Source organism: Pholcus phalangioides, unplaced genomic scaffold, assembly GCF_987345545.1.
Source record: "Pholcus phalangioides strain wild (caught in Gottingen) unplaced genomic scaffold, Ppha-v1.0 ptg000015l_1, whole genome shotgun sequence".
In the NCBI taxonomy this organism is placed as follows: Eukaryota; Metazoa; Arthropoda; class Arachnida; order Araneae; family Pholcidae; genus Pholcus; species Pholcus phalangioides.
Window position 1 is genome coordinate 52,130,736 of NW_028301608.1, and position 60,422 is coordinate 52,191,157.

Sequence of the window (60,422 nt, forward strand, 5' to 3'; positions counted from 1 at the left end):
ACGGAGCATTTTAAGTGAAACATGGTGGGCGAAAAAGTGTAACTCAGAAAAGCTGGTTTAAAGAACGCTGAAAAATAAGATCTCGATATATAGCAATATTTCGCTTGACAACGTGTCCTGTGAGCTACTTACGGCCCGAGTCAGTGTCCGATGACATTTTTTTTTAAGCAGAAACTATCGTCATCGCACACGCACAGGCGCTTCGGTCATAACAAGAGACTAAAAATACGCAAAGGCCGGAAGAGGCTCGAATATTCCGAAACACCCCAAGAATCAGAAATAAGTTAGACCGACAGATAACACTGGGATAACATGTCTGATGGCTGACCACGGGATACATTCTTTCCATCATAATCCTTCGGGATGCGGATCACCTCCCGTAAGTCTTCATTTCTTTGCTGTGCATCATTTTCAATGAATATAAGGTGTCCCTTAAAACGATTCGTAAATATCTTTCGTCGCATATTTCGGTGTAATTCAAGTGTGTTCAATCTTTTAGGAGAGTGCGGGGCCACTTCATTGGTTTGAAAACGCGTCGCGGGCCATTTAATCAGGTAATCTGGAACAACGCCGCTACTATCGAAGTAAAGTTACTTCATCTGTTAATCTGCAGGTTAAGTGATCTGTAAATGTGCCGTGGGCCGTTTAAGTGCTCTGGAACAGTGCCGCGGTGATCTGTGTGTGAATATGCCGCGAATCACTCAAGTGATCAGGGTATGTGTGTGTGCCGCGGGCCATTTACGTTTTGTGGAACTGTAACGCGGTTCACGTGAGTGGTCTGTGGAAGTGTTCCGCGCACCTCTTCCGTAATCCGTAAAAGGCCCACGGGTCACTTCAGCTATCTGTAAATGTACCGTGGGCCACTTAAGTGCTCTGGAACTGTGCCACGGTGATCTGTAAGATAATGTTGGGAATCATTAAAGTGATCTGGAACTCTGCCTCGGGTCACTTGAGTGATCTATAAATGTGCCGCGGGCCACTTAAGTCCTCTAAAACTGTGCCGTGGTGATATGTAAATATGCTGCGGGACACTTGAGTGATCTGGAAATGCGCTACTTAGTTCATTTTTATAAAATTAGATTTGAGGTCGCGCGCCACAACAGATGACTCCGAGGGCCACATTTGGCCGTGTCCGGGTGAGCCCATGCATAAAGACGGCACTGCCTACAACCATTAGCATTCCTGTTGTTTTCGCAAAGTAACCTTGCTAACAGTATTCAAATAAAAAATATTCTATAATTTTACTATAAAAAAAAACGATTTACTGAGCAGTAGTTAACCCTCAAAATAAATCTGGCTTATGGCAACACCCCCCATAGATAAGATATTGTCTATGTGGGGGGGGGGGGCGGTGTTGGCTTCGCTCCTGGATATCTGGGCCGCTATTGCTGTCGTCTTCGATTTCTCATAGCGCCCTTATTAGCGTGTATGTCGAATTCTCATTAGGAGGTTGTATTTAGTTGTTCACAAAATAAGTAATAAACATTTTTCAAGTTTTATAAAAGAATTTTTATCAAACTTTTACAGTGTAATACCGGTCTTTGGCCGGGATTAAAGTTAGAGAGAGGCCACGTATATACATCTCGTGTGAAAACTGGAGCTCGACCTTCTTAAATATTGATACACATGGCCCCTCGGTCCCTCCGAAGGGGCATTCGATTACGTGATCATGTTGTACTGCAGCATGTACTGAGATTCCTTCTCCTGGCCAGCATTTCTTTCTCAAGGGAATAGCATATTGAGTAATGCGTTAATAATCAACAGTAGTACGCCAGTTGTGAGGGTTAAAAATAGGTTGCAATTTGTGAAGGTTTCGCAATTTCAAATGTGGCAGCTATAATGCGGATCAGGAAAATTTTGAAAACCGCTTAAAGGGTTAATTTGTTCTTTCAGAATGAAATTAAAAGAAGTAATTGAAGAAAAACACACTTTGAACATAATTTTCTCAGATTACAGTTTTAGAGTTCATACGTAAGATTAAAAATAACTACTGCACCAAAAAATTCTGAAAGCTTGCAAAAATGTTTATTTGACACGTGCTAGTAAAATGAAACTCCGATTTAGCAATTGGCCGATGGGAAGTATTTTTAAGAAATGTTGAATTCACAGGCTTTGAAATTTATATTTTTTTTTTTCAAACTTCAAAATTTCATGAAATTCTAACGAATTAATACACAGGTATCCACTTTTGGAGTTCATTTTACATGTCGAATAAGAATATCTCTGCGAAATTTCAGAGTTTTTCAATAGATTTCCTCATGTTACGGGTGAGCTCCAAACTGCGGTCTGAGAAAATTGCGTTTAAGGTGTTTTTTCCTTGTACAACTTACACATTTACACTCTATGACTCATTACTTATTTTTTATATTTTTTAGAATAGTGTTTCCCAAAGTGAGCGATGGAATGGTCCGGGGGGGGACGAAAGAAGCTACGGACTTAATATAGGATCCTATGGGTTCACTTGAGTTGGGGGGCGATGAGAGAAAGGAATATCTGATGAAGGGGGCCGATGGAATAAAAAGTTTGGGAAACTGTTTTAGAACAGCTGTTCTCAACCGGTGCTCCGCGGAGTCAACACCTTCTAAAGCAGAAGGTGCTTCTTCTGCTTTAGAAGGTGTTGGCGCAGCGCCGCGGTGATTCGAGGAAAATAAAATAAATCAGAAATTTGATAGATGATTAAAAAAAAAGAGGTCTACACAGGGTTCCGCCATAAAAATTTTACACATAAAAGGGATCCTCGAGTCAATTATATCTCCGCCATAGGAATTATATACTGAAAAGGACTCCGTGAGTCAAAAAAGATTGAGAACCACTGTTTTATAGAAGAACAAATTAACCGATTGACGCGACTTTTTTTTTTTTTTTGCATTTTGAAGTTATATTTGAAAAATGAACTTCATGGGTCGTGGCACCCCCTTAATTTTGAATAAATATAAATAAGATCAGAAAAAGAGGAAAATTCAGTTTTGATAATAGCGTTTCCATAAAATGATATTTTTTGGTAACTAACAATTAATCAGATTCCTATGGAGAAAAGGTCATCTAGTAGTTTAAACCTTTCTATTATACTGAAAAACATATCAATTTTTATACTGAATTTTTGGAAGTATGAAAATTGAAATTGTTGTACAGATTCCAATTTTTAAAAAAAGCAATTATTTAAGTTTTTAAACCTCTCTTTATTGCACGAAATAAAATTTACCTCGTGTCATAGAGAGAAAAAATATTCGCCGAAATGATAGAAATTCTAAATTTTTGGCAAGAATTAAATGACTCATAATATAACTAAGAATTTCAATTTTCGATATTTTAGCGAATTTTTATTCAGATGTCTCAAATTAAATTTCTTTCTATACAGTAATGTCGGATGAAAATTTTACTCATTAGCATTTTGTTTTTATCGGGGCAATATAGCAATTTAAAATTTTATATTCATTCCTTCAGTTTATTATTTACGCAAGTGCCACTATTTTTTGAATTTCCTCTTTTCATCAATATTTCTTATATTAATTTAATTTTATGATCAATTTTTATTCCTTTCCGAAACTCTTCGTGAAACACCCGGTATAAATTTTGACAACTTCGAAAGTTGCGTTCATTAGTGTGGCTACGAGAGAATTTATCTCAAACTATAACGTGGTTTCAGGGTGTTCATACTGTACATTAGTTAACGAAAGAGATAAGATAGTTCACGAGGCACGGTTGTTCTAATATAAGTTTGGGGGAATGTGGAGAAAAGAGACAAGATAAGCACCAAACGCTCGGAATTTTTAGCTTTTTAGGAAATGAGCTTGTGGTTTTTGGATGCTTTTGACCCTACAAAATGTCGTTGTGCGAAAATAAATGCGAAACAACGCAGATAAGGCAACAACAACTCAGTGGAGAATTCGTCAAAAATTACGGGACATTGACGGTGAGGAAAATTTTTTTATATAAGTTTGTATATTTCATTATTATTATCAAAAGTTAAAATAGGGGCTATGAAATTCAAAGAACTTCAATTTATGAAATCAAACAAAAGCGATAATTTTGTCTTTAATTTTCAAAGTAAAAAATGCCAATTCGGGGATAGTTAGATTAGTTTTAATCTAAAGTTAAATTTTAATTTAGTATTGAAACAAATGATTGATGAAGTTTTTTTGTGATTCAAATTTACAAAAATCCTTACCAGTTTCTTTGGATGATAATAGCTTTACATTTAATTTGTGAATAGAAATAAAAGGCTTTAGAAACAGATATAATCTCATTAATAGAATATGTAAAATTTTTAAAAAAACACACACAAAGAAATTGGTAAGGATTTTTGTGAATATTCTTGCTGATATGGGGTCCTTTTGATATTGCGTGATGGATCCTCCGAACCGTAGATATCCACATCAGCTTACCGCAGTTGATGTCAATTGTGATGCACAATTTTTTTTCAGGACTAATGTTCCATGAGCAATTAGAATTTTCTCTAGAGCAGTGGATCCCGAACCTTTCTGAAAACAAAGACAAGTAAAATGCCTGGACAGAGACTGGGCAATGTCTGGTTTTACAGTAATATGCCTGAAACAATTTGATGGACCCCTTGTGCCCCGTATTACGGGACATTCCTGTTATTTTCGTTTTTCCGATTTTTTTTAATTTTGAAGTGAGACTTTTCTACACACACGCGCGCACAAACACCTTCATAATATCAGCTCAGACCGTAATTAGATGTAAAAGTATGAAATGAGCATTCGGGAATTTCTTATCCACCTCAGTTCTGGCGTGCCCTGTAGGAGACGCTTAGGAAAAAGTTCTACCTAGCTCACAGAGACCTCAAAATCAGATCTAGATGTTCTAAACACACACACACACACATTTGGTAGTAAATTATTCCGACTCATCTGTCGGCAAAAACTAATTTTAGGCAGAACCACAGTTGGCTGCAAACTGCTTTGTTGAAAATTCCTTTCAGGACACAGTTTCCTTCAGGACTCAAGAGATTAATGAAATACATTTCATACAAATTTCTTTATTTTAGCACGTGAACCTAGTTACAAAAATGCATTAAGCTTGTGTCGAATATGAAGTAAAACAATATTTCATTATCGTATAGAAATTGTAATGATTATCAGAAGCCAACCGATTACGATAAATGCATAACATCACAACCTTCTTTCATTTTTATCATTTTCGTCTTACGGTATTTTTATATCGTTCAAGGATAGGAAATAAAAAGATAAATAACCTTTCATCTTTATCGAATTTTTCCGCACGATTGTTCAGTACTTGTTTCTCTATGGTATAAAATAAAGAAGACAATGCGAAAAAAGCATCGAAACACGCTTTCCGCAATTTAAATTTCTAATTCTAATATTATTCGACGGATAAGTAGATAAGTTTGATCCTCTTATGTTATAATATATTTCGTGATGTTTTGAAAAAAACAATTCGATCTCTTGGTCATGGTGAGTAATATAAATATTGCTTTTTTATTTTTATTTAAGACTAATTTACAGCCTCTATTTTCAATTCGAATGTCGGTGGGTGTTAGTATTATTCTTCTTTTCTCAAAACGAACCCGAGGCGACCTCCAATAGATGGCACCTTCATATCCGACCAGACTCGATTGGTAGTAAATTGCCGTAAGGCGGGAGTTCTCAAACTGTGAGCCTCCAACCTTTTTCGAAAACATCCTTTGTTAAACAGCTCTGGGGAGCCGGGAGCAGCTAGCGGATAAGTACTAAATCGGGGAAAGGGGCGGCGCGGGGGGGGAGTTTGGGAACCTCTGCCGTAAAGCGATATGACCAGAGCTGGTGTGCGGTAATGTAAAGTATTGTTCTTTTTGCAGTTTCTAAAATTTTGTCAATTTTCTTCACGTCGTGATATGCTCTTTTCCGTATTATACTTTTCTCAAACTGTAATAAAAGTTTATGTAATTTTAAGAGATGAAACGATGTATTCGAAAGAAGGCCTCGCATTATTTAAAGTATTCTTATTTCTGGAAAATAAATTTTTTGCAATCAAGTTTTTCAATCCAGTGGTTCTCAAAGTGTAGTTCGCGGCTCCCACAAGCATTGTCCTTTTCTTTGCTGTTATATTGCGGTCACCGAAGTTTCGGTTTTTTTAAAACCTACCCTAATCTGCAGTCGGACAAGCGGCACAGTGGTCATCGGCTGAAGGTGGTTTTCTGAGGTTTTTCAACTTCGAGGCGTTAATGCGAGACGGTCTCCCATTTGAAATAATCTCTCCACAGAAAGCAGGCCGACCACCAACACGATTTTTACTTAACACGAAAATTTGGGGTTGTTTTTGGTTTTACCATGAAAACTTAGTTTGCCATTTCCACTTTAAAATATAGAAAACAGATGCCAACACAACTACTGTACTACTCAACCGTATATGCAACTCGTAAACATTACTCTGGGAAATTTTAAACAAACTGGTATATTCCGGAACGTGTTATGTGTATAAAGTTGGGGGAAAGCGTGGCCCTAACGCATTTATATGGTCAGAGCTATGATATTGTTCCGTGTTATATTCCGGAATTGCCATCTGTCTTTCTTTTGTCATATTTTGAAGTGAAAATGGCAGAAGCCTGAATTTTCGTGTCATGTAAGCATCATGTTAAAAGTCTGCCTGCTCTTAAAGACTTTTTTAAATGGAAGACCTGGTCGCGCGTATTCACGCTTTGGTGGAAATCCGCAGAAAACCAACTTCAGCTGACCACCACTGAGTAGCAGCAGCACTAGAACACGCATATATAACTCTGACTATCAATCCGTAAGGGCCACACAGGGTAAAAACAATGTAAGTCAAATGTGTATCAAATTTGGTTTTATCCAAATGTTAGCGTTCTTGAAATAAAAACTTTGTTCGGCTTATTATTGCCCCCAATTATTGTTCTGAGTGCCGCTTATTTACAAGAGATTACGGAAATTTTAATAGATATTTCCTTGTAATTTTTATATACGTGCATTATCTTTTTTGTGCAGGCACCGGTGCTTCCGCTGGACAACAGAAGGCCGTGTTCCTGCTTACAACAAGGTACCGAGTGCAGATGCGGAGCTGATGGATTGAAGAAATTCACGATTCGACTCGAACCGTGGGCATTTTACAAGAGTATCGCATTCGGTGCTTTGCTACTAGCTTTCCTCATCTGGTTAATGGTATACATACCTGTTATGAGGAATAATTCCGGTTGATAATCATTTATCTCAACAAAACTACTTTTTCTTCTCCCCCCCCCCCCCCCCCCGAATCTTCAAGGCTGTGATCGAAAAATCTGGAACTTCAATGCGAATCGTTTCTATCACTCTCCTTACTTTTTAGACGCAAAAATTATCGAAGTTTTACGTATTAACTGATGCCTTTCTATTATAAATCTCAGGTTGTTTTGTTTTTAGCCCCTTTTGTGTTCGGCTGTCGGTTGAAACGTAAATACGTGTCTGATTTCTTGATATTTATCATGTTCACGAAATAAAAAAAATTTTTAGAAAAAAAAAGGTCTCACTGATCCAGTGGTTTCAAACATGGGGGCTCATACCCCCACCTTGTGGTCCTGGGATTTCCCAAGGAAAGGGCCATGAGTGAAAATCAAATGAAGAAGGAACTATGACATGTTACGAGAATTATGTAAATAGTTCTAACTTATCCTTTATTATGCAATTTTTCGCCTGTAAATAGTCATTATTCTATGTAGAAAGAAAAATTTGCGTATTTCTCTAACTCTTGCGAAGTTAGTGACGAACTTGGCAAGTTTGGTGACAGTGCCAATGCCATGCCACATACAAACCAATGATGTCTTGGCGCCAGATAAATTTCTAGAAAGGCAAGTAAAGACTGGGATCTGAGGAGAAGCTTCTCGAGACTTCGCACTCTTCTCCCTCCTATATATACGTTACTTGTTACGGTAAAAGCCCGAAGACTGGTAAAACCTAGGATTTACTAGTAACCTACCAGTAAGACCTACGTAGGTTTTACCAAGGGGAGTTCGTAAAACCAAACCAAATACTCTGTAAACGTTTTGATATTAGTCCGAAAAATAAAAAATTAATTAATTAACCAAAAAAATTTAAATACGTATATATATATTTAATTTAATATGGAAAAATAACAAATTAATTAATTAACCAACATGAACTTGTCAGTTCCTGATGATGACTATGTAAGTAAATCATAAATTTATGAATTAATTGATTTAAAGTTCATAATGTTCCGAGTAAACTAAAATTCCCGTTTTTAATTAATAATCATAGTTATTTCTAGTTAATAATTGTAGTTATTTTAAATTATTACTATTAATGGCTAACTAATTTATTGTTATGGTCAGTTATTAATTGTTTAATTAACTAAATTAGTTAATTAATAATGTGGCGCAGGACAAATAATTTACTTATTCGATTCATTAAAAACGAGCGGAGTAAATCAATGAATAAATTAGCTATCGTGGAACTAATAAGTTCATGTTGGTTAGTTAATTCATTTGTTAACTTACTAATTATAATTAGTAAGTTTTTTAGTTATTCATTAATTAATTAACGGCAGAAAACTAATAAGTTAACACTAAAAAAGGGGGTGTGACTTGGTAAAAGTCAGATATGAAGTCGTTCATAAGCATATTTCGGGCTTTTACCAACTCACCATGATAGAGGTAAACTTAGGTCTTACCGGTAAATTCTAGATTTTACCTGTGTTCTGGCTTCTACCGATTCGAGAAATAAAGCTTTCTGGTGGAAAAAGATGGGAAAATGGGTGGCTACTTTTTTTCATTTTTTTTCAGGATACAGCAGAATTCTTCATAGAACCAGGACCTACGCAATGCCCAGAACTCTCATGTCCATTGGAAGCTCCTACGGCGATAGCAAAGCAGTCTTGCCTTGGTGGACATACGGGGGCGATCTCTCCCCCCCCCCCACCCCCAACATCAAAGATGTATACGTGTGACCTATAAAAATATATATGTGTATATACACATATATGTATTGACATCATCATTGTGTCTCCCCTCGGACTTCTCAAGTCTATCTCTTCCTGTGAGTCTTGTGCATACACGAGACTTATTGATTGCTCATAATAGCTTCCAGTAACCGACCAGCCAAAATTATTAGATCTGGTAGTGTAATTTTGAAGACTGACCCTTTAAGCGGCATTGATCAGTGCCGTCTTAAGGCATGGGTCCACCCGGGAGCCTCACAAAAATGAGATCTGGTTGAAATTTTCGAGAATTTGTTTGGCAGGGCCTCAGAAAAATCACTTGGCCCGGGGGTCCATAATACTCCCGTCCAGGGAGTATTATGGCAGGGCCGTCTTATGGAAACGGCCTTGCCATTTTGATGATATACATCTCACCTTTTGAAAGCCTTTTATTTCAGCACTGACAAGCCCCGATATTCTGTAAAGTTAATTTCTCAATGCAACACTTTTCCCTATACCCCTTACTTTGCACCTCATGAAATCTTGAGAAAGCCTACTTCATTGAATAAAAATACAGCGGTTTATACAGGTGTTTTTTAATGATTTTGACCTTGCCGCGGTAAGGGTCAAGTATGCAAATATGTAAGCTGTCTCTTCAAGGCCCAGAACATTACCTCGCCCTGGAGCCCACGAATTGGAGATGGCGCTTGCATAGAGAGAAACTCATTGAAGACATCCGGAAATCGATCTTAAGGGGGGGGGGGGCATGGGGGTAAAAACGGGTTAAGAACTACAGCATCGATAATACAGCATAGATGGCCAGCATAGCTATTTGAAGAAATCAAACAAATGTCCGATAATATACGCATCACAAGCTATGCATTGTGCAGTCACATCTATATACACCCTTCATCTTTTGTGATGATAGAAACATACTTTCAATTAGAAAAAGTATCCAATTTAGACATGTCATTCCCCCCCCCCTCTAGGTGCCGTATATGTACTGAGATACAAAATTCTTCTCTATCTTTCGCGGTGTCCCAGTTCTATAATTTCCAAAAAAAAGTTGTTTTCCTGCCTCTAAGCTGGTACTCTTTTACTCGCAAAATAACAATTTTCCAAGAACAATATTAACGCAGATATTTCAGATTTCAGAGATGTCCGTTTGACTTTCACAACCAGCAATATCTCAGATAATATTGATTTTTTTTAATATGTGTTTTGGTGCTCAGAAGAGACAGGCAAGAACTTTCTAATTGGAAATTAGAGGAACTGGAGGCAAATACCATCATTGGTAAAAGTAGTTAGCTATAGAATAGATGGTTTTTTTTTGCACAAAGGTACGTTTTATTGCTCAATGACCGGTAAATTGTGAGAGTCATCAAAATACATATCTTATATTTACAAATCATTTATCAAAAAAATATTATGAAACAACAACATTAGTTTGCAAGATGAGCAAAAATGCAATGCCATTACATACGCAAAAAAAAACATTTCATACCAGCTGGAAAATGTGTTTGATCTAATCAATAAAGGTGTAAAAATTATATACAGTGGATATTGCTGTCGAGACCACACAGTAAAAACAAATCAAATAGGGGAAAATCTCAAGCGGAAATCCACTGTACCCACAAATATGCGCAGATATATAAATAAATTACAGAGATGTATGCAATTGGGTTTTGTTTACGCGAGGATTAGGACCTTAAAACGACCTACCTTAAAAGATAATAAACATCCAAATAAAATTCTGTGATTCATATACATCATTAAAAAATGGCAAAGAAATATTTTATTAAGGTAGAACACATTATCATTGCATTAGTGAAACTGAAATCTTCGATTCCGATTTGAGTCAGTAATAATGTAAAGATTGAATACAAATTTGAGCAACTTCATTAAACTGAGCTGCGCCTCTGACCCGGACCAGCAGGCCGATATGATTAGAAATCACTGATTGCATTCAATAATCACTCTTACATATGTTAGTCTTTTATCATTCATTCCTCTATCTTATGCGGAAAGTAAAGGCACCATGTTATAAAAGTGAAATTTTACAGAAGAGTCGTTTGAAGATTTTGTTAGTATGTCTTTCTATGGAACTGCTTGTTTTATAAACTGAATATCTCTGTTATTTATTAAAATAGGACTTGGTGTCCTATACAATGAGTAATGTAACAAAAGGACTGCAAATTAATAGTGTTTTCACAATATTGACGAAAATGAACAGTGCCCTTTACCTCCAGCCTATAGATAAAAACAGCCTTCTATCTTTTGTATCCTATAACTCTGTGATTTCCAATCTTTCATGCTTCAAGTACTCCCTGGAAATGCGTACATCTCTAAATGATGAGATGCTTTTTATCCTCCAAATCTCTAAATCAATTCACTGAATAATTTAAGAACTAATATTTTATTGAAAAAAGCTTTATAAAATACTCAATAAAAAATATATATGAATGAGTTTGAAAGCCTGGATTCACCCCCTTTTCTCCCATGAGCACCAATTTTGTACATTTTGGAGGGAAGTTGGCATACAGAATGCAAAAAAACAAAAAATAATAATTAAATAATTAATTACAATATTTTCAATCAATCTTTCAATAGAAACCACTTTCTTACCGTTTCCCCTGTTGAATGCCCCGCAAGTGCCTCAAAAGAAGCGTTTCACTCCATCCCTATAGCTCAATCCTTTATTGAAGTAAATGTTATGAATTGATCACATTAGAATTACTATCATTATTTTATATTTGATTTTAGGGGAATTAATAAAATAATTTAAATGAACGAGGACATTTTTTGAGAGGAAAAAACTATATTTTACGAATCAAATAAAAATACATGATGTGAAAATATAGAAAAGATATATTTTCCCTCATGAGTGTTTTGCTCCTCAAAAGAAAATGTTTCTCATTATATTTATTATGTAAAAAATGATTGAATTAAATGAAATAAATCACCTATTATTGCATTATTTTGAAGCAAATATATAAAGTACAGTAACTATGAAATATAGGCTCTCCTATAAGGCTTTTCTTGAATGAGATCATCAAGCAAGTAATACATAAACATTAAGACAAGAAGTGGTATACTTTGCATTTTTTATGTACTCATATACAGGGTGGCCAGTTAAAATAATTGGCTACAAATTACTGACAAACTGTTGATCCTAGAGGCATACTTCCAATTAGAAAAAGTATCCGAATAATGTGTAGATTTCAAATACATCATTCATACTGCGAAGGATTTCACAGTTATTAAAATAAAAAAAAAATCACCTTTTTATACGGACACCTTGTCCTAAAAAAAAACAATAAGAAAGTTGCCCTGTTTCTCTTGAGGCCAACAAAAAAATCTTACGTTTCTAAGTGCAATATTTGCTGAGGTATTTGAATTGAAAATGAGGGGAAAACTGCATAAACTAATAGACAAGCTTATTGTGCTGTTTCTTCCATTCTTTTCAGTGATTTTTTTAATTCAAATATCTCAGCAAATATTGCACTTAGAAACTTGTTGTTGTTGGTTTTTTTTCCCCAAGAGAGATGAGGAAACAACGTTCTTATTTGGTTTTTTAAGATAGAATGACAAAAAGTGCACAATGAAATAAAAAGCTAATTTATTTATTTAGATACCTATACAACCCCTTGCAATATGAATGATGTATCTGAGGTATACACAGTATTTGGATACTTTTTTCTAATTGGAAGCCTGCCTCTAGGATCAATGCCAGTAATTTGTGGCCAAGGGACTTAAATAATCACCATGTATGAGGGATACCTACATCACATGTGGGAACAGAAACCAATTTCTTTTACATGGAAAGTTCAGCCTTTATATTTCAACTGTAAAATTGCTGTAAAACTGATTCTGTTTTTTTTTCCCTATGCTTATTTTGTGTTAAAAGCTATCAAATGATGCAAAAACAGTTTTAAACAATTCATGAGAAAAAGTTAATTAAGGATTTGAAAAATAAAGATAATTTAAATTTTTTTATGATGATTTTCAGTAAATTTTGCTTGACCCAGTCATTAAGAATCTAACAGAATTGTAATTTTATTAAAATAAAACTGTTTTAATAATAACTTATTAGTGTTAATATGGTTTTTAGATGTAATTTTTTCATCAAGAGAGTTGTGTAGCGTTTAATTACTACTTTATCAATTATTTTCTGCTTTTGGTTTCAAAAGTATCTCACCCGGTGCTTAAACCTACCTTAAAAACGAAATTTTTATTAAGATAAAACAAAGCATTGTCAGTATTCATAAAGATTTTAACAAGATTTCAAACATAAAATTTATGAAAATAAATTGCACAAAACATAAGAATATTTTTGGTTATTATATAAAAACAGAAACAAAACTTGATGTTGTATAAAAAGTTTTCTAAAATAACGGAAAAAAACAACTACAAATGTAGAGGCAGCCATACTGAAATGATAGCCTAATAAATGCATAAAATAAATGTACAACCAACTTGTCATACACACTTAGTGGCAAATTTATTATGATCACCTCACAGCAATAGAACAGTGTTTTTCAACTAGGGTACTGTGAAAAACTTTAGTTATAGCTATGAATAATTCTGATATTGCATCTTAGGAAACCTTAACAGTGTAGAAGTTACTCACGGGTATATAGAGGTTGAGAAATACTGTGCTAGAAGTTGAGAGAGGCAAAAAAGTGCATTAAATAAAGGGGATAACCATAGAAGTGAATTGTTTGTTAAAGTACAGTAATTACCTCTACTTCCATCATCTTCTCTTAAAAAAATTCAATTAAACACACTTTAAACCAATCTCAATGACTTTTGAATCACGTTAGAATAAATTAAATGTTCCCCGTGAGAATTGTATAAAAAAAGACTAATAGATGAGAAATAATAAAAAATCTTCATGTTCAACTCCAGGAGAGTGAGGAGCATTATCAGTGTAAAAATTTACATCATTAGTCCAGGAACAAATTAATGCCATGAGTCAGGATATCACTGTGTATGGATCGAAATCGTATTCAGTATACTCAGAGCAAGGGATTCAAAGCTAGGAAACAGATTAGAGAAAGCATCAGTGAAACAGTTGCATTTGTAAATGCTCGACAACAGCAGTTGTGATTATGCACAAATGATAGACTTCTGACCAGAAATCTAGGTTTCAATAAGCACACGTAACCTATGATTTTCATAGGCTAAAGAATTTCTAAAGCATAGAGTTTCTGGAACTGTCTAAGCAGGCAGAAGGATGAACACATTACAGAACAACTCAATCTCTGAAAGTCTTATTCATTCATACTCAAAATCATTCAAGATATGGAAGCCTAAACATCTTTGCTGTCCGCAGAAAAAACTGGGACAGAAAACTATGATACGAAAACTGGACAGAAAAATCCATGAAATCTGATGAATGATGTTATACCATAAACATGGCAAAGTCAAAATTTGATAGAAACAGCATAAATGCATGGACCGTAATTGTACTGTTACTACTTGTCAAGCTGGTAGAGATAAAGTTACAGATAATGGACTTTCTCTCCTGATTCCTACCAAACAGCTTCAGACTGAATGAGCATATCTAATAACTTTGATGTTGATCCTATATTCCAATGGATCCTATTTCCCAACAAGATAAATTTATCAACATTCAAACATAGTTAAGGATTTCAGTCTTAAAATCCAAGCAGAGAATGCTTTAATAAAATTTTGTGATGACAGTCATAATAAATTGGCCACTTAGTGGTTAGAGCTGTTAACTAGTGTTCAATTTATAAAATCACTTTTCAAAAATCTCAACAAATCTCATCTCAGATGATTAAAAAAAACTGATAAAATTGAAATTTATCAAAACAAAATTGAGTAAATAGATTCAAAATTGCAGAAAATAGCAGCATCGTTCGAAATGTATAACTCCCGTAATGACACAACAATGACATAAATTTAAAATCAGCTTTAAAACCACAGTCTTAAGAATAGCCTGCCAACTGAATTTTGTACAAGTTTTTTTAGCTGTCCTTTATCACTGGGGAAAAGTTGTATCTGGCACAATTATCCACCACTTGCTCAGGCCGTTAGCACTCTCTCTCTCTCTCTCTCTAGGAACTTTTCATGGATCAACAAAAGATACCATGATGTATCTAGTACCATTTGTAACAATAAGACCTTCGTGAAGATGTGTCAGTCTTCCAGGGTGCATCAAAGTCCACCCAAGTCTTAAGTCTGTAACGCTACAGTTGTATCTTATGAACTTGCAGCCTCCACCCTGACAAAAAAAAGAAATCCATATATTACGGTTTTTTTCCTTTAGTAAATTTGCACGTGCATTTACATGACGATGTGGGGGGGGGGGGGGGGGACATCCAGGGTCAAATAAAAGAAAAATAAATTTTAAAGCAGATGATAAAATCATGGCATACATAGAATAACAGTCCATGTCTAGATCAAAACATGTGATACATACCTCATAGTCAATTTTTGGCCTGTTTAATGCTATGTTAATCGTGTATGTCGAAGAATCATGATGTGGTCGCAGATATGGTTGTTCATCTGGTCGATATCTCACAACAAAATTCATGATGGCTTTAGGTGGCTATTTTGTTATAAACAGATAAAAGAATTAATTTTATATACTGATCCTTCATCCAAGTAAAATATGCCATTAAATAACTTATGCAATTACAAAAAATAGCATACACAATATTTAAACAACTGTACAATTTCATAGACCATGAAATTTTACTCTGGAACACTGTTTAAGTATAGTTTTAATCTTTAAGACAGTGGTTCTCAAAGTGTGCATCGTGGCTCCTTAGGGCACCGCTGACTACCTATCAGGGGCACCGCAGTGAGCTATCCTTATTAATGTCCGCCCTTCCTATAGATATGGCATGAGAATATTCTCATGTCCTTAGCTGTCTACAGCTATAACTATTCATCTGGAAACTATGAAACTTTGGAAATGTTTTATAAATGGAGTTAAAAAAGTAATTGATTCTGCCATTAACCACTGGAGGACATTTCTTTATGAAAATGTTGACACTCAGGCTAATTTTTGCAACAATATGACCCAGGTGACCTTGTAGTACCATAGTGGTAACAGCTGCAGGGTCCTGTGGGCATAGACTCACATAATGAGAATCAAGATTCAAACGCTGTTGATGGCACAATGGTAGTCGGCTGAGATGGTTTTTTGCATTTTTCTAACTTTCAGCCGAAAATTCCAGCAGGGCTCTCATTTGAAAACGTTTCTCTACAGAAAGCAGACAGACCTTCAGACTATTAAGAGCACACACATACTTCCAGCACAATTCACTTAGTAAATTGCCCGCAGCAATAAACTGGAGTTGTGCTCAGTTGGCAGATGTTCAATATGATACTTACATAACATGAGAATTCTGACAGTTGCTATTTTCACTTCAAAATATGGAAAAAAAATGGTGGCACCAATATCATACAGAGCAAACATAACTCTGACAACTTAAATGCATTGAGGTCACACATATACAAGTACACAACACATCCTGCCATGCACCAATTTATAAGAAATCCCCCTAGAGGAATATTTATGAGGTGTGTATAGGTTAAGAAGAGGAGGGGGGGATGTATTTATGTTGTCAGAGTGTGATTTTTGGTTTTGCTCAGGTAGTAGTGCTAGCCATACAATTCCACTACCATTATGTATCAGGTCCACAAGTTCAGTACCGGAGATTTCAAAGAAGAAATTGTTCCCTCTCACACCTGAAGTGACCATTGACAGATGGTACCTATATGCCACCGCTTTCCAAAAAAAAGGTCGTCCATCCCCAGCTAGGACAGAAGTACAAAATGATTGAAACACCTTGCTATCATGTTGAGTTTTTAAGAATGTGTTTTGCTAACCAATCCCCATTTCAATAACTGTTATTCTGCCCAAGAAACTTTGCAGAGATTTTGTTTTCCTCCCTATCATCTCATTGTAAGGGTTATCAGATGTTCTTATTCTTTATGTCATTCTAAGTGTCCTCACATGTTTTTGAAATATTTCCCCCTTTTGTCCTTATTTTCAGGTATCACTATTTTTCTTTTTGTTTACTTGGAAAAAAACACATTGCAAAACAGATATTACTGCATGTTTATAATGTTTTTTTCCTATACATATTTAGACACTGACCAATCCCAATTGAAATTTTGCAGAAAACGAAATTCCAAGTTGGCTCCTAGCAAGACAAAGTATATTTTAGCCCCAGTCCCATGTAACCCATAAAATACTATGAAGAGAACAGCCCAAAAACAGCTCTAGAGGATGAAGACAACCACAAAACATTCATCTTGAGAATATCATTTTCATTCATCAAAGCTGTGCACAGCAAGGGGATTACCCAGGGTAGTCTCAACAGCATCATGGTCTCCCAATGAAATCAATAACCTGGGGTTCTTTCTGCCTGGCTGGATATATTAACCAGTCAATCTACATACTTTTTTAAAATCATAGCATCAGATCTCATTATTATGGAGTCCAGGGCTGGACAAATCTCAGACACCAGGTTGCCATAGCGACTAAGAAATTGTCATTGGTGCCTAATAATTTTTACATCCTATAACTGAATTGAAATCTTAGGACAGCACAAAGTAATCAGAAATTATGTCAAATGTGTCTGCTAGCATGGGAAAGGGGTACCCTAAGTCCCAGCCAGACAAGTCAAAAATACACTGTTTTGGACAAATTTTGTCAATAAAAAAATGTCTGGTGACTTCTACCTAGAGATGGCGCTTCTTATTTCTTTTATCCATTTTACAAAATGGGTAGATTAACACCTCTCAATACCCAATTTCTTGATAAATACCCTACGTTATGACCTAAAGAAAAATTTTGCATGTGTATTAAAAGGTGGATGTTTCGGTTGAGAAACAAGTGTTGGTCTTTATTTGTGTAATGGTGCTATCTGTTGCAAAAACATGTAAGTGGCGTTATCAAGGGTGCGCACGCATACGTATATTACCAAGTTTCAGAATCTGGTAACCACACCTCAATCTGATATTCTCAGTGTTCCATACATTTTTGATAAATAGTTATAGCTTCAGACAGTTCAGAATGGGGAAATTTTGATTATACAAATTAATAAGTAATCATAAGTACAGTAAAACCTTTCTTTTGCTGACACCAGTGGGACAAAAAAATTGTCCATAAAAGTTGGAGTAACTGTTAATCAGGGGTTTGAAATACATACTTTTATTATACAATGGGAAATTATTATTTGGCCATAAAAGAGGGGTGACCGCATCTGAGGGGCGTAGGTTAAGAGAGGTTTTATTGTAATAGTAATTATAAGTAGATGTATAACTTAAGTCAATGAGACCTTTCAAGTATTCTTGGGCCATTCAAGTACTATGTAAACAGATTTTCAGCCATTTTTGACCCCCCCCCCCCCCCTCATCAGCAACTTAGAATATTTCATATCTTCAAAAAGGGGTGGTTGATGACGTAAGCGACCTTCAAACCTCTCCCCCCCCCCCCCATCATCAAAAGTCAGCAAATCCTAAACCCCCCCCCTCGATGCTGACGCAATACTTGAATGACCCCTTATAATAAATAAAAAAGCCTGTAAGGAGAATATAGATGATGATAACCTGTCACAGGAAGAACCAAAACATAGTCTTGCCTTCATAATATATAGTCCATTACCAGCACAAATTTCAATTGAAATGTTGAATGATAGACATGATGAAATACCAAAAAAGGAAAAACCACTATGATACCAGAGAGCAGAACCTAATTCTCGCAAGACACCTGAAATCCATCACCAAAAATGTCTCCTTACACCATATATCCCAATAGCTCCAACAAAACTTTAGAAATCCCATGCCATCCATTCATATTATGCCATGGTATATTTACAAGGACACACTTACTTGGATGGGAGGACCAACATACACAGTTTTCCTATACTCTGCAATGATACGGCGTACAAACTCTTGCCACTTCGGGCCAAAATGATCCACGGGAACATCGGGCTAAAGGTACACACATACATATGTATAAAAAAAATTCAAATAGTTTAATAGTTATGAAGTGGACTTCAGTAGCATTTTGAAGATTTGCTCAAATGACATGTGGTTAATGGATTTCAGGTGATGTTCATTTTTGTAAATAATTTACATTTAGTAAATATTTCATACATGCAAAAAATATAAAAAATTTGAATATTGTAAAAGTAAATACAAATCCTTTTTGGCTTCCTGGAAGGACTTAGTGGCTACATAGTGTATCCAAGGATGATGTCACTCTCCGCTATCCATACAAAGGTTTTTAACAGCTGACTGACATGAAGATATATTTAGGAAAGAGAGAAAATTCTACTGCCCTTGCGGAGAAAGATGGCAGAGAGTGACATGATACTCGGATAAGTCGCCATCTGGTGGCAGTGTTAGCCATTGTGAGCTTCAGCCTGAATTAGGTCCGACAGTCCATGTATGGTTCCATTCAGTGCACACAAGCTCCAAGGAAAGATTTGAGATATTCGTTGCCTTTGCAGTCTAGTGATATAGGACGCTCTCCCGGCAAGAGAAAAGATGTGGGTTCGATTCCCCGCAAGAGCATTAGAATTTTTTCTCTCTTTCCTAAATATATCTTCACATCAGCCAGCTGTTAAAAACCTTCATGTACATAGTGTATATTCATATATGCATATATCTTTCTTCCTTTTTCTTTGTGTAATGTGCGCGTATTTTGCAATAAAAAAAAAGGTTTTGCGCCATTTGAAATACAGTGAAATTTCCATCCTTTTCTTCCATATAGCATTAACATTAACAACAATGATAAGCTTGTACAGTCGAATACCGTTATAGCGAAAATCTCGTTTTAATGAATACTTTTCTAATCCCCCTTTTAAGTGTTTATATAGGAGCAATGCAAAACCTGGAATTCCTTCATAACGAAATTTCATTATAACGAAGTGATTTCTCCAGTCTCTTAGAGTTTGTTATAACGGGATTTGACTGTATATAAAAAAGTTCTGCATTGTTCTGCAATGAGGCCTCAGCTGGCAGAAAATGTTCCGCAGTAAAAATTACCAATGTTTTTCTCCCCAGAAAGAGAGTTCTTTTCCCATTCGAATTTTTCCAGAAATTGTTCTGCAACGTATGTCACAGTTTTTATTATATTCTGCTTAGGGGATTTACATTATCATTGCTAATTAATTGTGAATGAATTTTTCCAAACTAGCAATTAATCTGTAAAATTAATTCATATGATGAAGTTATTGAGTGTGATTATCCTGCAGAAATTCTTGACGATGTTCAAAGCCTGATTTATGGAAACAGTTCATGATCATCCATTACAAAACTGTCTCCCAAATTTTGTTGATCATTCTTATGCTATCCTTTCATTAACATATTACAATCTCAACTTTTCAATAGTTTTCCACACTCTTAATGATGACAAAAAAGATCCAGATTTTAATTGTAATTTCTGGATCCATAGGATGAAAAGCATAATCGGCATTAAGTGGTACACAGTCTCGATACATTTCCAGATGAACAATGCTAAAACGATATTTAAATTATTTTAAAAAAGAAAAAGAGTGGAGAAAAACAGAATTTTCTCAAACTTTTATTAGTCTTGAAAAATTTGTTGTTTAACAACTTGATAGAGAAAAGCAAAGTTTGGCTTCTTTTAGAATTTTTCCAAACTAAATTTGCCCATACAAAAATCATTATTCCCCCCTACCCCCAACTTTGAATTATCCAAAAAATTTGAATTAAACAAGGAATTTTAACCAAGCCACCTTGTTGGGCAATTTGTCTGTTGTGGCCTTTGCGTTTGTATTTGTATAAAAATATGAAAATGAATAATGAAGATATGATCTATGACAACTGATAATTATGGTAAACAAAAATACTCACATCATGAGTGTAGCCAACAAAAACTTTTTCCTGCACAGGACGAATGTATTCTCTCAAGAAATATAGCCAGTGCTGCTCGAAACCCACTTGATTCATATGAATATCTCTCGTTGGAACATTTTCATATCCACCAGCTAATCTTGGGTCCTTTTAGGAGGGAGAGAATGTCAATTAGATCAATATATAGATCCTAAAAGAAAATATTTTCCAAATGAAAATGAGCAATATAAAACTCTCTCATTGGTACCTCTCTACTAAAGTAGCCACCAGAGGTGGCCTAAAGTTCCACCAGAGGTGCCCCACCTCTGTGGGCCAAAAGTCTCAGGAAGTTCCTATATTTAAGAAAATTGGAAACTATATAAAACTTACACTATTTGTTCCATCAGACCACTTTCCATAGTTTTCCATTATATCTATCAAATGCTTGCAAAATATTGGAGTGACAACAGGAAACCAATATACATCTGGACATGGCTGTAAGCGAGGAAATTTTCATTAATACGTTATGCATACCACACATATTACCTATAGTTACACTTTCCACTTATATTACACTTATTACTATAGAATAATAGAATCGCCTTATTAATTTGACTATTTTTGTCCCACCGCAGTTATTTTTTGCACACAAGGGTTAATTGGACCAGGACCTACAATATATTATTGATTCCAAACAGCAGCGTTCAACATTTTGCCTTTTTTATACTCACTGAGAAGTTGGTGAACTAATCCTTCAGTGTGAGACTGCCTGAGAAAGTAATTTTTTATCTGTGGTCATGTTGTTGCCATTTCTGAATTACTATATTACTCAACTATTATTATCATTGGATATGAGCTATTTTTGATCATGCAAGATATTTTTGCCAAGGCATTTGCTTGCACTTGATTTAGACCATGTGTAGACAAACTTATATCTATCATCGCCTCACTTCTCAGAAAAATAATTCCTCATTTTCTTCACTGGAAACATGCTCCAATGCAAAGTTATGGCTCTATGGATTGTTCTAGTGAGACCAAAAAGGGGATAGGAGTATCACATTTTTTGGGAACCCGATCTCTAGAATAGAGCATTAAGGTATGTCTACATATTTGTGACTTTTGCTTTTCTTCTCTTCTCCCTCCTCCCCCCCCCCTCCCTCCCCCCCATGCAAAACCTAATTGCGATTACAGCATCACAGTCTTGGCAATACAAAAAATCCAAGAGGAGCAACTCAACTCTCTTTAATGTACAAACCGTCAGTGGGGCTTTTCAAGTTAGACGTTTGTCTTGTGTCTGCTTCTGAATTCAGAAGACGAAAGGCAGCACTTGTCAAGCAACACATAACAAGCATTCCACAGAAACAAACTTCATGTTAGGTTCACAACACATAAACACACATTCAACATTTACCCATTTTTTAGGGGTTTCGTAGAGGATTATGGGTGAGGTGCATGCACAGTGTAGTAGTAATATGTCATGTGCGCATTGCTTGCCTTACAATGAAATGTTTTGTGATATCCATACACATTGTTGGGAAATTTTAGCAAACCACTAGAGGGCAACACATAGTACAGGGATGTAGACACACCTTTAGGTGCGTATCAGAAAAAGACACATTCATTACTCTTAAACCATAATGTGGTTACTTCATGATTTGAATGGTATTCATAACAGCGGGGATTACAGAAATTTATAATTTTTTCCCAGAATAAATATTAAGCTAAAAACCTAGAGCTTGAAAACCATACATATAATAACAAATACTAACCATTTCTAACGTAGTGTCAGGCTGAAGAACTTTACTGTAATTCTCATGTATGTACCGTTTTTCCCAGTCCTCAAAGTATAGAATAAAAAAAATAGTTAGTGAAATGAATTAATCATAATTCACAGCAGATGTGTGACATTCATTCTTCAAGTGCATATGCTAACTTGGAAATTTGTTTAAAATATCCAAATTAAGTAGCTCATATTGCATATTGTAAAGATGAATGTTTATCATAGGGGAATAAAATTAACAAAGCAATATTTATCGAGTATTAACCTTTTAATGGCCAAATTAAGATTTAAATTGATTTTCTAAATTTCCCCTCCTGATCTTTTAGTTCAGATTTCAACCAAAAAATTCATGGAAACAAAATTCTGTGTTTTCTGGACTCGCCCTTGTCCATGGGAATAGGGCAAGTCCAGAAAACATACAGAAATTTTTTTTCATTCATTTTTTTCATAAATTTAATTTTTAAAAAATTAAAATTATGACATAAGTAATGAAATGAATGAAATTTTTGTTTTGCAAATTAAGTTTGGAATCTCACACGTTCAGGAAAAAAAATCAAGTGCTTTCATGTAAGAAAAATATTTTTTCTAATTAATAAAACCAATGTCCCCAATTGGGGGCCGTTAAAAGGTTAAGAAAAATTTGAAATGGTATTTTATAACTTACAATTTGATTTGTATATATTTCATAGAGTTCACTGTGAAGAAGATTAGGATCAAATGCTTCATTGTTGATCAAATGGCCAAAATCTTCCCTGTTGGACACGTACATGAAAACGCCCTAAAATTTTGAAAATGAGTTTAGGAGTTTAGAAAGACCAACCTGATAATAACATTTTGAAACTAATTGACTGTGAAAAAAAAAAGGTTACATTATTACTTAATATAAAAGACACATATAAGCAAAACATTGTAGCACGAAAGAGTTTTTTTTTATTCGAATCTGATTAATTTGCATAATCAGATTCTTGAAGTGTATGTCAAAGCCAGAGAGAAGGATTTATGATTTCACCAAATCAAGAGCTGCTGATTTTTCTTATGCTCCTCCCTTCTAGTCTAATTTTCTTGACTAGTCATTCACCAAATTTGTTGCCGCCCACTTCAAACTTACTGCACTGAGCTATAGCCCACTTTCTTATCTTTTCAGCCACCTCTTTAGGCAAGTTGCCTGTTGTATGCAACTTGGATTATTTATATTTGGATATTCAATGAACCCTGTATTCTATGCAAGTATAAATATATCGCGGCATATTGCAGATGAGCGTCCAATGCAGGTGCCATTCTTAAACACACAGCAAAAGCAGCAGAATGGCCTCCTTCCATCACTAAGGAGAGGTCTGTTTTCAAAGAGGGCAGTATATCACTGACAAACCTCAACAGCTAGCTTGACAATTAAAATGCTGGATGGCTGAGCCCTCTACCACAACCTTGACCCCTCGTCTGTGTGCAAATGAACATGAACATCATCACATATGCCCTTCTTTGCCACAACAGACACTCTAATAAACACTGGAGGCTCCTGTACGCAATTTAGAGGTCAATTTATACACTTTAAAGATCATAATCCCATTTTTACCTGGAAATCTACAGTTGTTCTACTTTATTTTTTCCTCCTTCTGCCTTGTCTCAGCGTGAAATCTGATCTATTGTTGCTTGCGCAATTGTTAAAAACTTATGGTAATGATATTGTTTATGTTTGTCTGTTGCAGAAAACTGAACTTGAAAATATTATGTGGCTCAATAAGTCAAGTTTATAATACCAAAACCATGCCCCCCCCCCCCCAAGAAAATTAAGGCTCTATCACACAGGGTGATTTAAGTACATTGTCCCATGATGCCTCCGAAGATTTATTGAATATTAAAATTGCATCACCGACCATCACTAGCAGCAAATACAAGTTTTTATACATGAGCAGGCGCAATTGTACACATCGCTAGTGAGTTCCAGCTAATATAATCAAACCAAAATAAAATGTGTTAAATAAAACCAATCACATGCATAAAATCAGTAATAAATCAATAAATAAATTCCAAGCTCTATTGTTGCAACAGGTACAGTTCTTGATAATATACTAATAACATATTTATTAGTATAATTATGAAACAAGCGCAACTCGACAACATAAATACATTAAGGTCAAGCATACGCTCAGAACAAACATTCCGGCATGTGCCGATTCATTAGAAATTTTGTAGAGGAATGTGCACGAGGTGCATGTTTGGTTAAGTAGTAGTATAATTTCTAGAGATACTCCCCCACCTAATCTATAGCTTGTACAGCACACTACAGACTACTTGAACGGGAAGGGGAAGAAGTTTATCTCCCTCTAATGCCAATACAATAGATGGTGCTCATTGAATCACTGATATTGTTATCTGCCACTGTGGTGGTCCAGTGGTCATAGTGACTGACTTGCATAGTGAGGACCCAAATTCGAACCCCACTATTGCCACAGTGGTGGTTGGCTAAAGTTAGTTTTCTGTGGTTGTGTGAATGCATGCCGATCTCCCAGTTAAGAAGTCTGGCCATAGAGAGCAACGGGCCTACAACAGTGCAAATCTTCAATCATTACACTTCACTCAGTTTAAAAAACAATGGTGGCAGGTGGCAGCGCTGCAACAAGTATTACACAGAAACAAACTTCACGTTAGGTTCACAACACGAGCATGCACATTCCAACATGTATCAATTTGTTACAAGTTCCACAGAGGAATGAACGAGGTGCATGTGTGCTTTAATACTAGTTGCATCATGGATGTGCCCCCCCCCCCCCCCGGGACAGAGTAATATTCTGAGAGGGGCTTACCTAGATGAAAAGCCGTTTACATACTTCAGAAAATCATAACACAAAATCATATTACCACAAGGCCCCTTCTCCCTGCTCACTGCCAGAAATTTTTTTCAGAGGGGCAATTGGTGTTTTAGAGGAGTGGGCGTAAACTGACATTACTGTAGACTTAACCATGTATAGTATATTACTAAGTGTCTAGCATCTCACTGGAGGAGGCCATCCGGACCACACCCAAAAGTACCCCCTTCCCCTCTGGCTACAACCGTGGTGGTGAAATAGTAATCAACAATTTCTACAGATCAATGTACGTCCAAAATGACACATTGCAAAAAGTTTGAACATAATGCCAAAAATATCTCAGCAGCTCTGCTTTTGCTGGCAAAGCAATCTTCCGAATTATCATGGTAATTTGAAACTCACTTTGTCTCGCATGTTCTTGCAGAAAGCCATGTCAGGATCTAACGTAGCATGAACAAACACTTGGTTGTCTTCAATGGATTGCAGAAGCGAGCCATGGATCAAATAAACTTGACTGATGAATGGCACATTCCAAACGCCGCTTTAAAAATAAATAAATGGATGGATGAATTTCCACATGATGCATGTACATTGAAAAAATATGTATATATATGTTTGTGTAGGAAAGAAAGTCATCAAGAAAATGTTGTCGCTTCCCCTGTAGCAACTCTAACATTCGCCAACTTTTTCCAAGGCTATTCCGGGCCACCTAAATACCTCAATGCAGTTACCTGCCTGATTAAACCTAGCGCATATAAAAAATTACCATGATACAAAAAATGCGATCAAAATGAAATCCTCTCTACACCAGTGTCTTTGAACCTTTCTGAACCCAAGGACCGCTAAAATTTCTGAAACAGTTTGGTGAACCACTAATTTACAGTATTTGGCCTGATTTATTATTTACACCTATATGAATGTCATTGATATTAGTTGAATACTATGGAATAGTTTTCGTTCAATCAGAATTAAGTTTCCAGTCTGCCTTCGGACCACAGGTTGGGAAAACTCTGCTTTACACCAGTGTTTCCCAACCTATTTAGTGCCACGGACCCCCCCCCCCCCCCACTATAGTGAAAGTGAAAGCACCCGCGAACCCCCTGTAGATCTTAAGGTCGATTTCAATGATATCCCAACCCCATAAAATACAAAATGCATTGTCTTTTTTTTTAATTTGCACATTATCATTAAAAAAATCACAATTTCACAGCACTAAATGTGTCATTCATGCAATGATAGCAAATGAAAATGATCTCGCGGACCCTTTAAAACGTATTCACGGAACCCCTAAAGGTCCGCGAACCATAGGTTCCAAAACACTGCTCTACACAGGACAGTCGGAAAGACGTCGATCACGGGATCATTTTTTCTTTTGAAAATTCTCACCATAAAGATTTATGTGAGCATAAATATTGATCATTGTTGTCGCACTACTGGTCACTTTCCGCACACGAGGGCTAATTAGGCCGGAAATAAAATTTATTGCTGATTCCGATCGGCAGCGTGAAAATATTTGCAGTTGCACTTGGAGCTGTTGGCGGTCATATGAGCATCGTACTGGACTCTCATCGTGAGAATTCGGGTTCTAACCCGAGGCGCAGTGGTCTTCAGCTGAAGTTGGTTTTCTGGTTTTCTGTGGTTTTTAAACTTCGAGGAGCGAATGAGAGCCGGTCTCACATTTGATAGTCTCTCCGTAGAGAGTAGGAAGTTGTTAATCCAAGAATTTTCAACCTTTCTCGAGTCGTGAGCACTGCCTACACCAATCTTCAAACGAAGAGCATCCCTTTGACATACATATGCCTGAAAAATATGCCTAGTTAAAATCCTTGAATGCAGTTTTTACTGGGTGTTTAACTGAAGCGTCGATCAATTGCTCGTGAGCTCGAAATCTGGCACGTGCACTAAGCACTCTTGATGCTTCGGGGAGCACCATGGTACTCGCGAGCAGCAGGTTGAAGATTAACCTCTTAACTGTGCATCTGTTGGGGGGTCATTCAAGTATTACGTCAGCATCGGGGGGGGGGGGTTCGGATTTGCTGAATTTTGATGGGGAGGGGGGGGGGGTTTCCAAAGCCGATACTATAAAAACTGTTTCCATGCCCCTCATCAGAATTCAAGCACTAACCCGTCTAAAGCGTAAGTTGGCAAGCAAAACCCCTCAGTTCAGACCAGAAACGCCGAGATGAAGAAAGCATTCGAAAGGTTGTTGTTGCTAGCCATCCAGTAAATACATGACGAGCAAGGCCATCTTAAGAGCATCATGGGCCCCCGGGTCAAGTGATTTTTCTGAGGCCCTACCTGGCCAATTTTCGAAAAATTCAACTACTCGTTTTTTTTTTAGGCTCTTCTTTCCTTGAGGCCCCCGGGCCGTGCCCGGGTGGGCCCATGCGTTAAGACGGCGCTGAGGACGAGGTATCATACACATGGAGGAAAGAATAACCTCTTAGAGATTATTACATCCTTGTACCATACACGTACATGATACCTCGGCTAACTATGATAATTCGTTCCAGAATCACGTTCCTTAGGCAAAACAGGATGCCTAATAGGTTTCTAAGGAAAATCGTTTAATTCGTTCCAGAAACGGCCCAAAATTTCAAGATAAGTTTTATAAGTAGAGCTCGGAAGTTCAGGCAAAATGCCATAAATGCCTTTTTTGTGAAAATGTCTTTTTTTTTAATTTTTTCTGCCTGTTTCGACATTGTTCTAAATTTTTTCGTGAGCTTTAGGAGACATATTCTGTAGAACTTAAATATTTTAGCATTGAGAACTTCAAAATAATTTTTCTTAATCTTGAACTTTTGGTATCAATTCTTATCCGCAAGCATTCCTCAAGGACCCTCCTTGTCCCATTTGAACGCAAATAGACGTAAGTTCCTGAGAGACAAGAAAATGGGCATAGAACTGACAAAGAGAGAATTTTCCTCTTTCAGACACAGCGCCAATCAACATACCGTCGAATTCGCATCAAGATATTGAGAGCTCTATAGATAAAAGCAACCCATGTACTATACCTCAGGTCAACCTTTTTCTAGCTGCGAGCACTGTCTGTACTCATGATCAAAAGGAGAGCACCCTTTCAGAAAGTAGGACTTGCGTATGCAGGAAATCAGGATGATTTTAATCCTTGAATGCAATTTGTACAATTTGTTTTATTAAAAGTGCTCACGAGCACGAAATCGGGCACGAGCATCGAGCACTCTGGGTGCTTCAGGGAGCACCGTGGTGCTCGCGACAACGGGTTGAAGATGCATGTACTATATAGTTGATTGCAGATAGCAGCACTACACAAGTATTACACAGAAACAAACTTCACGGAAGGTTCAGTATACATACACCCACATTCCAACATGTACCAATTCGTTAGAGGTTCCGCAGAGGAATATGGACGAGGTGCATTTCTGGTATAGTAGTACTATATAGTGAACAAGAAAAGCTGAGAATAAATTAGAAAAGTTTGTTTCTCCACATGCTCCACATAACATGTCTTGCTCATGCACTGCACAGCATTGTAGACAATGCCGTCTTAACGCATGGGCCCACCCGGGCACGGAGCGGGGGCCTCACAAAAATTAAATGTGGTTGAAATTTTCAAGAGTTTGCTTGGTAGGGCCTCAGAAAAATCACTTGGCCCGGGAGCCCATGATGCTCTTAAGACGGCCCTCATTGTAGATGAATAGCTAGCTGACCGATTACTGTATCAATAGGCCATGGCTCACACTGGGTAGGGTAGGGTAGGAGCTGTTTAGAGGGCCCTGGGGTGCGTGTTTTGATTTTATTTTTCTGAACCATAAATGCACTGCAAACAACCATGACAAGTAACTTTAGACATGCAAAAACCATCTCCAGAGAACTTGAGAGATATTTTTTTTAAATCTATGCAAACCGATCGAATATAAAACTAGATATGTGAAAATTTTGACAAAAATAATGTCGTTGTTATGGAAATGTTTTTAAATAATTCCATGTGAAATACGAATGTTATTCATATTTCACATTATTCATATTCACGTTCGTATGTTATTCGAATAACATACGAACGTTATTCATATATAACATATAACATGTTATATATGTTTAACATTCATTTAAAAAAATATAACATCCGTTTTCGACGGGACGAAAAAGGGTCGTTATATTGAGCCTCGACTGCAGATAGTTTTGAAATAATTATTCTTCAATTTCAGCTAGCGCTATTTTGTACGTCAGAACATTACATATGAGGTGTTCGATTGAATCAAACTCCGACCTAACCTTGAAGGACCACAAACACTTTTTTATGTATAATAATATCAACTGAGCTATTAATGCAGTTATTATAATCTCTTGTTGAAAAATTGATCCAATGAGTGCAGTCAATTTTTTAAGCCAGTATTCGGACCGTTAATATCGTATCTTTTATAGTTACCTTTCCTTTTTTTAAAAAATTAAAAATGTCTTTTTTTAGTGCCTATTTTAGGCATTTTTAGTGCCTTTTTTCCTGCCTATGTTGCCTTTTTTATTGCCAAAACTTCCGGGCTCGATTTATAAGGCACCAAGAAGTGCTATAAAAAAAGACAAATACTAACTAAAGGTTGAGAAAAAACAACTTCACAAATGAGTGAAGAAGAATTAAAGGAGATAAAAAAAAACTTGATTTCTTTTTATTTTACATTTTCTATGTACGCTATGCAGACGGATTCGTGAGCCATTGTGAAAAGATCAGCTCATTTCTCGCTCACGTACATGCAGTTGCAAAAGATAAATTCCCAGGATATCCAAACCGTTATTAATTTGGTATTAAGAGTATTATTATGGTATATATTATTATAGTATGTATCATTTCTTTCATCAATTCCAGAATTGATGAATGAAATAATTCTCAGAATGAATGGAAGTGATAATTCTAGAACGGAGAAAAATTCAGAATTAATGGATGTTATGATTCCGGTATGAATGAAAATTCGGAATTTGCGGAAGATATAATTGATGAAAATACAGAATCAATGCAAGAAATAATTTCAGAATTGGTGAAAGCGCTAATAATTTACCGTGAGTGCGGGACCCGGTGCGACCGCACCTACTGCACGCTCCTAAAGGGCGGTTCTGCCACTTCAAAATCATTCATGTCCAAGGCTTCTCTTTTTTCCAGTGCATTTTCTCTTAGCTTCATTATTCAAATAACATGATCTGGCTCAAAATATTTCCGAAAGATAAAAATAGATTTAGAGCCAGAAAGCGATTCCGTGGTGGAAATGAATTAATCTGACTTAAATGATAGTTACTTATTGGATATATTTAGATTAGCACAAAAGTTTAGCCTACGACGCGGCGACTCTTTTATGTTATGTTAGCGCATGCATCCACATCAACTAAAATGCCGTTTACCAAGGCAGAAAAACTTCGAAAAAATCTTCGTTAGCGAAAGAATTCGTAAGCCGAGGTTTCGTAAAAGTTCGATTTAAAAATATGAATTTCTTAGCACAGCCGAGTGAGTAATGTGTAGTATTGGCTCAACAAGCTCAAATTCTGGTTTCAGCATGGATCTAACACCAAATTTGAGCCAATACAGCTAAGATACAATGTACTGCTGATATCATGGCTCTACAAGTTCCAGGGTAAATGCCCAGATGATCATTTGATCCTTTTTGTCGCACCACGGTCATTTTCTGCTAGACCGGGACCTACAATTTAATGCCGATTCCTAACGGCAGACTTTTTATGCTTACCGAGAGGTTGGTGCGGTTCTCGGTGTGGGACTCCCTGCGGTAGCAATCTTTTTGTGTGGTAATGTCGCGTTTCTGTTGTTCCCCTGTGTCAGGAAAGTTTTCTGACAAGGACGAACCGGGCATCGAACTCGCGACACCTCTAAACATCCTTTGGTACTTTAGGCGAGCATCTTATCGACCCGGGCTAGCGCTCCCTAAATGATCAGCAAGTGTATAATTAAAAGGAAGAAATCAACGTATTTCGTCGGGGGAGAATGGGGACTCGAGTGAGGGACCATGGGTAAATGATTTCTATGGTGAAACTCGGTGAATCAGCAAAATGATCGATCGTATGATCAGTAGGGCAAAGGAATCACGAGTGAATGGTTTCTAGGCAAGAGAACCTCATGTAAATGGTGTGTAAGACAGCGACAAAAAATTTGAGAAATACTGCTTTATGATTACGCCAATTAATTTTTCAAAATTCAAAATCAATCAGAAAAGAGGGTGGTTGTAATAGTAGTTCTGTGTGTGTTTGCGACTGTCTGAAATATAATTACACGTGGAACAGTTGTCCTCTTCTATTGTCACTCTTTTTTTTCCCATTTAGCAGCCGAATTAAGTGTCGTTTCCTGCCAATTTAGAGAGAGAGAGAGAGGGCGAAATCTCTAGTTCACTGTAACATCACCACACAGAGAAAAACAATCTCTTAATTTTCCGTTCCGAAGGTCAGGGAAGTACACAACATCGTCATTATGTTCGTCGTTTTTCCCACTGCTTACGTTTTTGTGCTGTTTGAACTTCGTCACCTGAAATATTGATTTGTCTTCTTGGCAGGGGGAAATAAAATAATAATAAGCACTAATAATGAAAACGAGGTTGTTGTTCGTGGTCGGTTGCGTATTCTTGCTGTTCATGTTGGATAATACCAATGCCGCCAAAGGTAGAGGTGGACGCAGACGCGGTAAAGTTAGGAGGCCGGACTCAGCAAGAATGATTTTCTACACTAATCCCAGAAGGAAAGAGTACTACGATAATCCAAACGTAAGTTCTCAGGTTGAATCAAATTTACCGAAATTGAGAAATTTAAAAAAAAAAACCTTGGAAATAATGTATCAAATTGAATTAGATTTTATATTTAACCCTGAAATTTTAATTTAAAAAATTTAATCTAGAACTCACGTAAACATAAATCCCATGACCAAAAACTCACTACAGCAGTTTACTAATCACATTATGAGATCTTTAAATCAAAACTTGAGGAAAAAAATTTTTTTCAAACAAAATTGCCTTTTTTTTAACCATAATAAGGTATATAAAAAATAAATCATTTCCCTCAATAATAAAATAATTCAACATCAATACTAAATTTAATCACATTTTATCATCAAGAATGATTGATTTTTTTTTTAAGTAATTATGTTGATTGGAAAAAACATTTCTCAAACTTTCTGCATATAAAAATGTCTGCCCGTTAAATAATCTTCCTGTACTGCCTTTTTAAAGAATTAAAACAAATTGCTTAGAAACAATAGTCTGGAATATTTTAACAATTGAAGACTAGTCAGAAAATACGTATCCCTACACAGAAGCTCGCGAATACCAAACCCCCGCCACACAAAGCGATATGGTTACCAGATTTTTTTTTTCTGAAACTTGGTGTTCAGGCTATTTCAGACCGGAAGAAGTTTCTGAACAGCAAAGAAAAAAATTCAAATTTACATCATTATAAACTGTGTTTTTTACCATAAGTTTATGAAAAATAGGAAAACAATGGCTTCAGTTGGGTAAACTAATGAAGCAGAACCGAAAACAAGCCATTTAAAAATTACAAAATGCATATTGATGAGAACGAACAGGTATTGGTGAAGTGGTATTTATGAGAATAGCGTTTGATATTACCATTGTTTAAAAAGATTAAGGAAAGCACAAATTACGATGAATCGAGAAGTTGGAAGAAACTTGTGACTTGGGTGTGGCACAAGGAAAACAATGAGGGCTCGATTTGATTCCTGATGGTTTTCTGGCTTTGCAGGTTCATCTAAAAGAATAGCAGAATCTTAAAGGATGAGCAAATGAGGCCCAACATATGGTCCCAAGTCAAATAGGAGCCCGTAATTATGGACGGTTATCATATTAATTATAAATTTTCCAAAATTCTGAAATGATTTCATGAATTCCCAGAGAGGAAACCATTTGCTTCATTAATTCTGAAATTCTTTCCTTCATTAATTCTGAAATTCTTTCCTTCATTAATTCTGAAATTCTTTCCTTCATTAATTCTGAAATTCTTTCCTTCATTAATTCTGAAATTCTTTCCTTCATTAATTCTGAAATTCTTTCCTTCATTAATTCTGAAATTCTTATTTTCATGTATTTTCAAATTATTTCACTCATGAATTATGAGAGTGATTTTTGATGAGATTATCTTTTCATTTTGGTCTTCTTGTTCTTTTTAGCGTGCCTGTAATAATTGTATCTTTCAAGAGATGCTGACTCCCAACCCCTCATTTTTGTTTTTAAATTTGAAACTGGGATAATCCTTTATTGGCCAAATTGAGACTCAGATTGATTTTCATTTACTAGAAGATAAACAATTCTTGTATGTTTTTCTAAACTTGCCTGTATCCATTGAAACCAACACTAAAAATAAAATGAGTGATTTTAGAAAAAAAAAAATTATGGCATAAGTTCTAAGATATATGAAATTTCTATTTTCTAAATTTAGTTTGAAATCTCAAACCTTCAAGGGCAAAAAAAATGCTTTCATAAAAGAAAAACATTTTTATTTAATCAATCGAATGCTGCATACGTTCCCGATTGGGAACATAGGTCATCAGGTAAAAAGTTTGTTAGTCGTATGTACCAGTGTTTCTTAACCTGGCGCCATTGCAGTCCTGAGGTACTAGGGGGCATGAATGAAAATGAAGTTGAAGGGGGAGTCTTGCAGACTAGAGGTGGGGGAAGGGGGTGGCCACAAATCACTGTGAATAAAAATAATTAAGATCTAAAGAAATGAAGCTTCAAGTAATAAAATATGGTGGGGAGAGAAAAAAGTGTGATTACTTTCAGACTGAAGAAGACCTTCCCATAGAGCCAAAGGTGTCTTAACATCTGGAAGCAGCCCGAGACCTTGAGCATGTTCGAAGGGATCCAGGATAATGAGATATGATACTACTATTTTTTTTAGAATTAGTATGTAAATTTTTACACAGGCAGTAGTATGAGTAAAAAATATGGTCCAAATGGGAAATCATGAGTGAAAAAATGTTAAGAAACATTGGTAGCCAAAAAATCCAGAGCCAAAAAAGCATAACATAATGTGTGACTAACATATCTAATGAGGCACTTTGTGGGATTGTGAGGACTGTTGCCCATGTTTTGTTACTACTCTAATTTCTCCTTGTCAGAGAGTGTCAACATATTATACACAATATAGTTTGTTCATAAAACTCCACATCTTCACTTGGTGATGGAGATATGAACCAACAGCCCATTGGAAATCTCTTCCCCTTGTATGAATAGCAAAAATACTAGGTTCTAGGAAGCTCGGATCACTAGTCCACTCTCCAGGCCTCTACTTAAGGTGACTTATTTTAAGGCCATTCTGTACACCATTTCTTCTAATTCTGATCTGACACTGATTAATTTCACAGCTTATTGGATGCTAGTTTCATTAAAATTATAGTCAACAATTTTTCATATGTATGTTTTTAACTTCATTTTAATCATACATGTGAAGTTAAAGATATATTGAAATGAGCAAAGACTGAGAGGTAGAATATTTTAATTGTACTGTGATTCATTTATTTCACTCTCAATTTCCTAAGTAAATTTGTCTAAAATGCCAAGGAAGCATAATTTTCACTCAAAAACAACATAGTATACATACCACCCTTTACAAAACAATGAAAAAAAATCAAATACCATTGAAATAAGTATATATTTTTAAATGTTTCATAAATACAGTTGCTAAGATGTGACATTGAGAGTACTATAGCTGTGGTGTATAAAAAATGAAAAGCACTGTGCATCATGTAGTAAATTTTTCTTTTTAAAAACCATAAAATGAGCAATAAATTCAAAAATTACACAGATATTTCACCACAAATACAGGGCATTTCAAAAAGACAGGCTAAATTTCAAATGGAGATAGAACCTGCTGCTAAGAAAATCATTTCTTGTCATGGGATGTATGGTTGGAAATAAAACATAAAGGCACTAGAACAGTCTTTCCATTTCCCAAAGTGGGCAATATCGCCCCTGGGGGGGGTAGAGCTATGGGTCGGCTTGAGTTGGGGGCGATGAAAAAAAATTCTGAAGAACGGGACAATGAAACAAAAAGTTTAAAAACCTATGAACTAGAGAGTACAACAAGCATTCGTTATGCTTACTTAACACCATTTTCTGCATGCGTCCTCTCCTACAGCTTTGAAAAAGCTGAGTCAAATTTTTAGAGCTGGTAGTGGTCCATGTTTTGTTGTAAGATGCAGGTCAAAAATGGGATGCGAAATCACTAGAGGACAGAGCAAGCCCCTGTTTTGCTGAGATAAAATTTGTGTTTGCTAACGTCTAATACTTTTGCATTACCTTCCCAAATGTGCATCCCATTACAAAAAATGAACCCCATTATTTTAAGAGTTTGTTCCATCTTTTTTGAATCACCTTGTATATATTTGAATATCAAAAACGTTTTGTTTAACCTTGAAAAGTAATTTAAAAACGTTAAAAGTACAGGTTAGGTTATTTTAGATCAAAAGAATTATTTATTCTGTTTGAGGAGAAAAAATAGATAACCAAAAAAGATTCGTCACGGCCTTGGAACACCTTAATGTTTTTGCCCTCAATTAGGAAAGTAATGAAAGTGAGCTTAGTCATTCCTCAGATTTATTACTTATTAATGATTATTTTGTTCTCATTTGCAGGGAGCACAGATAGTCAAAGCTTCACATTTTGACTATGAATTTTTACTCGGCCACAAGATTGTTTTCTTATGTGTCGCAAAGGGTGATCCTAGACCAAGGATTACCTGGTTCAAGGATGGCATTGAGCTGTACACCCACCCATTTTTACAGGTGAAGACAAAAATAAATAGTTTTAACATGAATATTCGTATAAATAACTGAACAACTTTGAGTGCATAAATACATTTTTTTTTCACAACCAAATAGTGAGTCTTTTACTTCATAAATATCGTAGATCTTTGAATTTCTATGTGAAAAATATTTCTTGCACTTTCCATTTACATATACTTATAGACAAATTTGCTGGGTTTACTTGGTTTTTGAATTTCAATTAGTCATGTCTCCAGTTATTTCAACACTGATTACAACCGCCCATTATTCTAATGACCGAGAAATCCCTGGGGTATCCACTCTCTAGGCCATTGCTTTCATTCCAGCTCACCAGGTCATTCTCAACAGCATCATAGATCCAGGGCAAAATGAAAGAGTTCTTAGGCACCACTTCTTTATTCACATATTTATTGTCATAAATCATTTCACAGCCAGATCTTATCATCAAATCCCTCCACAACTGAGGTCCCAGTGCCTTTCTTGGGGAGGGGGGGCCTTGTGTCCCATATAAAGTAAACATAAATTCTGCAATTTAAAAAATCCTCACTTTTAGTAGATAAAAAATTTTCAAAAAAAAAAACCATATTTACTACTTATAATTTCCTGATGAAACAGGAAAATGGCATTCCTGAGCTAGCTTCTGGTTCACAATTTGAAGTGAAAAAATATAATGTTAGGTTATTATTAACAACTATGACTACTACTACTACTATTATTATCAATGGCACTATCTTGTTAAAATTCAAAATGAAAAACGACTTTTGCGAGTATCAATAACATGAAACTTTTCTTCTTTGAAACTCTCTGAGTTCCATTATTGTAAAGGATTCCCTGAAATTTAATCATGCAAAAAGCTCCAAAAGCCATCACCCCAAAAAAGCTCTCATGGAATCCCAGGGTTCTGCAAAACACCAGCAGAAAACCCATGGTGTACATACAAATACAAGGCCACAACAGGCAAAACACCCGAGGTAGCTGAGAATAACCAACTGTAACTTTAACAACTACGAAGTAAGTAGTCTGCAGACCTATCAACCTTCAGAAGGTAAAAATCCTGTAACTTTCTTACAAAAATTCTATAATTTACTTAAAACTCAGCAAATGTACTTTTGCATGCCAAGTTTTTTATAGCCATAATAAGAGCCAACATAAGAAGTAGGCAAAAACATAAGGTGACCATATTAACCATATTTTATGTCCCATTCTTGTATTTTTCATCGTAATTTGCTGTCTGACTCTTGTAATGGAATGTCCAGTTTTTCCAATGATGCTTCTTTGAATAATACTTACTGGATGGCATTTTTGTTATGATAAATTTTTTTTTCAAGAAATCACAATAATTAACAGATTTATAGAATTCAAAATTTACCCCTTACTGGCAATCAGGAATTTTGCCCACAACTAGTGATGTCTCATATTTTCGGGTGCATAGATCGTGATTTTCCATTACTTTCACTGAAATATGGCCTATATAGCAATACCTATTGAATTGTCTACCAGCTTTCTAATGATCAAAGCATTACAAAAACACTTTCAACGTGAACGGCTGTCATGTTGGTTTGCATTCATAGGTTTGGACAGCTTCGACTACTGTTCATACAGGATACCATTTAGGCAGGCACATAACTAGGCTGGGACAACCGGGACACCACCCGAGGGGCCTCGAGCTGAATGGGGGTTATGAAATGGATATGGAAGTCGCTTTCTAAAGAAAAGAAACAGCGGCAGCAGAAAACAGCAAACTCAATGTTTTTATTCTTGATTTTTCAGGTTATTTTTTCATGTTGATGCTAATATGAATTTATAATCTGGAAGTTCTGTGAACATTGCGAAATCTGGCATTGCCGGGTAAAATCTATGAAGTTGGTGGGTCTGAGTCTGTATTTGTGGACGATCTCTTCAATTTTAAGATAGTAATAGGAATTTCAAGTAGTTATGAGGACAATAAAAAATAACTTTGCAATGTTTTCATGAACAATCTGCATTAATCAGTATTTTTGTACCTATCATTAGGAAAATTTTTCCTTTTTTTGAATGAAGGTCTTCAAATCCAGGATATAATTGAAAAAGCAAAAAGTTTTTGAATTTCTGGCTAAATGTTTTATATTAGTATTTACTTTTTTGTAACATATGATTTTGTTACAGCTGTAATTTAACTTAAACTTAATCTCACTGTGAATAGATTACAGAATGGCATACTGGGACCAACCATATAAAAAGCAAATTGGAAATCACGCCAGCAAGGCAAATGGACTCTGGTATGTATGACTGTGAAGCCAATAACAAATACGCTGTTGACAGAAGAACCTTCAAAGCTGATTTCAGCACAATCAGTTAATAAACGTATCCTGACACTGTCAATCATTCTGAATTAATCTGCACATTCTTGAAGAAGATGAAGGAACAATATAATTTTTGTAATTACATTTAATAAGTGCTGTCATTCTCTTAAGTAATTTTTTTTTCACTTACAAAAAATATGGCATGCTTTAATTTATCTTCAGTTACATATGGAAATCAATATGTATATAATGTATGTGTCATCAGGGCTGCCCTTACCAGACACGAGCCTGGTGTGAAAACAATAGCAGGAAACCCCCCCCCCCCTAGCCCTAGTTTTCTTTCTTCTATGAGAGAGAAGAGAATCAAAAATTTGAAAAATGAAAGCCATGAAAATTCAGAATAAATGCAAGAAATAATTCCAGAGTTGATGAAAATTTGTAGTTTATAAAAGAAATTATTGTTATCATAAATGTGGGCCTGAAAAATCAAGGGGAAAAGAGAGAGACCGCACCTGTCACACACCCATAAGAGAGGCTCTGTGTTTCACATCTTTTTAATAAATGGAAACACTACATTTACTCCTTTTTTTCCTTTCAAATATATCAAAAGCTCTCCATAAAAAAATCTTGTATGTTGATAACAGACATTAGAAAACTGTAAATTTAACGTTATTACTTTTTCCTTCTTTTATCACCAGATAAATTTTAATGCTAGAGAAATTGGCATAATGAGTAAAACGTTTCTTTTTCTTTTCATTATACAATGCAATGACTTTGAAAAAGAATACATCAATTACCATCTGCTACGAATGTACATTTTTATGTTTTGCATGATTTATTATTCTGAATAAAATTTGTTTTCATGAAAAGTTTTGTCTACATTGGATTAAACTCAATTGTTCATTTCAATTTCAATTTGCATAGATGATCACATAATGCCAAATGTATACTTCCCTTTTCCGGGGGTCTGTTCAGCCAACATTTGGGTTCGTTTTCTGGATCCAAAAAACGGATTTTTTACAAAATAAAAATGAATGAAGCCATTAATTTGGCATTTCATTTTTTCTTTTGATAGATTAACTATACTATTTCGCTTTTCACAAAATTAATCATCATTTTCACAAAAATAAGGAAATTTTTTTACAGAAACAGGACTCTACAAAAAAGTCTGGACAAACCCCTGCTTTTTTTAAAAAAGTTATATTGTAGAATATGGAAAGGGGGAATATTATTATACATTGGAGAAAATTGAAATTAAAACATAAGCAAAAACTTACCGTCTTTTGTTTTTCACAATTTCTACATAATCAACAGAGCGTGCATAGTAACCATCTGTGGATAGAGATCCCCAAAAGTTTGACCATAAGCGGCTAGGTCGGACCAGCAAAGGAGAGATCACTTTCCTGAAACATATTTTAAAAAAATTATTCAATTCAGAAACAATGTATTACCAGACCTAGTTGTTCATTAAAAAAAAGAATGTTTTTGATAATTAATGTTTCATGAAAAAAAAACAAAGAAAAAAAATCACTTAAACCAAGGTATTAAAGTGATAGATATGCAAGCATTCAATTTCTAAGTACTGATACCTTGGCTCACAAAGGTGATTAATTCTGGAATCATGTTAGCCAAAATGTGATTTGCCATAGGTGTCTATGAAAAATCATTTGATTTGTTCCAGCTGTTGCCCAAAATTAAAAAAAAAATTTTTTTTTTTAAATGCCAAGGAATGCTATAAAAAAGACAAAAAGCTGACTGAAGGCTAAAATGAACAGATTCAAAATAGGATGAATAAGAATCCACAGGAAGGTAAAAGAGATGCTGAATATCTTTTAATTTCCCAGTATGTGCGCAACCAACACCAGCTTCAGTCTACTAAAACTTGTTTTGACACAACCCAATCAAGTTCATAGGTGTCCCCATACTTTTGTGATTTTGTCCGCTCATTTCTGTGTCTAATACACATATGCAGATGGAAAAGATAATCTCATAGAAAGGTCGGGACTGTTCACTTTAGTGCACTGAAAGAATGCATGCTCTGTAAACATTGAAAAAAGAAGGAGCCTATGTATTTCATATTAGCTGAATTTTTCATTTTACATGCATGAAATGATGCAAAAAAATTTCAGAAAGAGAAATGTAGGTACATCTGGAAAAAGATTCTGAGATGAATATGAATTAATCGGGGCTCTAATGATGGTAATTCTGATGATGATTGGTGCAAAAATTCAACTCACGACACAGCTATTTTACGTTAGTACATACATTCACATCAACAAAAATGTTTGTTAACCGAATCCATATTCGTTAGCCAAGGGAGAAAAATAACTCATTGTGGTTCTAATGATAGTTTCCTATCAAATTATGTTGCTTTATAAACTTATAAGTCATTATTTTTCACTATAATGTTTTCCTAACTCCTTTATGATTTCATTCAGTTACATATAGACCCTGAAAAAAATGTTGATTTGAAATCACCATCATAGACTCTACTTACTTGTCACACTCTCAAAGCCTGATTTGGAATCATGCATAATATGATACGAATTCATTCAAAATATAAAATTTTACTCATAAAGTTTGAAAAATTATTCATGTGAACTTTTTTAATTACCTGTTTTGTTCAATAAGAAGTTTCAAAGTATCTGTGTTTGTCAGCATAGCAGTTGAATCAACTGAGAAGTAATAATCACAGTTTATTTTAGCACATTCCTCCCTGGAAAGAAAATTCAATAGGAATCAATGTATACTACATTGAAATGACATGTAGAGTTATAAATGGTTATAAATTCAAAATATTATATCATTCTTACAGTCCCAAATTTCTGGCATGCCATTCTTTATATCCATCTTCCTGTTTCAGGTAAGTGACACTATTATATTTGTGCTTGTGGTTTTTTACGAATTCATCAACTTGTTCTTTATGGTTTTCGACCTAGATGAAGAGGTATTTCAGAATTAAAAAATTCTCAAAATGCACCATATTACGAATACTGAACAAGTACACAACTTTTTCCAGTTAGAGTACAACTTAATAATACATGGAAATCAAGAGAAAGACAAAAAATGCACTGTTTCACATGGGGGAAAACTATTACTGTTTCAAGCTTATCACTATGCAGATATTGATTGATATGATAGTTGTCTTACATTATTATGAACGAATAAATCCATGCGTTCCTTTGGATAATCCAGAGAAAGTAAATGGTCAAAGAATTCCTCTACAAAGGGTGTTGGGTTTTCAACAAAGATTGCCAGAATCACTTTAGGTTTGTCATGCACCTTCAAATAAGGAAAGACATAGAATTTTTATTTTGCAATGAATCTACAAAAGTAATTATCAGTCCAGATATAAAGTAAGTGCAATATTAACCTTGAAGTTTTCCAAAGATATGGTATTTTCTTCACAGCTTAAACATCCCCTGTTTGGCAGCCAAGATTTCGCTAGATAATTTCCAAGAGAATTGAGAGCAACCTACAAAATATGATCACAGTTCATTGTACACTCACTAAATTTATTTTCATATATTATTAATTTTTTCCATACCAATTAGAGTTAATCATAACTAACGAAACTCAGTTTATACACTTAAAATACAGGACAATTCTAAATTCATGGCACAAACTTTAAAAAGTGATAGAAGTTTCCTAAAACATCATTTTTGGTCATAGAATGTGTGGTCAAATTGCAATAACAAAGGTGGTAGAGGGTGTTTTTAGTGAATGCACAACAGAACTTCATCAAAAACAAATATCATATTTTCCCCAACAGATTTGCTGTGATATGTGCTGCCAACCATTCGAGGGCGATTATGCACCTTCCGATTGGATTGGAGTTTGTTTTTTATTGATGCAAGAACCCTCAATGTTATGCTGCTCCAAACAACAATCAAGCAGGATACAATGACTTAATGAGTATAATTTGCATTAGCCAGGTTGCATCATGGGAAGGCCTACTACATTACCATACCCTACACCCTTGAATGGTTGAATGCACCTATTACAGCAAATCCATCACAAAAACATATTGGTTTTTGGTGAAGTGCTGTTGAGCACTCTCTAAAAAGACCCTCTACCGCCTTTGCTATTGTGATTCGACTGCATATTCTATGATAAAAAATGCTTGTTGAGGAAATTTCTATATATTCTATGATAAAAAATGCTTGTTGAGGAAACTTCTATATATTCTATGATAAAAAATGCTTGTTGAGGAAACTTCTATCACCTCTTAAAGTTTGTGCCATGAATTTAGAATCACACACTATACATGGTAAAATATGTGTTTACAATGAAAAAATTAAAAAAAAACTAAAATAAAACAAAAAATTTTAATTTAACAGCTGCCTCATTGAGAATTTTGCCTGCTGTGGTTTTCAAATTTGCATTTATCAAAAAATAATATGTTTATTAACTGCTAATAATATAATAAGAATAAATATTGTATGAATAAATAATAAAATAATCATAAAAATTAAAATATTTAAAATTGGATGTAAGTGCATCCTGCACTTAAAAAATATAGTACTTAATTGAATTGGATATTAACAACATGAGATTTTACATAAAAATTAACTAAATTACCTTGCTAGCTCCATTACCATGAACAACCAGTGGATTTGTGCCATAGGCTGTGTTATGTAAGAAGCTGTCTTCCTCAGAAAACCTCAATTCAACATCTCCTACAATTGCATAAAACCAAAGATGAGAATTAATGGGAAAAAGGTATACATTGAAAAAACATTAATTTTAAGTGAAAAAAATCAAACCTAAGTTAATTTCTCAAAAACACTATCATAAGAACATAAGGAAAAGTAAACGTCTATTTTGCTTTTCAACTTCATGACCGTCTTCTCACCTTATTTAGACCAAGAGGGCCAGGTGAAAAATGCGGATTAAAGAAGTAACAGTCACAATATTTATAACTCATATGAAACTATATAACGATTCAAATATTTGTCCCCTTTGTTGTCATCTCTGAAAAAAAATTTTGAATATTACTTTTTTTTAAATCGCCATTTTTCACTTGGCCTTATAATTTCTTCCCCACAGTATTACTAAAAAATAATCACTGGAGTTGGAAAACTAAAAATTTCTCTCAACTTAATTTTTATATTAATTGCAAGCATGCAAAGCAATATGTAAGTTAATTTTATTTATAACTCAAAACTAAATTATGACAAAATAAGAACTTATAAAGTCAGTGAAATATGATGTTATATCTCTTAAGACAGTGTTTACCAACCACGCACATACTGGCAATGAATGAATAAATGCCAGAACTTTGCCTTTGGATTTATCTCGTTGCCAAGATCTCTTCCAGAGATTATGCATACTGGCATGTACCGATTTTTTAGAAATTTTGCAGAGGAATATGTTGTGCATGTGCGGAAGCAGTAGAAGTGTTTATCAACATCTCTGAACCCAAGAACCAGTATGAAATCTGAAACAATTTCATTGACCACTATCTTATAGTATGTGTTCTTTTACTTGAGAACCTATATGAATATAATATGCATCACATACAATTGTAATTTAATGAGAATTGCATTAATTAGAATCACAATTTGAATTTAATTATAATTAGGATTTTTAAGTCTGCTTTCAGACTACCTTTCCCTTCTTCAGAGACTACAAGTTAAAAAACACTGATATAAGATAAATTGTTTTACTCACCAACAGCACCATTCAGATTTTGAAAAATTTCAGCTTTATGATCTAGTTTTATGGACCACTTTTTCTGTAAGAAAAAAGCCTGCACATATATTTATGACTTAAACATAATCAATAAATTAAATACAAGTTTTCTTATCGTATCATCTCCTCTCCACAAGTAAAAGCATTATGAAAAATAACATACATTTTTGTTTTCTCACATTTCTTTTTATTTTGAAAAGGATAAAAAAAATTATCCACATTAGCCCCTACATTTATATTTATATTATATTATATATATTATATTATATATATTATATTATATATATTATATTATTTATATTATATTATATATATTATATTATATATATTATATTATATATATTATATTATATATATTATATTATATATATTATATTATATATATTATATTATATATATTATATTATATATATTATATTATATATATTATATAAATTTTATTTATATTTTATTACTTATATTATATTTATATTTCTATATGAATATAAAAAGTTTTCATTGTTTCCACAATTCCAGAATCAACTTTTTTTCAACAGTCAAATGATAAAAAATTTTATATATCTTGATTTATCCCTTAAAAAACCACTCTATACATATTAATTTTTTTTTGAAGACTCGAAAAAACTGAAATCCATCATAGATGACAGTAACTTAATAGAAATGCTTAACAAAACGCATCTATTTTTCTTTTAATTAGCAAATTATTCATTTTTACTCACCCTTAGTTCCTCATTTAAGTATATTTTTGTATAAAATAGCTGATCATCATCATCATTTTTTAGATCTGAATTAGTAACTATCTCATTAACATAGGATGCATAGCCCATAAAACCTAATGTGAGAGTAACACAACATTCATTAATATGCCTGTAGTATAAAATAAATCCAATAACTAGTATCAATATAATATAAAAAACAAAGTTGCAAAGATTTTTATTTAAAGGAAAAGAAATTTGAAAGTTAATTGAAAGCTTTGTAGGGTAAATATTAATTTAGTGTGTGATTGAAAGTCATTTACCTGCCGGGGACCTGATAAAGGTCTAATAACAAATTCTTTTGAAATTTCAGTGTTTACTAAGTTTACTATTTATATATTCCAACAACTTTATCAAATGCAATTTCAAATTTTTTTTGAAAAAAAAAGGAAGCTTAAATGTATCCATCTGAGAAGTGTTAATAAAAAAAATTCAGAAGAAAGTAAATAGAAGTAAAAGAAACGACACCCAGCCTGATAGCAAATTCATTTCAAAAATGACTACATAAAATTATAAAACTTATTATTTTCCCTCATTTATAATTAATAGATATCTATAGAACTTATGAATTTTATTGATCCTAAAATTTTATGAAAGAAATTCAATGTGGTTTTACTGCTAAAAATGGTTTTGCATTCCTGCCAAGAGTTGTTATTATAAACAGCATGCCAAAAAAAGTCTATATCCAAAAGAAAAATCCAGCTTACCTGTATAAGAAAAGTCAGAACAGTCTGCCAGTTACCAAGAATGAATAAAGGGTGAAAAAAGCAAAGAAAAGACACAAATGTAAGAAGAAAAGATCAGTGTGAAAAAATAATGTTAGCATGAAAATATAAATATTTTTATCTCGTTAAACTAGAAATTAATAGATCTAAAAACATTACCTCATTACTCTAATTTTGGATTTTTTCATATAGTGTCAGAAATAAAATGCGTAACCAGGGCCGCAACTAGGGTAGGGGAAGTGGGCGGGTCCGCTAGACCAGAAAGGGGTACCAAAAATTCACCACTTTATAACTTCTGCTTCTACTGCATAGTAAGGGGTGCCAAAATGCCGGTTTGCCCCGGGTATCTAGTTGCGGCCCTGCTCAACACCAATATTATATTATCCATCAGTGATATTGACTAAAGGAGTTAAAATTCTATCTTTCCATTATTTTGATGATTTAAGTTTAATTACTCACTCATTACTAAATGGAAATAAAGATACATGCACAGCTACAAAGAATTAGAATGATTGAAATTCAAACATCATTAATTTTTTGAAGTAAATTTCATAGCGCAATAGATTAATTTAAAACGTGAATGCATTATTTATTATATAATTCATGCAACTTCCAAAATATAGGCTATTGTGCTTGCTACTGCTTAAGTAAATGGGTATCATACATTGAAAACTACAATGGAATCCCGTTATAACGAACTCCAAGAGACCGGACAAATCACTTTACTATAATGAAATTTTGTTACAAAGGAATCCCAGATTTTTGAATTGTTCATATGTAAACTTATTTGGGTGCATTAGAGAACTGTTTGTTAAAACAAGATTTTCACTATAACAGTATTTGTTAAAACGGGATTCAACTGTATAAATATATATGTATACACAAGCTTTAGGAATATTTTAGTCAAATTGTTATAATAACGATTTACAAATTTCTGAAATGGTGCTGTTTTTCAGATTTTCACCTAAGTATAAAAATTCATATTTTAATATTGAGTTTTATGCTGTTGCCTATTTAAATTTATCTCTACATAATAGATTTAAAAAAAAAATCAAACCAGGAAATTGGCCGATTTACCTCCAGAATTCAAAAACCTTTTCCCTTGTTCAACTTTTGGATATTTCTCCTGTAAAAAAAATAGAGCTTATATAGAATTGGCAAAATAAAATCAGTCTCTTGATAATCACAACTAGAATCTTTTCTCTACCATGAACAAGACATACTTTTTGCTAGATAACGTTTTTTGCACATCACTTTTGAAATTAATTTCAATCTACAACATTAATTACTATTAATTACATAAAGTACCTTAAGAGTGAGTAATGTGTGTGTGTGTGGGTTTTATTATTTACTTCATTTTCAACCTTAGAATACTAACTATGCATCTCAGAAACATAGATGTATAGGCAGTTAACATGAAGTTTTTAATCCATTTTTATTTTACTTAGTATTTTAGAGTTAAGGAATGTAATTTTGAATGTAATGAATATATCTGATACTACCCTTTTCTATAGTGTACACATGCATTATATTTATGTATCTATTGTGAGAGAGTGACGAATGAAAAAAAAATAATAATTGAATCCACGAGAAGAACAGTACAAGTCCAAATTACGCCTTTTTTATTTTTATTTATGAATGAGTTTGATAAATGTAGATCTAAACATTGAGTGTAAAAGTAGTTCTTGATCAACCTCCCCTCATTGGTTCCAGGAACTTTTAAAATTTAAATTAGCAAATGAATAGCAATGGTTTTGAAACTTAAAACTTGATTACCTTGCATTGAGTATTTTGGACAAGTATTAATCTTCTCACTGATTCAGTTTATGAAACTCACCGCAAGTGAAGAATCTGGCCAACAGTATCCTTCAGCAGAAAACAAAAGCTTTGACTTAGTTTTGTGAAATTTCTTTAAGATATCATCGGCACCAGACATGAATATAACATCGTAACTGCGAAAGAAGAAAACAAAATGAAATAAATGTTTTCAAAATAAAAGAGGTATTGAAGGACCAGACACATCCCGCTTCATATCTCAAAGAGATATCAAAGCAGTCCCAAAGAATGGGTGTATCTGGAAATAAAATTTTAGAACAAAGCTTTTTTTTTTTAAATATAAATCACAATCGCAAATGGCAATAAATAATGAATAGATAAATAAGAAGTGTCAATGTTGCACATAAAAACTTTTGATAAAATCTGGAATCATGGATTAGTCTTTAAAGCAGGGGTCCTCAACCATTCTCAAGTCATGAGTACTGACAATGCTCATCATCAAACAAGGGGCACCCCCCCCCCCTCCTTATGGCAATTTTGACAAAAATTGTAATCCTAGAATGCAATTTATACAGAATGTTTAATTGAAACATGTATCAAGTGCTCACGAGTATGAAATCAGACATGAGCATTGAGCCCTCTTGATGCTTCAAAAATCATCATGGTTCGAGCGAGTGATGGGTTGAAGATGGGTGCTTTAAAGCATCTACAGCACATGTTGGTATAGATTCAAAGAGCCACCAGCACCTTTTATTTTTTGCTATGGTCTCTGACTTGAATGAAAAGAGACAGCAGTTCTGTGTGACATAACTGTCACACAGAACTGCTGTCTCTTTTCATGATTTCTTTATGATCTTTCCTAGTAGTTTGTAGAATATCAAAAACCAAATTATTGGAAAAGGTCCCAATTTTAAAAAATTTGCATGGGCATTTTTCCAATATAAGAACTTTTTTCATATATCTGTATATCAGAGGTAAAAAGGGCACCACATCTTAATTTTTTTTTCAACATTAGAACAAAACTATTAATTTGCTGTACTTCCATTACACTACAACACAGAAGTATATCCTTCAAGTCCTATTTCAATGAATAACAGAGGTATTCACTTTATAAAACAAGGGAGCTCCATATAAAGGCATAATAAAAAAAATCTTTAAATGGCTTTTCTCTATAAAATATCTCTTTTGTGACATGGCGCTCTTTACGCCCGGCATACAGATATAATAAAATGGCATAAAATGACTATCAAGCAAAAAAAAATTGTTTTTCATTGTGACAATTAGAAAGCCTTGACAAAAATTATTGAATTATCACAAATTATTGAGACTCTTTTGTACTGTGATATTAATTAATTTGACTTTCTGACATACATACATACCTATCAACAAACATAACAATGAGATCTTTTTTATCCCAATATTTTTTCATTTCTTTTTTCAATAAGTTGACTTTATGAGCACCACCTGAATACAACCTAACATCTCCGCCCAGCCATTCCTCATTCATACCAAGTACCTAAAAATAAGAAAAATAAAAAATAATCTTTTTAATATAATTCATACTGTAGCTTTACAACAGGAACACTAGAGCAGGGTTGATCATAATAATATCATGAGCGTTAATAGAAATTCTACATTATAAATATTTTTTCCTGAAAAATTATTGAATTAGTGAAATCAAGTCATTTGAAAGTAAATCAATGTTTTTATAGAGCCCAGAAATTTAGGAACTAAAAATGGTTGAAATATGCAGGCAACAAGGCCCTAAAAATACCTAAAATAGGCACTATTTCATGCCATTTTATAATTTATAAAAGGAAGAAAAAATAACTAAAAACTGAGGTATTAAGGGTCCAAGAACTAGCTGAAAAATCGATCACACTTAATCCGTCTACTGTTTTAACTATAGTGCATAATAATTGCATTATTATCCAAGTAAATTGATTTAACTTGGATTGATTCAACCAAAATTCTGGTTGACCCTCAGGATTGGGTCAATTCCGGGGCCACCATTACAAGACGCAGAGCCCATAGAGAAAATTATCTGTGGGGATCGTTTGAGTTGCAAATAATTCTCTTTTATTTGTCATATTATTTGGGATAATCATCATCATTTCTGAAGTTAAAATATAGCTACTTGTTCTATTGTTATAAAAAAATTTAACGTTTTTTTATATTACCACATATGTGTGGCCACATACTTCACATACCCCTGAGGGTGACACTGGCCAACTTAATTTGATGCTAAATATGTATGTAAAATAAATAGCCATAGTTGTTTGCAGTGCATTTATGGTGTTAAAAAAAATCAAAACAACATTGACCCCCAGAACCCTGTCTATTCTTATCCCAGCTTGTATGATTCCTGACGTCAACTGATTGCCTTTTGGGACATTCATCAGTCAGCTATTATAGCATGCAGTTCGATGCCTGAGGGAGACATGTTATGTGAAGCATGTGGAGAAAAAAAATTCTAATTTTCCTCAGCTTTTTTAACATGAGCTGTGTTCACCTGAAACAAAATCATCATTCATGTCTAATACCATCCGGTCAAAGCAAAGTTACATTAAGCATGGCAACACCAAAAATTCCTTATCTCTCATACCACTTATTTGCATTTAAATGGAACTGGGGGAGGGGGTTCTGTAATGATAATTAATACTGAGAGTTGAAAATTTTTAAAAGAGCAATTCTTCTGTTCTCAATGCCCAAAATATCCCAAGTTTTAAAGATTAAGGTCTCCAAAATTCACTAATAAACTTAAAACTATGTCCAAATAGGCATTTATGGCAGAAAAATTTTTAAAAAAGTTTGAAAACAGGAAAAAATGGGCATTTATGGAATTTTGACTGAACTTCTGGGCCTAGTTAGTAATATGCATGTGTAACAGAGATTTACGCTCTTTTCTTTTTGAATTGAAAAGAACACTTTCATTGCTTCTTGTTTTCCTTCTTTCTCCAAGGCTTACTACAAAGGCTACAAATTGAACAAAAAAAATTTTTCCCCTTTAATCATTTAGTTGTGTTAATTCTCAACCAACACTGCTGATTAGTATTTGAGCAGCTCCTTGTGATTAAAAAGTATTAATCCTCTAAGCGGCATTGAAAAAATATCAAGCCTCCTTAAAAGCTCTTTATTTTAGCACTGACAAGCCCATATAATTTTGCCAAGTTGATTTCTCAATCAAACATTTAACCCTATGCCACTTACTTTACACCTGCTGAAAACTGGAAGAAAGCCTACTTAATCAAAGAATATATATGGCATTTTCACTGGGTTTAGAGATTTCTGCTAGGCCAACTTAAGAAGAAGAGTTACATAGAAGAAATAACGCTATGACGTGTGCGAATTAAGAAAATTAGGTAATGAATAATGTTATACACCTCTATAATAGTATTAAAAAACTTTATGGGGTAGTTCAAAATGAATGATACAAAAAGAAAACATTTCTGTGACTATGTAATAATATTTATTTCAAACAAATCAATGTAGTATGTAAAGTTAACTCTCTGAGTTTTGTTTAGCAACATTGAAAAGCTGCCATCACCCAAATGTTCAATAGAAATGCTGTCAGTTTCTGCCTATGCCAGAGCTCTTAGGAATACCTGATTGATAAGACGACTGAGTTGACAACATCACCTATTCATTCCTTTAACTGTTGCATAATGTTTGAGAGTGTAATTTTTCACATACTCCTAAATTAGTAAGAGAAGCACATGACTTTGAACTTTTTACATATTAGAGCACAACAAAAACTTTTTCTTCTACCTATGCTTTCACTTTGAATAATAGTGCATCTAGCATACATTTTTAAAATATAGCAGATTTTCAGTGTTGCCAAATGTAACTTGGAGAGTTCACATGCTGATATGTATGAAATAAATTTATTACAGCAGTCACATACATAAGAACGTGTTTCTTTTTTTCTTATTTTTGTACTATTCATTTTGAATTACCAAGTATCTCATTACATGACCTTCACATAGTTCCCATAGTTCCATATTCAATTAGGATATAATTATGTTGTCATAATATTATCCATTGTCATATTATTATATTTACAGTAAAACTTCCCATATCCAGAACAACCAGGGCCGCAACTGGGGGGGGGGGGGGGGCAAGCGGGTCTCGTGCCCTGGGTGCTGGCCCAGAGGGGATGCAAATTTCATTCTGAAACCTCTCCTTCAACATTACTAGGGGGCGCCAAAATGTGCAGCACTTGCCCCGGGTGACCAAGCATCTAGTTGCAGCCCTGGAACAACCAATATAATTTTCTGCACATCCATATTAGAGACATGCATTGTGTACACATAGTCAATTACTTAAAAAATAATTCAAATAGCAGTAGCAATAAGACAATTTTGTTTGATTTTAGATAGCATCACGCACACAAAACAGAACAAATTTCAACAATTTTTCCTTTTATTAGCTTCAAATCCCCTTATTTTATCCTTTTTTGAAGCTCTACAGAAAAATAACTCGTATTGAACATTGTTCAGCCACCATTCATTTTAGAACAAGGTATTAATAGATACTACTGTATTTTGTGAATAAACTTGCCTCAACATGCAGTCCATACATGTTAGCCGACCTTATGAACCTTTTGAATCCATCGGTTTCTTCGGTTGCAACAGTGAAAATCAAAAGATTTTCTGTAAAAGAAGGGAATCAATGTGAAAAAAAAAACTTACTGTGTGAATAACCAAAAAAATATTTATGTGATTTAATGGGGAGTAAGCATGTGTGAATGTGTAAACAAAAAATATTTTGTAAATTAAAGTGATGATAACATTATCATTTTGATAATCTTACTGGTTCGATTAATACATCTACGAATTCTAATATAATATGGCCTCTCTTAACTAGATCCTTCTATAAAATGAGATTATTTGATCAGTATTTTATGTTGCAATTATAAGAGTGATCTTATTATGTTACTACTGCATGTATGCACAATAATTTCTGGTATCAAGTTCCTATTGGCTCCATAAAACAATCTCCAGCCTAACTAATGCAAATTATATTCATTTAATGCAATATTTTTTCCCCTGAATCAAGTATCAATAAATTCAATATAGGCCTACACAGACTGCAGATTATATAAGTTTTTTAGCACTTGTTTTACTCTCTTTCATTTAATTGTTTTCTCACTAAAAAATTGGTCCAAAATTCTTGAAGAATGTCAGAGAATTTCATGTCATCCATACCAAAACAAGTATTAATTTTATATGCAATTTATACTCAAAATTTTATTTTAGTCCTGTCATTTCCATTCAGAAACAAAATCATGTTTTTGCATAATAAAAAAAAGAATTGTATACTAATCTTTGTTTATAAATTTACTCATCTTTTTTCAATAAGCATATTTAACCCTGTACTGTTTACTCCCATAAAAACTTGTTGAATTTTTTTTTAATAGATGTAAATGGGTGGTGCTTTGTTAGCATTTTTCTTTATTGAAACAATGCATCAGCACATCAATTTAATTAATTAGAGTGGAATTTTTTTTTTTTTTTTGATTAGGTAAAAATGGTTAATTCAGTGTAAAATACACAGCTAGCATCAATTTCAATGTTATCTATAAACAGATCAAATCTTGCTCTGCAATAAATTAAATAGTTTTTACTTTGAATTTTATTCCCGTTACCCTGAATTTGGAGTGATTTCATAAATCTCTCTGAACATGTAAAATTTCAGCATCTCTCAAAAATTGATAGAGAAGTAATCATTTCATATAAAAAAGTATTGTGGTTATACAGCTGTATTTTTGCATTAAAATGACTACTAAAAGATGTACTTTAGTAGAATACCAAAAAAATTGAGAAAAGAAATAGGTGTAATGTTTTTTAATCATGTATTTGCCATGTATATGTTCAAATACAGTAAAACCTCTCTATTGCGGACACCAGTGGGACAAAAAAATTTCTAAAAGATGGGTGACCGTTATTGGTTTAAATGCATACTTTTTTTTATTATACAAGGGAAAATTATTATTTAGCCGCAAAAGAAGGCTGATCGCATCTGAGGGGTGTCCATTGAATGGGGTTTAACTGTATGCACGGGACCATACCGGGTAAAATTTTAAAATTGTTGTCACACACAGAAAAAAAAGAACAATTTTATTAAATTTTAGTTAATGATTATACTCTCTCTCTCCCCTTTTTTTCCTCTTAGTAGCTTTACAGATTAAAATCCCATGTCAAGATCCTTGGCCTATAAATCAAAACTAAAAGAGTAGAAGAAAAAAAAAGAAGTTCCAACGCCCCCACAACATTCTTGGACACCGAATCATCAACGATCTTCTCGGTTAAAACTAATCACAATTCTAACAAAATCAATCTTACCTTTTTCGGATGCTATGGCTGAAATTTTCACCAGTAAACACAAACACAGTAAAAGCACGTGTAAAGATCTCGGTAAGATACTGCTATAGCAGCGTACCGCCATGTCTATGATGACCTAATCCCCCGAAGCCGATCTATTGGCAGGGATACAGTCAAAAGAGAGTCGGAGAGAATTTGATCCTCCAACACCAGATTCCCCGGATGACAATAGGACAGAAGCATCTTATTGGCTGGTCTGCCTGTGACGTCACGAACTCACTCAACAGCTTCAGTGGAACAGGATGAAAAATAAAACGAGAATAAAAAAATGGAAGATGGAAAAGAGGGAGAGAAATCACAGCTGTTGGACATCACTTCGGAGGAAAAAAATGGAAGAATTAATAGAAAAAAAAAATAGAAATGTGAGAGAAAAGGAACGTATTCAATAGTTAAGTGTATATGGGATGCACTATTCAAAGCCGTTTTTTTAGGACAGGGTTTCCCAAATTAAAGGCTGTTGGCAAGTTTGTCGTCGTTAGGCCGTGAAAAGCTTTCATTATTGTTCGTTCGTCACGAAACAACTTTGTAACCATTTTTTCCTAATCATTACTTTTAAGACATGAACTTTCAAAGTTTTCCTTGAGCTTTTTTTTATTGAGTTTGATGATCAACAGAATCGAGTTGTAAGAACTCATTTCCAACGTTATCCATCACTTTTTAATAGAATAGAAGTTTTTAACGGATTTTTGATGAAGTGAAGTGTGATGTGGTCTCGGGGAATATTTGCATGGTTGTGTTTCATAAATGCTGTTTAATTAAGTGATTTTTTTTTTTTTTTATTGCTGTTGTTATTTTGGGTGATTCAATCAAATCGGTGTTAAAAGAGACCTTGACCTAAAATGCTGTGTGAAAATTGGTATATTAAATTGGTTTGTTACTAGCCTATATAGTATTCATTTTCTTCGACGCTTGCATATATGGATGAGGATGAGGACCGCATAAAAACTGTTTGGAACTGGAACACTTGAGCTCATCGAGAATGCCCGATGTTACATTTGAAAAGAAAATTTTAATATTGCTTATCTTGATATTTAAAGAAAAAAAGGGGGGGGGGATAGAACTAACCACACTTTAGTTTGGACCATATACACGATACAAACAATTTGCACTCATAACAAATATGCTGCACGAAAAAAAAAAAACTAACTAACTGTAGTTAAATTTGCTGAACATGAAAAAAAAATATGATGCACACGAGAAAAAATATTATCACTTGTATTAAGTTACTTCTCACTATAAAACGGAACTTTCCACTAAGTCAGCGGTTCTCAACCGGTGCTCCGCGGAGCCCTTGGGGTTCCTTATGCACTCTCCAGGGCCTTTGTCTAAAGGGGCCGTTAAAGTATTACGTAAGCAAATTTTTAGCCATTTTTGATCTCCCCCCCACCGGTCAGCAAAAGTCAGCAAAACGCTGATCCCCTTCCCCCCTCTTGTCAGCAAAATTTCGTCATCAGCGCTGTCCCTCTGAATCCTAACTCATATTTTCATAAAGGGTGGTCGATGACGTAAGCATTATCCAAACCCCCCTGGCCCCCTTGTCATCAAAAATCAGCAAATCGGAAACCCCCTTCTTCTCCCCCCCCCCCCACCATCGATGATGACGTACTACTTGAATGACCTCAAATTGGTAATTTAGAGTCCCTCTACCAAGCTGGAAGTATCAAGTGTTTTACTTACTTGGCTCACCGTACGCAATTCCGGTCTGTCACCATAGAGCAGTGTGTCTGAACCACTTAGCCACGGCCCTGTGACAACCGGGCAGTGACATCAATTGCACCTAAAGATGAAAGTCCATACGATAACAAACCTTACAAATTAAAGTGTCTTCAATAATTATTTGATTGTTTTTAATTATTTAATTAATGTAATTTTAATTATAATTATATAAATTCAGTGGTGCGCAATTGATTGTTCATTGTCTTAATTTTAATTTACTTCAAGTACTTAACCGGACATGCACATTCCTTTGAGGAATTTCAAACGAATCAGTAGACGTCGGAATGAGTTATGACAATGATGTATGTATATGCATGGCCCTAAAATATTTATGTTGTCACAGTTGCGCTTGTTTCGTGTTCTTGGTGATGCTGCCATCTGCCTTCCATATTTTGAAATAAAGATGGTAAATTATTGATTTTTCATGTTATGTGAGTATCCTGTTGAAGATCTATCGGCTCTCTGCGGAGAGACTTTTTTTTCAAATTGGAGACTGGCTCACGTTAATTAGTTCCAATTTACCTCGCCACGGTCTCAAAAAGGTTAAGGACTACTACCATAGAAGCAATTTACTTTCGTTTTAATTCCGAAGAGAGGTGGTTTTCGTCGGTGTTGTACACTTTGTGGAATCTATTAGAAAATGTACGCAAGCGACGTGCATGCGTTACGTTTGGTTCCGATATGACCTTGAAACATATATACACTGTGTCTTAAACATGGGTGTGTCTTAAAAACACACCCCACATCCTGAAGCAGAGCCCCTTGGCTGGGGCCCTGCCCCCTCTACAGTGAACTTACAGTGTTAAAAAAAATTATAAGAATTGTCCCGGACCTTCGGGCTAGAGCCCTGTCGGCCCTGCCTTTTTGGGGGGCCATAATATTAAAAATTAGTTTGTACATGGTCTCTCACACATTATGAAACGGTCAAAATATACATACAGTAGAACCTCGCTGTAACGGACCACGCTACAACGGACAGCTGAAAAAATTTTAAAAATTGAAAAACTTTTGACGATTTTAAAACTCGTTTTAAAGTGTTTAAAAAAGGTATTAACTCGTTTGAAAACCGTTTCCAAAGCGAGCGATTAAACATCGATAGTTGTTTTGTTTTGCGTAAACATGGGTGCGCTGCATGACTCATACCGCTCGTCTAGTAGAAAAATTAAGAGTAATACAGTATATACTATACTAGGATCATATACATCTTTTCAATTCGACGTATGTTGAAAACTGTTTTTTATTTGATGTATAATAAATACTTTTTATAGCTATAACTACTGTACATTCATTGATGTACACCCTGTAGCATTATACCCCCATAAGAATTATTTGTTATAAGCCGGACTTTCATTATGACGGACAATCTTCAGCCCCTGTTAGTCCGTTATAACGAGGTTCTATTGTACTTATACGGTATTATTGAAAGCAATGGAATGCGCATTTATACATAACATACTTCCGTGGATGACCTCTATAAACAAATAAACTTTTATCTCTTATCCGTCACCATGCGTTTCCCTTGTCATCCGAGGTGTTTATTCATTAACGTTCATACTTCCGCACTGCATACTTTCCCTTTCTTTATTATTTGTTCAACTGCTTATAAAAGAGGCGAAAAAGCGTCCTAATGACACATTAAACTATTTTTTCCTCCCGCTGGGGTAGATATCCCTGTTCATTATGAAACATGTGAAAAATAACCACACCCATTGCACGTAAAAATACGCACTTTCACTTCAAAAGTATTTTCACGAAAACAGATTGCTATCAAGGGTGATTTTTTTTTACTACTATTTTCACCGGCATTTAATATTCACTTTGCGTTACAGCTATTCAAAATAAAACTTTATCTTTTTATTTGAATACGATAAAACTTTGAAACAAGAAGCTTCAGAAGCAATAAATTTAAATTCTGCTTTTTAAAGAAAAAACTGAAAAAGTTTTAATCTTCTTTTCTTTAGCGCAAAATAAATCGGGTACAACCATTATCGTTTATTCCGAAAATATAAATGTTTCTACATGATGAGCTATTTACTTATAAGTTACTATTTATTATTCGAGTATCTCTTATTCTTTTCAATTTATAGCTTTTTATTTGTTTCAAGATAACACTTTCCTTACGAGTCCTTTTCTTTTTCTTTCTCTTTTCTATTCTTATCAAATTTTAGTATCATATTACATATAGTTGAAAACAAATTACAAAAACGTGAAGCATAAACATTCATTCAAAACGAGAAAAATAGCTTTATGAATAACTTATTATCGTTTTTATGAAATCTCATCATGATAATAATATTTACGGAAGATTATTAATATTGCATGATATGAGAAAAGGATTTGCTTTCTTCTGAATTTAGGAGTTGTATGTGAAAAGTGAAAAAAAAAACTAATACAGTATCCATCTTTTAAATCATAGTTTTTTCTTATATTTTTTTACTTATTTTTATACGTAATAAAAAATGTATAATTTCTTCCACCCTTTTTAGCAACTTTTTATGTTAGTTTTTATTTGATATAAGAACAGGGTTGATGACTAAGTATATGCTAAAACAAAAGCTGGTTAACATAATATGAAGTTATTGATATTCGCATTGAATTAATAGTTATAGCTATAGAGTTAAAATAGCTATTATAATGTGTAATGTGGTTGAACGTGGTTAATTCGAATCCAGAGACACTAGGAAAAAGTTCGAATCATCCAAAATTCAAATTATCCAATTAATCTACAGTGGATCCGTAAACCTATCGGAAATTGCAACTTAATCATCAACATTCACATGGGATAATAATAATTAATTATTAAAATGTCTTCCTGAGTTATGGAACTTTTTTTTCCAAATTCTAATAATTTTGTGTGTGGGTGCGTTGGTAGCAGGGCGTATGGCATTTTGCTGGCGGACCATTGATCCAAGGAGCATACTTCCAATTAAAAAAAGTATCAAAATAACTTGCAGTACTCAGATATGTCATTCATGTTGAAAGGGGGTTGTTTAGTTATTAAAATAAAAAGATTAGCTTGTTATACCGTCTCCGTGTGCCCAAAGATCCAAATGAAAAGTTGTTGCCCTGTCTCTACTGATGCTAACTAAAAACATTCCACGTTTCTAAGTGCAATATTTACTGAAATATTTGAATTCGAAAAATGGAGGAAAGTTGGGAAAATAGAGTATTAAGTGCGGGTAAAACGGTTTCCACGCATTTTTAATGCTGTTTTTTTCCTCCGTTTTTCGAATTCGAATATCTCAGTGAATATTGCACTTAAAAAACGTGAATTAGTGTGTGCGGTTCTTTTCTTCTTTTTTTTTTGCATCGGGAAAGGCAGGGCAACAACTTTGTAGTTGGATTTTTAGCACAGGGTGTCCGTATAAAAAGTTAAATTTTTTAAATTTTCATAACTGTACAACTCCTTGCAACATGAATGACATATCTGAGTACTTCACGTTATTCGGGTACTTTTTCCTAATTGGAAGTATGCGTCTTGGATCAATGGTCCGCCCCCGAATGACATACGTCCTGTTACCTATGCACCCTGTACGTATAATTAATCTTAGCCGCCGCTACATTATTTCACTGTTCTGGAATCAGCATCACTGCAGAATTCTTGACCATGGTCAAAGCCTGATTTAAGGAAATAATTCATAATCATCCGTTGCGAAACTGTTTCCCAAATTTTGCTTATCATTCTTGGTCGGGGATTATACTACAAAAGTTTGGTAAAAGATCTTTTAAAGAACGGGAAAAAACAACCAATAATCCTCTTTGTTATATTCGCTCGAATGCAAGCGATACGCTTATCGGTTGCATTTTTCAAGTATTATAAAAGAACTTTTTTCAAACTTTTAAAGTGTGCTGTCGGCCTTATACTATCAAGGAAATATATTTTAATGAACGTATTATATACAATTTGTACTTTCCGATACTTTCTGTACTCTTAATGGCAATAAAAAGATTCAGAGATTTTGAATGATACACCTTGGTCTATAAGTTGAACAACATAATCGTTATCAAGTGGTACATATTCTTGATTCACTCCAGCTGAACAATATGACATTATAGCTGACACATATGAGTATGGCATTATGGCTATTAAATTATCGAAGAAAGATTAGGGAGAAAAAGAATTTTCAAACTTTGATTATTTTTTGAAAATTTGTTGCTCAACAACATGGTAAAATAGAAAACAAAGTCTGACTTATTATAGAATTTTTTCCAACTAAATTTGCTTATTCAAAAATATTTTTTTTCCCCTCTAACTTTGGATTATCCAAAACATTCGCAAAAAATGGCGAATTAAACAAGAAATTTTAACATTAAATTAGGTAGGAAACTCAAGAGAAATTCGTAAACGTTCGAATTCCACAAAATTCGAATTAATCAAGTTTTACTGTAATAATAAAAAAGACAATAGTGTTAAAACAAGAGTATGGTAAAGCTTTTGCAGAGTGTGTGTTACTTCATTGGTTTGAAAACGTATCGCAGGCCTATTGTGTTATCTAGAAATGTGCCTCGAGCCATTCAGGTAATCTAAAAATATGCTGCGGACCGCTTCAGTGATATGGAAATATTCCGCGGGCAATTTAAGTGATCTGGAAATACTCTTCGAGTCACTTAAGTGATCTAGAAATGCACCAACAGCCACTTAAGTGATCTGGAAATACTCTTCGAGTCACTTAAATGATCTAGAAATGCACCAACAGCCACTTAAGTGATCTGGAAATGCACCAAGAGCCACTTAAGTAAAATTTAAATGTGTCATAGGCCACTTAAGTAAAATGTAAATATGCCATAGGCCACTTAAGTAACCTGCAAGTAAATAGAGCCCCTGAAGGGAACTGGAGATGTGCTGTAGGACGCTCAAGTTATTTGGAAATGTGCTTGGAATCGCTTAAGTGATCTAGGTATGGGCTGTTGGCAGCTAATGTAGCGAATCTGATCTGGAAATAGGGCGCGAGCCGCTTATGTAATCTGGAAATGTAATGATTGATAAACTTTCGTGGGTCACTTGAGTAGTT

At 34.4% G+C, this 60,422-nt stretch overlaps 3 protein-coding genes across 5 annotated transcripts; 2 read left to right on the top strand and 1 right to left on the bottom strand.

Annotated features, from left to right (window-relative positions):
• The first annotated feature begins 270 nt into the window (after positions 1–270).
• LOC149076186 (uncharacterized) lies at positions 271–7,464 on the top strand. 2 transcript variants are annotated; one of them, XM_089245502.1, is made up of 2 exons: positions 271–379; positions 6,963–7,464. In XM_089245502.1, exons 1-2 carry the CDS (start codon positions 320–322, stop codon positions 7,170–7,172), a joined length of 270 nt encoding a protein of 89 aa, XP_089101628.1. In that variant the 5' UTR covers positions 271–319; the 3' UTR covers positions 7,173–7,464. The 2 variants fall into 2 exon arrangements, with proteins under 2 accessions (XP_089101628.1, XP_089101627.1); XM_089245501.1 differs by lacking the exon at positions 271–379 and adding an exon at positions 3,578–3,913.
• Positions 7,465–10,206: 2,742 nt separating this feature from the next.
• On the bottom strand, positions 10,207–53,842 carry Plod (procollagen lysyl hydroxylase). 2 transcript variants are annotated; one of them, XM_089243735.1, is made up of 21 exons: positions 53,656–53,842; positions 51,872–51,963; positions 48,691–48,827; positions 47,373–47,487; positions 46,613–46,661; positions 45,518–45,541; positions 44,775–44,887; positions 44,035–44,098; positions 42,943–43,040; positions 41,735–41,836; positions 41,512–41,643; positions 41,175–41,296; positions 40,976–41,077; positions 39,639–39,764; positions 25,720–25,858; positions 23,175–23,288; positions 22,500–22,568; positions 21,121–21,225; positions 20,752–20,898; positions 15,332–15,460; positions 10,207–15,133 (listed from the first exon to the last, which is right to left on the bottom strand). In XM_089243735.1, exons 1-21 carry the CDS (start codon positions 53,756–53,758, stop codon positions 14,978–14,980), a joined length of 2,238 nt encoding a protein of 745 aa, XP_089099861.1. In that variant the 5' UTR covers positions 53,759–53,842; the 3' UTR covers positions 10,207–14,977. The 2 variants fall into 2 exon arrangements, with proteins under 2 accessions (XP_089099861.1, XP_089099862.1); XM_089243736.1 differs by lacking the exon at positions 45,518–45,541.
• LOC149076188 (immunoglobulin domain-containing protein oig-4-like) lies at positions 31,680–39,230 on the top strand. The gene is made up of 3 exons (XM_089243734.1): positions 31,680–32,048; positions 35,930–36,079; positions 38,262–39,230. Exons 1-3 carry the CDS (start codon positions 31,872–31,874, stop codon positions 38,415–38,417), a joined length of 483 nt encoding a protein of 160 aa, XP_089099860.1. The 5' UTR covers positions 31,680–31,871; the 3' UTR covers positions 38,418–39,230.
• Positions 53,843–60,422: the final 6,580 nt, after the last annotated feature.

Coding starts and splice junctions, on each gene's coding strand:
- LOC149076186 (XM_089245501.1), top strand. CDS start 3,824: ATGTCGTTGTGCGAAAATAAATGCGAAACAACGCAGATAAGGCAACAA. Junction 3,914..6,962: donor AAAATTACGGGACATTGACG/GTGAGGAAAATT, acceptor TTTTTTGTGCAG/GCACCGGTGCTTCCGCTGGA.
- LOC149076188 (XM_089243734.1), top strand. CDS start 31,872: ATGAAAACGAGGTTGTTGTTCGTGGTCGGTTGCGTATTCTTGCTGTTC. Junction 32,049..35,929: donor AGTACTACGATAATCCAAAC/GTAAGTTCTCAG, acceptor TCTCATTTGCAG/GGAGCACAGATAGTCAAAGC. Junction 36,080..38,261: donor ACACCCACCCATTTTTACAG/GTGAAGACAAAA, acceptor CACTGTGAATAG/ATTACAGAATGGCATACTGG.
- Plod (XM_089243735.1), bottom strand. CDS start 53,758: ATGGCGGTACGCTGCTATAGCAGTATCTTACCGAGATCTTTACACGTG. Junction 46,662..47,372: donor GGCCAGATTCTTCACTTGCG/GTGAGTTTCATA, acceptor TTTTTTTTACAG/GAGAAATATCCAAAAGTTGA. Junction 44,888..45,517: donor TTCTGACTTTTCTTATACAG/GTAAGCTGGATT, acceptor CTCTCACATTAG/GTTTTATGGGCTATGCATCC.